Raw genomic sequence first — 64,883 nt, 5'->3', positions numbered from 1 at the left:
AATATGGAATTGTCAGGTGAGTTCGTTAAAGTGAGTTTGTATGCCTGTTTTGTTTGTTTGACTGTGGATTCAGACTATGGATGAGGCAAGACACAAAAAAAGTATACTTTAGCATACTTTACCAAAAAAAGTACTTATTACAGAAATAAAATACTTTAAAAGAATAAGTGCAAAAATTTAATGTTTTCAGACATTTAATCGAATGTTATTTACATATGAAAAATTATTATAGTTTGAATCTATATTAAATGTAGTAGTTGAACAATTCTCTACCCGGCCCTCCTCCGGGGAAAGAACTGTTTACTTCAGCTTCAGGTCGCCATATCCCCAGGACCGCCTCCCGCTAACCAACTGGGTTGGCTGCGGGGGGAGCGGGCTGGGTTTTAGGCCAGCTTGTGAGATGAGCGCATCGAGAAAGTGTACTTTGACGACGACACATCCCAGCAAGACTAGCCAGGGGTGTTTCCGGACCACCACGGTGGACATTGTCTGGCCAGGGGCCTGCGCTATGACCTGGATCATGCGTAGCTCAACCCTGACTCAGAACTACCCACATGCAATGAGTGCTTTGGCCTACCACGGACTTGCCAGGGGCCAAGACCCATGCAGGGCAGAGGTGGTGTGCCCGTAGCACTGCCACCCCACCCTAAAGGGTAGTGAGAGAGAAAAAACTTGTAATGCAGATTATGGCCCCCTTGGCGTTCCATATTTGACACCAAAGAGGCTACAAACTGCCAAGTTTTTCCATGCACATCTGGGCTAAAGACAGGGGGCGGGGCGGGGCAAGGCGAGTACGCATCGCACAACGCCCCCAGGGGCCCGGGAAAGCATGGTTGTCATGTCTGAATCTGATTCAGCATGAGCACATCACGACTGTGGGATGCTCAGCATCATCTTCATGTTCAGAGCCCAACAATACTCTCTCCAATGTAGCAGTCGACATCTGATCCTCTGCTGGAGCCCAGACTAAGACGCTAGGTCCCTCATGAGAAGGACCAGCAATCCAAGCAGAAGCTACCAGCCATGTTGGACAGTGAACGTGGCCGTCCAACTGGACGACACACGGCGCACTGGGCGCCGACGTGGCCATGTTGTACTAAACATGAACCACCCACGGACATAGTCACAACATGTTTGCGATGCACTAGAGGAGTGGGGGGCCCACGGAGAATGGCTCGGCGGGTAATGCCCCACTGTGATCCTCTGGTCACCCAGGCTTATTAACCAAAGTAGTATTTTTCTGATTCAGAAAAATAAACTAGATCGGGGAATAAGTGAGGGGACTCCACCTCATTAAAGGCGCTCGAGTCTCGACCGTGCATCTAGAGCGCCAGACAACGTGCTGGGTTGCCATGGCAACGCGCGCTGTCAGTCGGCAGCTCGACGGCACACGGCGCGCTGAACGCTCAAGCCCTTACGAGAAAGGTGAGACAAACAACACGCCGACGTGGGTATATTCTCATAAGAGAATATGAACCACCCACAAACACAGTCTCAGCACACTAAGCAGACATGAGAGAAAGTGATTGTGGCCGTCAGTGAGGATAGGAAACGACCGCCTCCAGAAACGCACAGACAGAATGACGTCTTGAAAAAGACGCAGTGTCTGTCTGTGAAGCTCTTTTAGAAAGGGAAGAGTCAGCTCTCTTGTGCTGAAGCACACAGGGAGTGATGCGATGTGTCTGTTAAAACAGCAGTTGAGAGCTTAAGCTCAGGCTCCCCGGGAAGCTTGCGACCTCGCTGTTGTGCCTTAACGCCAACACAAACAGACGCTGAATCTCCAAGGCTGTTTAGTTTCACTCTTGTGAAGTCTGAAGCTGGACACCAACTGTTCGCTCCGAAGCGAAAGACAGAGTGCAATTGCATCTGCTTCCTATTTATATACACCTGTCGGAGGCGGTGCGCATTATGCAAATATCGCACGGCAATTCCATTGGCTTGTTTTAGTTCACTCGAAGCTGATAGGGCTCTCTAGTGATATCCCAATTCGTCGGTCACTACTGATGTACGTCGAACGTGACAGACTGAAAGGGAACTACAGATATGTTTCTGCAATGAACATATACATATTATCACACAATGTCAACATCCCTCACTAGAAACAACAGCACAACACTGTCACTAATGTTCAGATGAATGAATGTATTTGAGACCGGCTGTTCTGGATCCGAGTCTGTTGATTATCACTGAGATGAATCAAGAAATCTGACTTTTGCATGATTCCTCCACAAGTGGGCACTAAAAACAAGAGAAAATACATGTACATGTACACTTTGCACATCAAGAAGTTAGTTTCAAATTTATCTGAATAAGGGAATAAGATTACTTAATTCACAGTAAATTAGTGCAGCTCTTGTAAAGCAGACATGAAACAGTTCTTCTCTATTGTGATGTATATACAGTATCTGAGTGAAATGGCTACAAATGTAGGGCGGGTCTTGATTTTGTCAGTGGGGAGTTGATTATTATGATTCAGTGAACAGTTATGACATAAGTGAAGTTCACAACGTAATTTCGGGAGGAGTGAACCCATCTAATCTTTCAATTAGTGAAATTCAAACATAATTTCAAGAGGAGGGAACCCCAATCTTTCAATTAACGACCAGAGCATATAAGCAGCTACTCACCCTGCTCTGGCATCAGTTGTTTTGATATCCCTCCACCTCCCCAACTCCACTACATAATTTAGGCATCTCATCTATCGTACTCCTCTTCCAGGCACAAGTAGTCCCTGGGGGGGTATATCCAATCTCGAGTTGCTCCAATCTCGAGTTGCAGCCCCCTAAAACTCACAACCATCAGGGTCACGGCACCAATTTAACCCCTCAGGTCCTACTCGCCCCGCTTTAAGCGGGATCTTGAACCCGGGTCTCCAGCATGGGAGGCGGGCGCTCTAACAAGGAGACTAAAGACTGCAGTCTCTACCGTCAGTCGCTAGAGCACCTCTTGAAATCAGGGGAATGAGGTTTACACACACAGCTCTTACTGGCCTACATGAGTTACATATGGTACACAATAATCCTATTTAAATCTAAGATCTTAGTGATAAACGACCGAGTTAGGTCAAAAGTAATCAAAACGTTTTTTTTTTTATTTGTTTTTTTTTCCAGTTCAAAAAAAATAAAAATAAATAAAGAATAGTACTTTTGAAGACTCCAGTCATATCACGTATTGATATCACATGACTATTGACAGGCCTACTATAACTGCTACTACTTATATTAATATTGTATTGCGCTTCCAGGCAGTGCTCAAAGTACTTTACAAAAGCACAAACCTGAAAGTACATGTAAATAAGTACAACAACATACTACAGACAAAAAATAACAATGAAGCTCTGTTCAGCATGTTTCAGTAGCAACTATATGTGGAAATTTAAAATGAACAATCAAGCAGTCACTGCTGGAGCAAATAAACAAACCGTGATGACCCACAGCTGCTATGCCACAGACCAAGGTTATAATCGTTTGTGCAATGACAAGTGACAAATATTGAGGTTGTTGAGAAACACACACACTCTTATAAAAATTAGCACTTAGAAAAAAATTAGTGAATTGCTTATTGTCAGGTTTCTGGTGTGTTCTGGACAAAACACACAAGGAAGTACTGATTCAAAGTCAGTAATAAGAAAACCAAAATGCAGGATCTCGGGGGAATACAAATTAGCATGAAAACACTCTACATAAAAGACAACATGGAGCAAAGAACAGACAGAACATCTCGGTTACGTATGTATCCCTCCCTCGTTCCCTGAGGAAGGGAACTGAGATGTTATGTTAAACAACCCAATGGACATTTATATGCAATATTTGCATCACATACTCCACCCGGCAAAGCAGGTATAGAGGAAGAGTGCGTAAAGTTGCACATTAAGTTGTCACTGAGGAGGCAAGATGTTGTGTCCCAGCCATTCAGCGGTCTGTACAGCAATTGTGGCAACGGGAAGTAACATCTCCGTTCACTCCTTCAGAAAACGAGGGTTACATACATAACTGAGATGTTCAGTCACATTCGCCGTTATGTCAGAACTGACGAATTGGGATCCCTACTAAAGCGCTACTAATGCTGCCCCCCTCCAGCACCCTGTACAAACCACCAAATCCCCAAGTACCTGCTGGGGTGGAAGAAAGGATAGGTTTAAAACAGAGAAGTGTCTCACTGCTGTTCCATACAGTGAAACATTGGATAACACTGGGAAAGCGTACCCCCCTAAGGGAGCACTATGGAGACCACATCCTGCACGTGGGAGGTATTATGTTGAAATTATACATATGGACTGGCCAATCAGGGCAGTGCTACATATGGAAGGTCTCTGAGGTACACACAGCCTAGTTGGGGTAAAATCAATACGAGCAGAGATATGGCGAGTGGGACCGGGTGTTTACTGGCTATTTAAGATGAGTATACAGAAGGACACAGGCTCTACATGGAGATTGTAAAATATTGCAAACTTGTTAGGTATCACCAAGCCCGCATCTCAACAGATGTCTGCTATACTCCTCGTAGAGTGAGCCCTGACCCCCAGGGGGCACAGCTGATATTGAGTTTGGTATGCCAAGACAACAGCATCCACTATGTGGGAGCATCCAGTGGGTGAGCCTTTGCTTGGAGACAGCCTTTCCTTTTGCTGTCCCCGTATGGTCCACGTATAAGCACAAGGCACAAATGGGACAGAGCAGAGCAAGGGCTGGGTCTGCCTCCTCCAAGGGTGGCGCTTGCAGGTTCACCACCTGATTCCTGAAAGGTGTGGTGGGAACCTTGGGCACATATCCAGGCCGGGGTCTGAGGACAACATGAAAGTAGGCTGGTCCGAATTCCAGGAACGATTCTTCGACCGTAAATGCCTGCAGGTCCCCCACCCTCTTGATTGAAGCCAGTGCAGTCAAGAGCACCTACTTCAAAGATTTTGAGCTCTACTGACTGCAGAGGTTCAAAAGGCTCTCTTTGAAAGGCCGTAAAGGAGCCAAAAGGAGGTCCCAAGATGGTACAAGCTGAGGCTGGGGAGGATTTAGTCTCCTTGCATCCCTAAGGAACCTGAGGATCAGGTTGTGCCTCCCCACAGATTTACCATCTACTGCATCATGATGTGTGGCGATAGCAGCAGCATATACACTATATTGCCAAAAGTATTGGGAGACCCCTCCAAATAATTGAATTCAGGTGTTCCAATCACTTCCATGGCTACAGGTGTATAAAATCAAACACCTAGGCATGCAGACTGCTTCTACAAACATTTGTGAAAGAATGGGTCGCTCTCAGGAGCTCAGTGAAATTTCCTCACTACTAAATATTCCACGGTCAACTGTTTGTGGCATCATAACAAAGTGGAAGCAATTGGGAACAACAGCAACCCAGCCACGAAGTGGTAGGCCACGTAAAATCACAGAGTGGGGTCAGCACATGCTGAGGCGCAGCATGCAGAAGTCGCCAACTCAATGGCTACAGACCTCCAAACTTTGTGTGGCCTTCAGATTAGCTCAAGAACAGTGCGTAGAGAGCTTCATGTAATGGGTTTCCATGGCCGAACAGCTGCATCCAAGCCATACATCACCAAATGCAATGCAAAGTGTTGGATGCAGTGGTCTAAATCACGCCGCCACTGGACTCTAGAGCAGTAGAGACGTGTTCTCTGGAGTGACCAATCACATTTCTCTGTCTGGCAATCCGATGGACGAGTCTGGGTTTGGCGGTTGCCAGGAGAAAGGTACTTGCCTGACTGCATTGTGCCAAGTGTAAAGTTTGGTGGAGGGGGATTATGGTGTGGGGGTGTTTTTCAGAGGTTGGGCTTGAACCCTTAGTTCCAGTGAAAGGAACGATTAATGCTTTAGCATACAAAGACATTTTGGACAATTTCATGCTCCCAACTTTGTGGGAACAGTTTGGGGATGGCCCCTTCGTGTTCCAACATGACTCTGCATCAGTGCACAGAGCAAGGTCCATAAAGACATGCATGAGTGAAGTTGGTGTGGAGAAACTTGACTGCACAGAGTCCTGACCTCAACCCGACAGAACACCTTTGGGATGAATTAGAGCAGATACTGCAAGCCAGGCCTTCTCGCCAACATCAGTGCCTGACCTCAGAAATGCGCTTCTAGAATGGTAAAAAATTCCAAAAAACAAACTCCTAAACCTTGTGGAAAACCTTCCCAGAAGAGTTGAGGCTGTTATAGCTGCAAAGGGTGGCCAGCTCCATATTAAACCCAACGGATTAAGAATGGGATGTCATTAAAGTTCATGTGCATGTAAAGGCAAGCATCCCAAAACTTTTGGCAATATAGTGTACTTTCAGGGTGGAGGGAGACAGCCTTTGCTCCAACCCTTCCAGGATAGAAAGAGTCATTCCCTGATGGCAAAGGCATCTGTGGAGAACATTGCATGCCTGGACACTTTGTAGCGTTGCCACATAAGGGGAAGCCAATTATAGCATAAATTGCCAATAATAATAATACATTGACTATTATGTAAATAGCTTTCCCCTGTATGTTGTTTTCTCCCTTATATGTTGTCTGTGTTTGACCCAGATTTATATTCCCGCGAGATTCTGCTCCCGCGAGATTCCGCTCGCGCTCCGTCGTCACGTGGCGTTACGTCAACTCGGCGGGATGTTTCCCATGTTTTTCCTATATAAGGAACCGGCACGCCGGCGTTTGACAGCGCGTCTTTTCTAAACACAAATCTTTTTCCCCTTGCCTTGTTTTCTGACTGTTTTTTGCTGTGCTGTTATTTCGCCATCTCTTGTGGAGTATATTGGGTTTTTTTCACGGATTACTCGCCTTGGAGGACTTTAAACAGTTGGATTATACCTGTAGGATCCTGCTCTCGGACTGGCTATTTCCCTGGTGAGACTGCTCCTATATAAACTTTTCAACGCGCTGGACTCTAGAGACTATTTAGACACACATGCACACATACACACACACACATTTTTTATCTTGGATGTTTAATGTGTTTTTTGGTGGTGTACACTGATTGAATTGTAAATACACTTGGGTTTATTGGTGACATCAGTCTCCTGTTGTATTTCTTTTTTTAGTTTCCTGCTGTTTAAGAAGCATAAACGTTCCCTTTATTTAGTGTAACTTCCTGGCATATTAACTGGAGTGTTACAACTTGCTCTAGGGGAACTTCTGCCCATAGAAATGCAAGGTCCAACCACGGACTGAAGGTTTGGTGACAAGCCAGGTTGATTGCCACTGGGTGCATGCCGCATTGCCACGGCCATCTCAGAACTTAGCTGTGAAGCCAGTGCTGAAGTGGCCTCATATGAATCAAACTGAGAGGCATTACTGGGGCTGCAGATACCATATGCCCCAAGAGCCTCTGAAATAGTTTCTGAGTGCCCGGACCCACTATGAGTGGATGTTTGTTTTCTGGGGTTGTGATAAATAAATCGCCTTACCCCACCCCTGTGCCTTTCCTAATGGAGGCGCACAAAGAATTTAGGACTGTGCAGCTGCGGCATGCCCATAAAGTGATGCCACCTAGTGGTGTCATCCGCAACTCTCATCCAGCACCTGTAAAATAACAGCAGCTCCGGATTATCTTGGATTATCGTGCGTTGCACAGCCTTTCTGTTGAACATTGTTCTCAATAAAAAGGCTGTGCAACGCACGATAACAGCAACACAAATAATCCACAATGGACTTCACTCCAGGTTCGGTAGACACAATCCACAAAGGGCTTCACTCCAAGTAACTCGCTGTGTCTCAGTCAGCAGTTCCCCTCTCTCTCACACACTCCTGCTTCTCACGGCGTCTTATCCTGTCTCCGCGCCAATCACTAGAACAAGAAACAGGTGTTCGTGATTTGCATCCAACCCACTCACTTACCAAGCGTCTCCCGCTATTCTCTCCGGTTGCAGACCTCGCTGAACCACTCCCCCCTCGCCACACAGTGTTTGCTCTTTTAGAGAAATATACTATTTTACGAAAAAAAAGCTCTTTTAGTGCTGAAGCGCACAGAATGATCGCTATTGAAAGCCTGCAGCATGCTGGAAGCTCTTTCAGTAGTAGCAAACACCGCCGTCACACCAACACTCTCTAGAGAGCTTCTCCCAGGTTCACAGAACACTCGAACGATGATTGCAGAGCAGAATCGGAAGAAACGCTTAGCTCCAAAGAGAAAGCTTAATTTGCAACAGCATACACTCTCTTGGAGCGTGCGATGCAAATCTCATACGCCAATGTCCATTGGCTCATTTAGTTTACACTTGAAGGTGATTGGGCTTTCAGGTAAGATCCCAATTCATCAGTTCAGTTCTAACGTAACGTTGAACGTGACTGACCAAAAGGGAACTCAGGGTTTAAATACAGAGGGGTAAACAAATTGAAACTGAATGGTGAACTAAATTAGTGACTAACATGGCACAAACTAAGAAACTAGGACAACATGCAAATGGAAGGGAACAGGAAAAACACAGAACCAAAATAAAATTAAGTAATCATAACTATTACACTTATAGCCTGGGTGAGGTCCAAACTGCAAAAAAATGTCTAGAAATTTGATAAAGCAGATATTCAACAGGAATAAATGCCCACAATTATTTATGGCATATACATAAATTTAATTGAATTAACAGAACATTTTCAAGCTGTTAAAACCAAAAATAACTTGAAAGTGGGTCAAACCACTCTTTATCCACAAACATCATGCTGGTAAAGAAAAAAAGAAAAAAACTCATACTTTTTTTGTCATTAGAGAAACAATTCATGTACTCATCAGTGCCACTGCCAAACAGACGATTCGTATCACACTGGTATGTATGGCATATCTCACAATATATGATCATTTAAAATAATTTCAAATTCAATTTTTTTAATCTATTTTAATTTTGTATTTTATATATGAATGTGCAGTTTTATAAAGTCTTATGGTGTTTTTACCATTCATTTATTTACAAATAAATAATGAAAGAGAAGAAAATTTAACACTAAATAATATTGATGTCTCATTTATTCATTTATTTATTCTCTCTGCCCAGATACAATCAAATATGGAATTGTCAGGTGAGATTGTTAAAGGGGGATGTTTTTCTATGCCCGTTTTTTGTTTGTTTGACTACAACAGGCACTGTCAGGATTTAGAATAGTCAAGGCAAAACATATAAAAAGTACACTTTAGCATAAATTTTAAAAATAGTACTTATTAGAGCTATAAAATACTTTAAAAGAATAAATGCAAACTCAATGTAATGTTTTCAGACATTTAATTGAATGTTATTTACAATTAAGTGAAAATGTATTATAGTTTGAATCTATATTAAATGTAGTAGTTGAACTTTTTTTTTTGAACGTCTTTTAAATATGCTTAAGGTGTAATGTCAAATGTACTGACATGGTAAACTAATATATAATGTAATTTCTATTAAACTTGTATGTCATGTATTTAATAAGTATATTTATAATTACACATTGTAATTACAAAGTTGCAATTTAGTACATTTAAAATATATTAAATTTAAATGATTTTAAATAGTTAGTTTTTGAACGGTAAGATTTTTTAATGTTTTTGATGTCTCTGCTCACCAAGGCTTCATTTATTTGATCCATAATACTGCAAAAACAGTAATATTGCAAAATATTTTTACAATTTATAATAACTGTTTTCTATTTGAATATATTTCAAAATACAATTTATTCCTGTGATCGAAACATCATTACTCCAGTCTTCAGTGTCACATGATCCTTCAGAAATCAATCTAATATGCCGATTTGCTGCTCAAGAAACATTTATGATTATCATCACTGTTGAAAACAATTGTGTAATTGTTCAAGAAGGCTGGAAATGAAAAACGCCTTATATTCAGTTGTGCATAATTATTAGGAATAAATAGATTTAACTCAGACTGAAAAGTCAAAAATTATTAAAAGCTCATGAGAAGGATGTAATATTAATGCAATACTAGAAATTGCAAAGTTAAGGCATGACCACTGGACAGCAAAACACTCATTGGGTCAGCAGGGTCAGACAAAAACAGGTGGAGAAGAAAAGACACAAGTTAACTGTAGTAAGGTGTGGGAGTTCATTTTTATTCCATATCTGCAAAACGGACTTCAGGGTAGGTGATAAACAGTGGTACAAGAGGTTGTGGTGCTGGTCCTTCAGTCACTCTCAATCTGTCTATAAAGCCTATAAAAAACAAGTCTTCAAGTATTTCACAACACTTCAGCTTGTGATTCTTATTAAGTGCGGGTCATTTTTTAGCATTTTTTAGCTAACCCAAGTCTCTGGGATCGTGACACCTCTCTCTTCTGGAGACTCCAGGTAGGTTGCAGTTCTGGAAAATGGTGTCGCTGGAGACTAAAGGGTTCCTGATGGTTTCACACTTAATTCTTCACCTTAATTCTTTTGCAGTTAACTTGTGTCTTTTCTGCTCCACCTTTTTTTGTCTGACCCTGCTGACCCAATGAGCATTTTGCTGTCCAATGGTCATGCTTTAACTTTGCCATTTCTAGTATTCCATTAGTATTCTCATGAGCATTTAATAATTTTTGACTTTTAGTCAGACATAAAACTCTTTTTTGGCTCATTTTGCCTGTAAAAGAAATCCAGCCTAATAATTATGCTCACCTGAATATAAAGCATTTTTTCATTTCCAGCCTTCATGAACAATTATATATCACTTATAAATGAATAAATACAAAATTAATAGTAGTTATTTAGATTAATGTGGTTTGGAATCGGTAAAAAAATTGGTGCTTGGAAAAAAAATATGATCAGAAAATCAACTTAATTAACCTAATAATTCTTCTGCAGTGTATTTAAAACTCAAAGGTGTGAACACGAAAGTTGTGATTGGCAGATATGAAGTTCACAGACCTGACTGAATGTTGCGTAGGAAGGATAACATCCATTTTCACTGATAATACACAATATATTTCTGTGTGTAGTCATCTGCTTAACAAAGCTGTTTGACACATGGTTATGTTTATACAGCACTAGAGAACACCGCAATGATATCTTCCCCAGACCTGTACCACTGTCCCTCTCTTCTGGAGACCTTGACCCGGGTCAGATAAGTTTGGAGATGCTTATTAATTATTATTAATCTTTATCATTTATCAGTGGTGTTACTCTGACAAATGCATTAATTTTACAGTGATTTCCTGTAAACATGTTTATTTTAGATTGATCAATTGTTTGTCCACAAAGAAAAAAGTTGTGCTGAAGTTTGTTCAGAAGGTTTGTTCATCAGCATTTCATGAATGAAATACATCAAAATCAAATTAGCAACACTCTTATCTCCTACCTTTTCATTTCTTAAAGTTTGCTGTGGAATAAAGTTTAACAACCGATATACTGTGAAGAATGACAATGGGGAGAGCATTTTTACTATTCTTGAGGACAACGATTGTTGTAACAGGACTTGCTGTGCTGGAGCACGTTCCTTCATAATGAGTGTTTTTAATAACTCAAATCAAGAGATCATCAGACTGGTGCACCCGCTTGTTTGGACTTGCTGCGGCAATGAGGTATGAATGTTATACTTGTCTTGGTTAACTCTTAAAGGATTAGTTCACTTTCAAATTAAAAATTTCCTGATAATTTTCTCAACCCCATGTCATCCAAGATGTTCATGTCTTTCTTTCTTCAGTCGAAAAGAAATGAAGGTTTTTGAGGAAAACATTCCAGGATTTTTCTCCATATAGTGGACTTCACTGGGGTTCAACGGGTTGAAGGTCCAAATGTCAGTTTCAGTGCAGCTTCAAAGAGCTCTACATGATCCCAGACGAGGAATAAGAGTCTGATCTAGAGAAACCATTGGACATTTTCTAAAAAAAAGAAAAATTATATACATTTTAACCATAAATGCTCATCTTGAACTAGCTCTCTTCTTCTTCTCTATTAGAATTCCAGCAGTGTAGACACTGCTAAGTGTATTACTGCCCTCCACAGGTCAAAGTTTGAACTAACTGTTATATACTTGCACTAGCATATTGTAGCTATATTACAATTTAGCTCAAACTTTGACCTGTGGAGGGCAGTAATACACTTAGCAGTGTCTACACTGCTGGAATTCAAATAGAGAAGAAGAAGAACATTCAAGATGAGCATTTATGGTTAAAACGTATATCATTTATTTTTTTTTAGAAAATGGCAGATGGTTTCTCTAGATTAGACTCTTATTCCTCGTCTGGTATCGTTTAAAGCTCTTTGAAGCTGCACTGAAACTGACATTTGGACCTTCAACCTGTTGAACCCCAGTGAAGTCCACTATAAGGAGAAAAATCCTGGAATGTTTTCATCAAAAACCTTCATTTCTTTTCCACTGAAGAAAGAAAGACATGAACATCTTGGATGACATGGAGGTGAATAAATTATCAGGAAATTTTAATTTGAAAGTGAACTAATCCTTTAATTATGTTGTTCTACATATGATATGGTGTATGTTTATTTTAGCTGGAGGTTCAGTCTCCACCGGGCGTTATCATTGGATATGTTCAACAAAACTTTCACACTTTCCTACCTAAACTCACCGTTGAGAATGAACGAGGTGAACCGGCATTTAAGATCACGAAACAGTGTGTATTCTTCTTCACGGATCAAATCTTTGAGGTGACGCACATACACCCAGATACAAGTTTCAATTTTCTATTGACTTTTATTGTTTTTAAATTGACCAAAGATATTTTCTGTCCTGTAACCTCAAAAATAACATTCACAACCACACAAAAATTTTAAAATAAATTATAGATTATATTTATAATGGTATTTAGTATGCTTACTAAGCCATTGTCCTTGTTGCCTGACCCACATTGGCTGTAGGTGATTTCAGGTTGTGCTATTTTTCTGGGGAAATTCGATCCCGACAGTGAAGGAATGGATAATGTGATCGCAAAACAGATATGGCAAATGCTCTAGTGTGTATTTGTGTTTGCACTCTGGAGAGCGTCAAATGTTTCTTTTTACAATGTGCTTTTGTAGTGTTGAACAATGTAGCCACTATGTTATTAATCTCCATTTCTAAGTCCTCATTAACCAACGTGACACAAATAGTTGGGTCGAGGAGGAGACAAAACAGGAAATATTGACTCATGACATGACAACTAAAGCACTTTGTTAATTCTATTTAACAATACATATATTTAACAGTGTCATTTTTATACCTTTTACACACAGCTGGTGTCTCTGAATGAGGCAGCGACAGACAATCCATTTGGCAAGATCGTCAAACCCTTCTCTAGCAGTGGACCCAACGCAGGTGTGGATTTTGTGGTGAAGTTTCCGAGCGACCTGGAAGTTAAAATGAAAGCTACTCTACTGGGGGCCTGTGTTCTCATTGTAAATATTATTAACAAAAAAAAAAAAAAATCAGTATTGTACTTCAAGACAAATTATTATCATTAATTATAACTCTATTCATTTTCAGGACTGTTTGTATTATGAAAAGCCATCAAAACCACTGTGTGCACTACTGTGAAGAGATGTATTCTGGTAGGCTATTTTATTTACCAAAAGAAAAAAAAAAATTAACCAAGGTGGAAATGGTTATCTTTGTGTGCCTGTAACACATATTGTTTCCTGTTTGGATACATAGGCCTGCTTCAGAAAGAAGACAGAAGAAAGACAAATGTCTGATGACTACTTGCCAAATTATCCTCCAATGAAGGCTGAAGAGAAAAGAATCATAGAACAGAATATGGCTTTAAAAAAAAAAAAAAAAAAAAAAAAAGTGAGATTCAAAAGTGACAAATGACACATTTTCAGTTGTTTCAGTTTGTGGCTCTCTCTTATAGAAAGGTGACACTGCGGTTGCATGTGTTATCTGAAAGGAAAGCAAACACAGCAGTAACCACAAACACAGACAGATGAAGTTATTAGTAGGTGCTGGTGATGTGAAAAAACAAAAAACAACCACAACTGACTGGCTCTGGCTCTTGGAAAATACACAGAAAATGTTCGTTTCTTGCTGCCTTGATGCTAAAATTAATTGCACAGACATGCAGCCTATAAAATGCTCTGTCGTTCTTAATGTGTTATAATACATGCATAATGCCTTGTAAATGACTTCGTTCTTGTGCAATTTTTACCTAGGAAACCCGATAGCATGGGAAGCCAGTAAAACTGGATGGTGTACTATTCCCTACGAGTGCGTATACTAATGTTGTAATAAAATTCTGAGGTTGCATTTCACTGTTTTTATTCATTTTGAGAAATACTGAGCGTTTTTGTGCAAGTGAGATGAGTAAATGCATGTTCACATTTGGTCTAGAACTGCAATAACAATATGTTCACACAGAGACACACACCTCCCCAATGAGCAAATTACGTCCAGAAGACGTCTTTTTGAGGTCTTGTTAGGTTGAAAAGACGTCCACTGAGGGGCCAGAATGAAAGTTTTTGGACGTCTTCTGACATCCAATTAGACGAACACACAGAATCACCAAAGGAGAAAAATCACAATTTTTAAGCCACCATCGTGGAGATGAGTGTTTGCTTTAGTTGGGCTCTTGACCCTTTCCTTCTTAATATTAGAGTTTGGTTGGGCAGTTAACTGAGTCATAACAGCCAGACAAGTAAAGAGAAATGATCAGGTGATGATTATGTTTTAACATAATCATTATTTGACCTGAATCATGAACTCATTTAGAGCCCAATCTCTGAATTAGATTTACATTATTGATTACAGCAGAACTGTGATTCTACAGCAGAAGGTCAGCTTTATCAATATAATATAAAGGATTTCACATGATAAAAAAAAATTTCTCTTAGGCACACACAGACATCAAGAATCAGCCTGTGAATCTCAATGACGGTGACAAGCAACATATTCTGATCAACAGATCAACTCTGAACATAGAAAACAAGCTACTAAAAAGTCACATAAACAGAACAAAATAAAATATGAGAATAACCTAGGAAATTACTAAGACAATTAAGCTCATAATTTATTCATGCAGCAATGCATGATGGGACTATTCCCCATGGTGAATTTTGATTGGTGGCTCCCAAATGCATGCAACATCTTTGTGATGGTCACCACTGTTGATTCACATTTCATGTCTGTGTGTGCCTAAAATAAAAGCTTTTTTTTTTCAACACATTCTGAAATTTGAATGAGAAATATCTTGTGCTGAATCACAGTTCTGCTGTAATCAATAATGTTTTCATGCAAGTGAGATGAGTAAATGCATGTTAAAGCAAACACATTTGGTCTAGAACTACAATAACCATCATGTTCACACAGAGACATACACCTCTGTGCTTTATTTCTCCCAACATGAGGACAGCAGAGCTGACAGTCAATACATGTGAATTTGAAAAAGTAATGCATTACTTTACTAGTTACTTGAAAAAGTAATCTGATTACGTAACTTAAGTTATTGTAATGCGTTACCCCCAACACTGTTGTCTATATAGTAGTAGAGAAATCGCGAGAAATCCCTGGATGTCCTATTGTGTAGTCATTAATAAAACACAATCTGATAAATAGCTAATAATTTACTGTTATTTTATTGTGAAATTTTGCCTCACTTCCGGCCGTTACTGTATCCCTTCTAGACACAACTGGAACTTAATTCTCCATGGCTGCGGGTTACTGATGTCATCAGGGATTGTTTTGTATTGTTGTTCATTTTGACTATATTGACAGTATTGTGTCTAAATTAACTTCTTGATTATTGAACTGTTGTATGTAATCAATATTACATTTGCAATTGTGCAGATATTCAGGAAAACATATCTTGCTCATGTGATATTGCTAAACTATATCATATTATATAAATATAAGACTAAAACCCATACAGGGCATTTAAAATCTTGAGTAACACTTTACTTGAAGGGGTGTGCATAAGACTGACATGACACCTTCATAATCATGATATGACACATGTCATGAATATGAAGGAGGTTTTATGCATGTTTATGACAACTGTCATTAAGTGTCTTTCACTCAATTATGTCATTTTTAATGCAAAGATGACATTGTTTGAGATGTCCGAGTTATAACAACTTGACATAAACCAATACATCATAACCTGTCATAAACCTGATATAGCAGATTAATTATCAAACTTAAAACTACTTAGCTATATGGGTTAACATTGCATTACATTATTTTGGTAACACTTCAGTATAGGGAACACATATAAATTATTAACTATGACTTTTCCCTCAATAAACTCCTAATTTACTGCTTCTAAATATAGTTAATTGTTAAGTTTAGGTATTGGGTAGGATTTAGAATCTAGAATATGGTCATGCAGAATAAGGCATTAATATGTGCTTATTAATTACTAATAAATAGTCAATATTCTAGTAATATGCATGCTAATAGTAATAAGCAACTAGTTAAAAGACCCTAAAATAAAGTGTTATTTTATAACAGTGTCATCTTTTTTAAGAAATTTGAAATTGTCTATTATCTGACCTTCTGTTGGAGGGGGAAAAAAAAAACATGAAATGAAAAATATTCATGACGCTGTTATAAAATTATTTGTCAGAGTATTGTCACTTAATAACATTTTAATGACAAGTTCAATTTGTACCACTGTAGTTGAGGTCAAGATAAATATTCATGACACTATTATAATGGCCTCATGACAGCCAGTGTCAAAACCAACCACATGACAGATTCATGTAATGTTAACCCATAAAGCTAAACGATGTCTAGTTGTCATGACAAAGACACTGACAGGTTATGATGTATTGGTTCATGTCAAGTTGTTATAACTCGGACATCTCAAACAATGTCATCTTTGCATTTAAAATGACATAATTGAGCGAATGACACTTAATGACAGTTGTCATAAACATGCATAAAACCTCCTTCATATTCATGACACGTCATGTCATGATTATGAAGGTGTCATGTCAGTCTTATGCACACCCCTTCAAGTAAAGTGTTACCATATCTTGAATTATAGGGACCCTTCGCAAAGACCCGCCCCCCTTAGTTACTGTTGATTTGACCGACAAGCCATGGCGCTGTAACGGGGTTACAGATTTCTACAGGCACATTTTGACCATGAAATAAAACACAGTACAAGAAAAAACACAAAACGGTTGTCTATTCATTTTCAGACCTCACTGTAATATGAATAAAGATATTTTCATATAATATGTATGAAATATATTCCCTCCATTGACAGTCCATGCAACTACCACTTTGACGCTTCAAAAAGTTCCCAAAGAGAATAGTCATTTAGTCCAAATTTTCTTAAGAGACACGATCAGTTTATGTAATGAGCAGATTTAAGTTTTTATTCACATATAAACATTCATTAACGCACACATCAGTTATGGTAAACGAAAGAATGAACCAATGAGGTTCATTCCTGTGTGTAACGCAGCACATTTGAGCTTCTGCTTATGTTCGCTGATGAATGCTTATATGTGAATAAAAGCTTAAATCTGCTCATTATATAAACTGATCGTGTCTCTTAAGAAAATTTGGACTAAACCAGACTGTCAATAGAGGGAAAGAAATCTCTCAGATTTCATCAAAAATATCTTAATTTGTGTTCCGGAGATGAACGAAAGTCTTTTGGGTTTGGAACGATTTGAGGGTGAGTAAATAATGACATTATTTTCATTTTTGGGTGAACTAACCCTTTAAGATGTTTCTGTCATAATCGCTGCAGAAATGCCTGGCAATAATAGAATAGAATAGAATAGAATAGAATAGAATAGAATAGAATATTCAATTTTTACTGAGCAGAAGATTAGACAATAATGTCTTATGTAATGCCACTAGAGGGCGATAATTCACCATGAATGTAACACTGCAGCTCTGGGGCCATATTCACAAAATATTTTATCTTACCACTAAGAGTTCTCCTAAATAGCCCTAAAAGTTCTTAGCTAAGAGTTTTCTCTTAAAAGCTATTCACAAAGCTGCTGAGACAAACTTCTACTAAGGAATAGACTGAAATCTTAAGCTAAGAGTAAGGGCGGGGTTGACCTCGTTGCCATGGAGTCTACACACAGTGATTGGCTGATGGGGGAGGAGTCAGCGACTTAATCATAGAAATATTGTAGAATGAGGTGTCATGTTTCCATAGTAAAATAAAGGTTTTAAAATAAAAATGTTGCCCCATTTAAATAAATATTTTTAATAAAAATGTTGCCATAGTTAAAATAAAATGTTGCCATAAAGGTTTTAAAATGTAGGCTAAGTGTCACTAATTAAACTATACAGTTAATTGTCCACCTCTTGGATGTCTGCATCTCAAGAGAAGAGAATGCATAATTCAAGCAACAAATTATGAGTTATAAACAAAGTTTTGGGAGGAACACATTCAAACAGTCTTTCTAATCAGCTCGAGAGGAGGAATATATACACAGACGAGATCCAACTCACCTATAGTTACTTCAACAGTTTTCTGCATCCGTCCGCCAACCCGCTCCTCACTCTCGGCTGGGGATATGAGAACTTTGGGTTTGGGATAAATTCTAAGCTCGGAGCCCTTGATCCCCTTGGACAGCACACCAAATACACTATATATATATATATATATATATATATATATATATATATATATATATATATATATATATATATATGTATATATATATAACTCTATTCAATAATTTGTAAGTGTGAATTCATGAAAATATTGCCACAGGTAATCAGACAATATTTATTTATTTGTTAAAGATTTATATCAAAATTTCTACTAAAAGGAATATGAACAAGTTAAAGTTCAAAACGATGTGCCTGATATAACAGAAGTATGACTTTACAAAAGCACATTACAAAAACAACACAACATAAATATAAGATGATAAATAAAGTCGCATTTAACAACTTTAACATTATTGAATTTAATTTAACTTTCAAAAGCTGTTTTTATTATACATTACAACTGTTAACTTTTAACTATTTTTGAATACAAAGTAATGTGCACGTGTATTATTATTTTTTATGTATTCATATCTTGTACCACGTGTGTGTGGAAATTGCAGCGTTGTGACTGGAACTTTTGTGGATGTTTAAAATTGTGCAAAACCATCTCGCACCCTGCTGAGGCCCTGTTATAAAACATGCAAACAGTATTACTTTAATTTAACATGTATAGTTAGCATGTTACTACCTTGAAACCAATAACGATGTTTATTTTGATATGTGATGATAATGGCACTCTGATCTGGTCCAGATCCAGGTGTTCTTCATGAAGTAGCGGCGCGCGCGCGCGACCAAGTGTAGCTGCACATCCCCCTCTGTTGGTGAACATGATCACTACACAATTGCTCCAATTAACCAGCAGTCCGCTGTATGCTGGTCAGGCTTTTTTGCAATGCGGGTTGTTTTGAAAGAGCTATAAAACGGGGACATTTTCGGGGGCAGCTCCAGTCGGCGACAGAACACCAAAAACCGGGTCTGGTCACCCTATTATTTTGTCCATATTGCACAGCCCTAGCACGTAACTTGGTGCTTTTATGCTACAATGTTTATGCTGCAAAAAAGAGACGCAAAAATCCATTTCTGTTCCAAGAAATAAAGTTGTGTGAATTTGACATCTAAGCACGACGACAGAATAGATAGTTATTCGCTGTCTCTGCCAACTCTGGTGGACTAATTTAAAATGGCGCTCTCCCACCATCACTCCCTTGGCTGTTTTCAGGGAGTAATAACGTAGAAAATTACGATGAGACAGTTAAAATAGTGAAAAGTCGTATAATTAATTGCAGTCTATGAAAAAATTAACATATTTTACTTTTTATACTTGAGCTGTGAAGTTTAATTGCGGTTGGCTTCGCTAAGTTTGTTTAAAATTAGACTCTTACATTACTAAATTAAAAAAAAAAAACTATAAAAAATTATACAATTATTTAAAAACAAAATTACTGGTTAATATATAATGAAATATGCATATCTTACCTTGAGATATTCGAGAGAGTAGGACGTTTTGAAGTGGATGCTGGCTTGCCAGTGGCGTTTTGGGTTTTTTTTTTTTTTAAATGAGAAGGCGGGAAGGCACGACGTCAATCATCGCATGACGCAATGACGCATGACTGCAAGTGCTTCAGAGTGCCATTATCATCACATATCAAAATAAACATCGTTAACATGCACAATTTTAAACGTCCACAAAAGTTCCACAGTCATAACGCAGCAATTTCCACACACGTGGTACAAGGCATGAATACATAAAAAAATAATAATACATGTGCACATTACTTTGTTCATATTCCTTTTAGTAGTAGAAATCCCTGTAAGTGTTACTTCAATCATTTGGACAGAAATATAAAGTACTGGCATGGCTTGATCATAATCATGCATGCTTTTTAAGAGAGTGCTCATGTTAATGATTTGATAGTATTTTAAAATAATTGCCTTTTCTGTTTTTTCTCTCATTATTGTTCTTTAGATATGAAGCTGATGGATCTGCCCCAACCCAGGAGTGATGGACTGAAGAATTTTCAATGCTCTTATCCTGTTTTATTGTACTTTTATTTTTCTTCTTATGATCAATAAAAAGGTGGTTTACAAATTCTGAGTTGAAAGTCATTTTCTCCACAGTACAAATATTTTCTCATGTAATTTAAATTAGGTACAGGTTTACTAAAACATAAGTTTCTTTTGCAAATGAGCACATTAAAGCACATTAATTTCACCTACATGAATAAAAAAGAAATATAAATGGGGCCCAGTTCTCACCCACTGTGGTCCCACAAAAACCCCATAGAGGGGCCATTTGTGGGTCTAGTGTTATTACCCTTCTGGGTCCCATAAGGGTTCTGTATGTGGCCCATATTGGCCCATTTATTAGAACCCATATGTGACCCATGTGGGCCCCTATAATGAATACACAAATGAGCCCCACTTAGAGCCCACTATGGACCCATCATGGGCCCCTATGGGCTAACACACATGGGGCCTGTGTGGAGCCGATGGACAAAATTCTATGGGCCCCACTTGGGTTGCCCATGCAGGGCCCAAGTGACAGCCCATCAAAATCCCACATGGGGCCCACATGCATGTTGGCTGGGTAGATTTTAGATTATAAGAAAAAAAAATGTTATATATATCTATATATATCTATATATATATATATATATATATATATATATATATATATATATATATTCTAAATAAAGCCCAAATGTGACCCATATGGGACCCTCAAATTACCAATGTGGGCAACCTAACTGGGCCCCAAAATGTATTAAAAATGGGCCCACATTCAGCCCATCAATGTGCCCACTCTGAACCCATGCCCAGATGATGCCCATATAGCCCAGATAAAACCCATGTGGGGCCCACATGGACATGTTGGCTGGGTCCTAACATTTCACAGATTTAGGAGCTAGTTTTAGCACTAAAATGCTTTGTGAAATACTCAGAGCAAAAATTTAGAAGTCCTAAAATTAGGACTGATACGCCCATTATTTTTCAGAGTTTCTCCTAAATCGGCAAGTTAGGACCTACTTTTAGCCTTAAGATGTTTTGTGAATACGGCCCCAGATCTTTGCACATGTGACCAGAAAACTCTCAAGACAAAGAAATCCATTCACTTGAATTGTTTTTAGATTGAAGAGGGAAGACAAATCCAAGATTCAAATCGAAAAACTGCAGGAGATTCGATTCTAACATAAGTTTTTTTTAGATAATTGAAACGTTTTACTATATTTAATAAATCAGTAACGGCTTATAAAATAAAAAAGACTGAATTAAATCTGAAAATAAGAAGCCACACATCTCTTTAAATTTAGAAACACAATTAATAAACAAAACAAAACTGGATGACCATTAATAAATCTGTAAAAATAGTCGAAACATGATTTCCTTTATGTAATACAAAATTACAAAATAAAAAAGCAACTAAAACAGGCTCACAAATCACTAAACTAATAGTAACAGGCCTAAAACAGGTTACAGATGAATGCAGATGATTATGATCGAATGATAAAGCATCTTCGAGGACACATAAATGACTGAGCAGGTTATAAGTGTCACAGACACGTCAGGTTCCACCTCACTCCCTTACCCACGCACTCAATCACCAGCATACTGATCACCGCCACCTGTGACTCATCAGCACCGCAATCAGCACCAGTATAAAGCCACCACACTCACACACACTCACTGTCCGGTCTCGTTTGCACTACGTCTTATGTATGCTTACCTTAAGGACTCCCAACGCCATATCTACCTGCTCCAGCCGTCTCCTCCAGCTCCCTCGTCTCCTGTTCCCCGTGTGTACTTACCTGCTTGTGTGTGTGAGTGTCTCCGCCAGCTCCTTCCATCATCTGCATCTGCAAGACATAATCAGGACAGTATCATATTCTCCTCATCTCTCATCATTCCATTATCTGCTTACCATCACCCTGTGCTCTGCTTATACGTGAATAAACTTACCTGGATTGTTATTATCTCTGCCTCCGTGTCTCTATTGTAACAGAAGACCGGACCTTAACAACTTCACAGCATGAGCACCAACGACCCGTTTCAAGAGCTCGTGGACGCACTGCGCCGAGCACTCACACCACAGCCATCCTCACCATCACCATCCACCGCTGCAGCTTCCGCACCCTCCGTCACCGCTCCTTCGCCAGCATTCACCGCCAGTCCCATGGCCAAACCGGCGCCCTACTCAGGATCGGCGGAGGAATGCAGCGGATTCCTTCTTCAATGCGAACTGGTCCTGGAGATGCAGCCGCAACTCTACACTACCGACACGGCAAAAATAGCGTTCATCATTTCGCAACTGCAAGGTAAGGCCCTGCAATGGGCAGACTCCCTGTGGACTCAGAAAGGCCCTGTTGTCCAATCATATTCGGCGTTCGTCTCTCACTTCCGTGAGGTCTTCGGGAAACCTCTGAAGGATTCTTCCACTGGTGAGAAACTCTATAATCTAAAGCAAAGGAATCTCTCTGTAAATGATTATGCCTTGCAGTTCCGAACGCTAGCCGCCACCAGCGGATGGAATGAACAAGCCCTCATCACCTCTTTCCGTCAAGGGTTGGAACCCAACGTGCGGCTGCATCTCGCTGCATACGAGGACTCAATGGGACTTGAACGCTTCATCCAACTCGCCATCCGCGTGGGTTCTCGTATGCAGTCGTGTCTCCTCGAGCACCAGGGCCAGTCGTCTGCCACCAACCTCCTCCGCCGGTCTGAACCCGTCAGCTCCCCAGAACCAGCCACCGAGCCAATGCAAATCGACCATTCACGTCTCACCTCCAATGAAAGACAAAGAAGGCTGACCCTGAACTTATGCTTATATTGTGGATCTCCGGGGCATGTTATCTCCACATGCCCAACCCGTCCTCCTCGGCCCGTGGTGAGTGCTATTTTCCCCTCCATTCAGAAAATGAAACCACTCACGACAATTGTAATCCTTACTGCTGCAAATACCTCTGTTCCAGTGGTGGCGCTCCTCGACTCAGGGTCAGCAGGAAATTTCATCTCAGGCGCCCTCTGTCGACAACTCAAGCTCAAGATCTCCCCGTCTCCGGTTAACTATCAGATCCACTCCATCACGGGCAAACCTCTGAGCCGTAAGAACATCCCTCATTGTGCGGGACCACTTCAACTCTGCGTGGGCATTCTGCATTCTGAAAAGATACATCTGCTGGTTCTGGAGGAATCCACCGCTGACGTGGTTCTAGGGCGCCCGTGGCTTGAACAACACAACCCTACCATCTCTTGGCGCACGGGCGAAGTCCTGAAGTGGGGCGACCACTGCTTTCCAGATTGCTTCCCAACGCTTCCTGTTCCAAAGTCTCCACTCTCCAAGTCTCTCTCCATGAATGCCACTTCTATCGAAAGCCCTGTCGAGAAACGCTCCGTGGATGTTCCCCCGGACTACGCCCCCTTCAGTGACGTTTTCTGCCCGCAACGCGCCTCCAAGCTTCCTCCACACCGGCCATGGGACTGTGCCATCGATCTGCTACCGGGTGAACCAGTGCCCAGGGGACGCATTTACCCCCTGTCAATACCGGAGGAGAAGGCCATGGAGGAATACATCAAAGAGGCCCTCAACCAAGGTTACATCCGCCCGTCTACTTCCCCTGCTGCTTCAAGCTTCTTTTTTGTGGCGAAGAAGGACGGAGGCTTGAGGCCCTGCATTGATTACCGTGCCCTCAACAAAATCACAGTTAAATTCCGCTACCCGCTTCCCCTCGTCCCAGCGGCCCTGGAACATCTCCGTGGTGCCACTGTGTTCACTAAGCTGGACCTCCGCAGCGCGTACAACCTCATCCGGATACGCGAGGGGGACGAGTGGAAGACCGCCTTTGTCACGCCCACCGGACACTACGAGTATCTCGTCATGCCGTATGGCCTGGTCAACGCCCCCTCCGTATTCCAGGATTTCATACACGAGGTGCTCCGGGAGTTTCTCCACAAGTTCGTTCTGGTGTATATTGACGACATCCTCATCTACTCCCGGAGCTTGGCCGAACATCGCCACCACGTTGCGGAGGTCCTCCAACGCTTACGGCAATTCCACCTCTTCCTCAAAGCTGAAAAGTGCTCCTTTCACCAGCCCTCTGTCCAATTCCTGGGGTACGTAATAGATCACAGTGGCATCCGGATGGACGAGGGGAAGGTCTCCGCCATTCAGTCCTGGCCCACTCCATCTTCAATCAAAGAACTCCAACGCTTCCTAGGTTTCTCCAACTTCTACCGCCGGTTTATCAAGAATTACAGCACCATCGTCAGTCCATTAACCAACCTACTCCGTAACCAGCCCAAGTCTCTGTCCTGGTCCCAACAAGCCACCAACGCCTTCGAGACCCTTAAAAGAGCCTTCACCACCGCTCCCCTCCTCGTCCACCCTAATCCAGAGCTCCCATTCATCGTGGAAGTGGACGCCTCCACCACCGGAGTGGGAGCGGTCCTTTCGCAGCAGCAGGGGACACCAAGTAGACTCCATCCATGCGCCTTCTTCTCCCGCAAGCTCAACCCGGCGGAGGTCAATTACGACATCGGTGACCGCGAACTCCTGGCCGTCAAGCTTGCCCTCGAGGAGTGGAGGCATTGGTTGGAGGGAGCTACTCATCCATTCCAAGTTCTCACTGATCATAAAAACCTTGAATATCTGAAGGCTGCCAAAAGACTCAACCCTCGCCAAGCTCGCTGGGCCATGTTTTTCTCAAGGTTCAATTTCTCTATCTCCTACCGCCCTGGTTCAAAAAATACCAAAGCTGACGCTCTGTCTCGCCTCCATTCCCCTGAGGAAAAGCCTGAGGATCCTGAAACTATCCTGCCGGAGTCCATCTTCGTGAACCCCATCCAGTGGTCCGAAGAAACCATTCCCTCCTCCAATGCCTCCACACGCACTCCGCCGGGTTGCCCTCAAGGCTTGCAATACGTCACACGGGCACGTCGCACTCCACTTCTGCACAATACCCACTCTTCACTTGGCACTGGTCACCCGGGGGTCAATGAGACCCTCTCGTTGCTCAAACAACGCTTCTGGTGGCCCAACATGGCCAACGATGTCAGAAGGTACGTGCAGGGCTGCAGGGAGTGCGCCATCTCCAAGAGCCCACGCCATCTTCCCACCGGCAAGCTCCTACCTCTGCCCGTTCCTGAGAGACCCTGGTCACACCTGGGAGTGGACTTCGTCACAGATCTCCCTGAGTCTGACGGTCACACGTGCATCCTGGTGGTGGTAGACCGCTTCTCAAAGTCCTGCCGCCTGATACCCCTGGAGGGTCTACCTACCGCCATGGCAACTGCTGAATTGATGTTTAATCATGTTTTTCGTCATTATGGAATACCTGAAGATATAGTCTCCGACAGAGGACCCCAGTTCGTCTCCCACGTCTGGAAAGCCTTCTTCTCCCTCCTGGGTGTGACCGTCAGCCTGTCATCTGGATACCATCCTCAGTCGAACGGGCAGACGGAACGCAAGATCCAGGAGATAGGCCGCTTCCTGCGTACCTTCTGTCACGGCCACCAGAACTCCTGGAACCAGTACCTGGGTTGGGCCGAGTACGCACAGAACTCCCTCCGCCAAGCCACAACTGGACTGACACCCTTCCAGTGCGTACTCGGCTACCAACCCCCACTGTTCCCCTGGGATGGGGAACCTTCCAACGTCCCCGCAGTCGACTACTGGTTCCGGGAGAGCGAGAGGGTTTGGGACTCAGCTCATCACCAACTGCAGAGAGCCCTGCGCAGACGCAAGACGACAGCCGACCTTCGGCGCTCCGAAGCTCCAGTATACCAACCGGGGCAGAAGGTCTGGCTGTCCACCAGGGACATCAGGATGCGTCTGCCCTGCAAGAAGCTGAGTCCCCGCTTCATTGGCCCGTTCACCATCATCCGGCAGATCAACCCCGTCACCTACCGTCTTCAACTCCCAGCACAGTACAGTAGGATCCACCCTACATTCCATGTATCACTGCTTAAACCTCACCACCCTTCTGTTGTTCCCTCCACAGAACCTGACGTGGCAGCCGCCGAGCCCCCCCTTCCACTCATCCTGGAGGACGGCACAGCTTACGTGGTTCATGAAATCCTGGATTCCCGGCGCCGTGGTGGTCAGCTAGAGTACCTCGTCGACTGGGAAGGCTATGGTCCCGAAGAACGCTCATGGGTTCCCAAGAATGATATCCTTGATCCTATCCTGTTACAGACCTTCCACGCCAATCACCCAGACAGACCTGCCCCACGCCCTAGAGGAAGACCACCACGACGTCGGGGTCCGCGGCCCTCAGGAGCGGGCCGTGGGAGGGGGGGTACTGTCACAGACACGTCAGGTTCCACCTCACTCCCTTACCCACGCACTCAATCACCAGCATACTGATCACCACCACCTGTGACTCATCAGCACCGCAATCAGCACCAGTATAAAGCCACCACACTCACACACACTCACTGTCCGGTCTCGTTTGCACTACGTATGTATGTATGCTATGTATGCTTACCTTAAGGACTCCCAACGCCATATCTACCTGCTCCAGCCGTCTCCTCCAGCTCCCTCGTCTCCTGTTCCCCGTGTGTACTTACCTGCTTGTGTGTGTGAGTGTCTCCGCCAGCTCCTTCCATCATCTGCATCTGCAAGACATAATCAGGACAGTATCATATTCTCCTCATCTCTCATCATTCCATTATCTGCTTACCATCACCCTGTGCTCTGCTTATACGTGAATAAACTTACCTGGATTGTTATTATCTCTGCCTCCGTGTCTCTATTGTAACAATAAGAAGTCAGCAAATTATAACAAATGTGTTTAAATATAACTTCCATCTCTTTCAACTAAGTTTTACGCACTTTTGATAAGTAAATACAACATCTATGGAGAAAATCCATCTGAGATGCAGGACATTCTTCAGATTGTTGTTCAGGCCTTCCTGAGGATGAAGGAGGTCAGACTGAATCCCAGCTGTGTGTTTGTGCATCAGAATGTTTCAGACATCACAGCTGGAGAGAAAAACATGGAGGGAAGGAGAAAACTGCAGGAGACACTGGATGAAATGACAAAACTCGCTGCTGAAGATGAAGTCTGTGATGCAGAACGTTTCAGTGATGTCATTAGATTTGATGTTCAGAAGGATGTGAAGTATTTTTCTCAGCTCTGGGAGGGCAGCCCACCAATGGCACCTCCAAACCCTTCATACTGCGAAAATGTTCAAGACCTTAAGAAAACTATTCTTTCTCATGTTGAAAAATCAGATGGCATGAAGCTGACAGACATCAAAAATCATACTGAAAACCTCTGGGATGCTTTACTGAAGGAACGCTTTGTGTTTAGCTTCAAAAATGCTCTGGAGATCGCCGCTTATAGAAAACTGGAGACAGAATACAGTAAGTGGACCTGGAGTCTTCGGAAGACCATGCTGTAAACTGAAAACAAATTACAGAACAAAATAGAAAACGAAGCAATCAATGTGGTTGAAGAAACAGATCTTCAAGAGAAACATCTCGGTTACAAAGGTAACCCTCGTTCCCTGAAGGAGGGAACGGAGACGTACGTCGGACAGACCGATGAATAGGAATCTCACTAGAGAGGCCAATCTACTTCGAGTGTAACTACAACGGGCCAATGCACACTGGCATGCAATCATATGCATCAGCTGCTTGCCTTGCAGCGCGGGTATATAATGAGCAGCAGGTGCGTTGCATCTTCAGGTTTTCGCTGAGGAGCCGAACCAAGCAGGCGGCAGCATCAGCAGGACAACGACTGTGGCGACGGGACGTACGTCTCTGTTCCCTCCTTCAGGGAATGAGGGTTACCTTTGTAACCGAGACGTTCCCATTCAGTCGGTCACGTTTGACATACGTTGGACAGACCGACGAATAGGAATCCCTACCAAAGCGCCACAGGAGCTGCCCTCTTCCAGCGCTCTGTTGTAAGCCACCTGAACCCCCTTGCCTGTGGACGGTGGGACAGGGCTAACACACAGAGAGCATTGATCACTGTTGTTCCCAAACCCATTCAGTGAGATTATTGGATAATGCTGGGAAAGCGTAACCTTTCGTTAGAAAAGGAACGCTGCGGAAACCACACCCTTCCCCGAAGGAGTTATGTGGAGAAGTACATATGGACTAACCTTGTAGGTTGTACAACATATGGAAGAACTGGGGTGACTCCAACTCGATGAGAGATGGGTTCTCCCAGAGGGAAAGACACGGGCTTCGTTTAGGAGCAACCGTGGAAAAAACCATATGGGATCCCTGTAGGGTCACACATATGGAACCCAGCCTAAATCCGGTTCTCAAGGATGCAACGGAGTAAGGCCTGGCGCCAGATGCTCCGCCACGTCGGCTGCTGAAGGGTAACCGGAGGACTCAATAGGGTCTGCCCGTAGGGACTCTCTGGAGCAAAGAGAGCGCATGTAGTGCAGCAAGGCGACACTAAGCCGGGGCCTCTTCGTGCCTCTGACCTGAGGCGAGAACACGGGAGGAGACCGGCTCGACACGAAGGCTATAGTATCTAGCGAACGTGTTAGGTGTCGCCCAGCCCGCAGCTCTGCAAATGTCTGTTAGCGAGGCGCCACGAGCCAGCGCCCAGGAGGATGCTACACCTCTCGTGGAGTGAGCATGCAACCTGAGCGGGCAGGGCACGCCCTGAGCTTGGTAAGCCAGGGCGATGGCGTCCACTATCCAGTGGGCCATCCTCTCCTTGGAGAGAGCCTTTCCCTTCTGCTGGCCTCCGTAACAGACAAAGAGCTGGTCTGAGGTCCTGAGGCTTTGAGTTCTGTCTATGTACAGTCGCAAAGTCGCAAAGCGCGGACTGGACAGAGCAAAGCCAGGGCTGGGTCTGCCTCCTCCGAGGGCAGCGCTTGCAGGCTCATTACCTGGTCCCTGAAGGGAGTGGTAGGAACTTTGGGCACATAGCCAGGCCGGGGTCTCAGTACCACGTGGCCGTCACCCGGCCCGAACTCTAGGCATGATTCGTTGACCAAAAATGACCCTACCCTCTTGATGGAGGCCAATGCAACCAGCAGCAAAGTCTTCAGATACAGAATCTTTAAGTCTGCTGATTGCAAGGGCTCAAAGGGAGCAATCTGAAGTGCTCGAAGCACCAGAGCAAGGTCCCAAGAGGGTATGGAGGGAGGTCGAGGAGGATTTAACCGTCTCGCCCCCCTAAGGAACCTGACGACCAGGTCGTGCTGACCAACAGTTTTGTCAACAGTTTCTATGTGGTTGTGGTAAGCGGAGATAGCAGCAGTGTGGACTTTGAGGGTGGAGGGGCACAGCCTACGCTCCAACCCTTGCTGCAAGAAGGACAGCACGACTCATGATCGAGCATCTTCGGGGGTCTTCTCGGTGAGAAGAACACCACTCGACGAACAGGTTTCACTTCGAGGCGTAAACACGTCTTGTAGACGGTGCACGTGCCGAAGTGATGGTGTTAAGTACCTCGGGGGGTAAGTCACCTAGAACCTCCGCGTCCCGTCCAGGGACCAGACATGGAGTTTCTAGAGGTCTGGACGCGGGTGCCAAAGAGTGCCCCCTCTCTGAGAAAGAAGGTCCTTCCTCAGAGGAATGGGCCAGGGAGGGGCTGTCGCAAGGAGTGAGAGTTCCGGGAACCAGGTCTGGTTGGGCCAATAGGGCGCAACTAGCAGGACCTGCTCCTCGTCCTCCCTGACTTTGCACAGTGTCTGTGCAAGTAGGCTCACTGGGGGAAACGCATATTTGCGCAGGCCCTGGGGCCAGCTGTGTGCCAGTGCGTCTGTCCCGAGTGTTCCCTCGGTCAGAGAGTAAAACAACTGGCAGTGAGAGGTTTCTGGTGAGGCAAACAGGTCTACCTGAGCCTCTCCGAACTCTCTCCAGATCAGTCGGACCACCTGGGGGTGGAGTCGCCACTCTCCCGGCAGCGCAGCTCGTGAGAGCTCGTCGACCGCACAGTTGAACCGGAACATGAATGGCGCGAAGCGACCTCAGATGCTTCCTACTCCACAGGAGGAGATGGCGGGCGAGTTGCGACATGCGACGGGAGCGTAGACCACCTTGGCGGTTGATGTACGCAAAGGTCGCAGTGTTGTCCATACGGACCAGTACATGCTTGCCTCGTAGCAGCCCTTTGAGGCGGCTCAGAGCAAGGCGTACTGCAAGCAACTCGAGGCAGTTGATGTGCCACTGCAGATGGGGTCCCGTCCAAACCCCTGAAACTGCAAGCCCGTTGTACGTGGCACCCCAGCCGGTGGTCGAGGCATCCGTGAAAACCACAGCATGCCGGGACACCTGTTCTAGGGGCACTCCTGCCCGAAGAAACAAGGGGTCCGACCACGGGCTGAAGGCTTGGCGACACTCCTGAGTGATTGCCACCCGGAACGCGCCGCATTGCCACGCCCATCTCGGGACTCGGCCGTGAAGCCAGTGTTGAAGCGGTCTCATATGAAGCAGACCGAGTGGTGTTGCAGCCGCTGCGGCCGCCATATGCCCCAGGAGCCTCTGAAAGTATTTCAGTGGGACCGCTGTTCTGCCGTTGAACGTATTCAGGCAGTTCAACACCGACTGAGCACGTTCCTCTGTGAGGCGTGCTATCTGTTCGACCGAATCCAACTCCATACCGAGAAAAGAGATCCTCTGCACTGGGGCGAGTTTGCTCTTTTCCCAGTTGACCTGAAGCCACAACTGACTGAGGTGTGTGAGCACCAAATCCCTGTGTTCGCACAACTGATCCCGAGACTGTGCTAGAATGAGCCAGTCGTTGAGATAGTTGAGGATGCGAACACCCTGTTCTCTCATGGGAACAAGGGCTCCCTCCCCGACTTTCGTGAAGACGCGGGGAGACAGGGGCAGCCCGAAGGGTAGGACTCTGTACTGACATGCTCGTCCTTCAAACGCGAACCGCAGGAATGGCCTGTGTCGCGGAAGAATCGAGACATGAAAGTACGCGTCCTTCAGGTCGATCGCTGCAAACCAATCCTGGGGACGGATGCATTCGAAAATGCATTTCTGCGTGAGCATCTTGAACGGTAGCTTGTGAAGGCTCCGATTCAAGACTCGCAGATCCAGGATAGGTCGTAACACACTGCTCTTCTTGGGTACAATGAAGTAGGGACTGTAGAACCCTGACCTCATATCGGCTGGAGGGACCGGCTCTATCCCGTCCTTCGCCAGTAGGACTGCGATCTCCGCACCGCAAGACAGGGGCAGACATTTTTCACTGTAATGAAGAGGACGCCCCTGAACTTGGGGGGATGCCGGGTGAACTGAATCACATAGCCGAGCCTGATGGTCCGAATGAGCCAGCGAGACGGACTGGGGAGCGCTAACCAGGCTCGCAGAGACCGTGCAAGTGGGACCAAAGGGACCACCGGCGTACCCACAGTGGGGCAGCGAGGTGGAACACAGGGACGCGGCTCGGGGGGCTCTCTTTGCGAGGCGGCCCAAAGCGGCGTCACAGTGTGCTGGGCAACACTTACCTGGTTCCACGGTTGGACAGAGGGAGCAGTCAAGGCTTTGTTTACCCGCTGCTTGCTACTGTCCACTGGCGACAGAAGAGGGGGATGAGAGTGGTGAGGTTTTTCTCCTCCCACTGCCCTCCAAGCCCTCTTCAGACCTGGAGATGGAGGAACTACTCTTTTTTTTTTTTTTTTTTTTAATTTGGGGCGGAACAGAAACAAACCCAATAAAAGGATTTACCACCCGGCCCTCCTCCGGGGGGTGGAAAGAGCAGCCCCACCCATCTCTGGGTCGCCCGTCTCAGGGGTGATTTTCTCACCAACCGCTCAAACAGCAGCAGAGACGGGAGGTGTCATCTCCCCGCAACGGACACAGTAGAGCAGGCTGGGCCGGAGTTTTTTGCAGGGGACGACACCCTTCGCGACGAGCAGACTGAGGGGCGGCCCAAGAGGAACTTAATGGTTTGTCATAGGAAGCTCTCTGGTCTGCTACTAACTGAGAAGAACCGCTGGGCTCAGTCCTCGTCAGTGTCACCGAAAAGGCCACCTCGTGAGATGGGAGCGTTGAGAAAGCATTTAGCTTGACAACCTCTCGCACCTCACAAGGTAAGCCAGGGGGCGCTTCTGGACCACTGAGGTGGACATCGTCTGGCCGAGGGCCTGTGCCGTGACTTGATCACGGTCAGTCAACAAGCGCAGCTCAACCCCGGCTCAGAACTACCCTCATGCATTAGAGTGCCTTGGCCTCACATGCAGGTGGGAGTGGTCTGTGTACAGCCACCCCATCCAAGAGGGCAGTGAGAGAGGAAAAACTTATGCAGATTTTGGCACTTTTGGCGTTCCATATTTATGGCACCAATATACCTCCATACTGCCAAGTTTTCCATGCACATCCGGAATACCCGGGAAAGCATGGCTGTGAACTCTGAATCTGAGTCAGCATAAGCACACACCATTACAGTGCGCAGCATCACCCTCATTTCCAGAGCATAACAGCACTCTCTCCGATGCTGCAATCGACATCTGACCCTCAGCTGGAGCTCTGAATGAAATGCTAGGTTCCCCTATGAGAAGGACCAGCAATCCAATACAGAAACTGCACAGCTTGCAATGCGCTAGAGAGGGAGGGGCCCTAGGGGGTTGGTTCCCCGAAGGAATCCCTCAACCTCATGTCACCCAAGCCATATCAGCAAAGTAGACCTCTTCTGGTGCACCAGAGAGGGCGCTACAATGAGATTAGGCAAGAGAACCACGCATCTAGAGCGCCGAGCGAGCGCTGGGTTGCCGTGACAACCCGCGCTCCAGCCCGACAGCTCGACGGCACACGACACGCAGAGGAGCGAGAGTTTTGCTCACAGAAGCACACAGGTAGAATGTCATCTTTTAAAAGACGCAAATCTACTTGTGTAAGATCTTTTAGGGACTACTCTTTTAGGTGCCGAAGCACGCAGGGGAATGACCGCTGCAGCACAGACAGGGGATAGTGCAGCCTGTCGTGTGCACTCTCTCCTTGTAGCCGCCCTCTTACCAGCTGTGAGAACAGCTCTTAAGCGCTCAAAAGCGCACCGTTCACCAGCCGTGAGAACGGCTTTTTACAACTGAGGCTTTGCTCTCTCAAAAAGGCAAAACAAAAGAAAAGAGAAAATAAAGAAGAGAGATTGGTTCCGCTGCAGTGCTGTCCGCCTGCACCAACACAAGAGCAGATTTTCCAAAAAAGCTGACTCGTTGAAGACAAACACTCGCTCGTAGACACCACTGTTTGTTACAGACGGTTCGGCTCCAAAGCGAAACGCTGAAGATGCAACGCACCTGCTGCTCATTATATACCCGCGCTGCGAGGCGAGCAGCTGATGCATATGATTGCATGCCAATGTGCATTGGCTCGTTGTAGTTACACTCGAAGTAGATTGGCCTCTCTAGCGAGATTCCTATTCGTCGGTCTGTCCGACGTACTTCGAACATGACCGACTGAATGGGAACTGGATTTTTATTAACTAACATTAACAAAGATTAATAAATACTATAAAAAATGCAGTGCTCATTGTCAGTTATTAACTAATGTTAATGAATGTGACATTATTGTAAAGTGTTACCAATAGACTAGCATCTTCAATGCTGTTTTATCATCAATCTACAGAACTTGCCTGACCGGCTGGGGTTGATAAAACAGCAAGTAAAAATAATGATATGTAAATACTTGTCTAAAGAACATTATTAGAACATCTAAATTCCTTTACATTCCTTTCTTATCCTAAGTAATCTGGTCAAGTGGGCATGTGCATTTTTAAGTACCTTAAAATCACTGCTGGATTTAGCTGATGCAATTAACCCTTTATTTGAAGTGTTGAACTATTTTTGTTTTTTTCCAATGCATGTCATCTATGTAATGTTTGTATATACATATTTACATTTTCCTTCTCAAAAACAACACATCAAAAGAAAAAAAAAGACCAATCACACAAATCTGACATTATCAAAATGAAAAAGAAAGTTGAGGACATCTCCAAAAAAGAACATACTTTCACTTTCTTGCTGCCATATCTGATGATTATAGAAACAAGTCCATATGCAAAATATTCACAACACACACTATAAATAGCTGCACCTTGGGCTGAAAAGGTTCATTTGAAGAAGAAGAGAAGAAAGGACACTATCCTACTCAGGTTTGACCTCCATTACTTCATTATTATATATTTCAAATAGAAAGTATAGTGTTATTTTTGTAAAAGCCATAAATGAATGTACAGATTTATAATAATTTTAAAAGACAAAAATGCAATTTTGATGTAAGACTCGTGTAAAATTGATGTAATAATTTCATGTCTGGTTTATAACTTAATTAGTGATAAATAGAATAGAACTGTAATTAGCTGAATCAGCATGTTCTCTTGTTTATATAAAACATCTGCATATTTTGTTCTACATATTAAATGTGTAAGAACAAATAGTAGAAATAGAAATATGACTGAGTAGACAGAGAGGTTTGTATTTTTCAATGGATTTAAGATCTGCAAAGGAGTAATTAAAAACATTTTTTAACCAGGAAAGGAGTGTTTTTGATTTACTGTGATATAGTAATGATTATACTACTGGGCTGTTGAATGCTCAACTCTGTTTGGTTGAGGAATGATCTAAGTTGTGCAATGCACCTCTAAAGTAGTTCCAGGCAGGTTGTGACCACATTACAGTTCCATATCACTCTGCCAAATTATTTCAGTTATTTCAAATGGTCCTTATAGCTAACGTTTTTGGATTAGCAACAGAAGCATGGGATGAGATGCGTAAGAAATTAGTCAAAGGACAAAAACCTGACAACTGTCTTGAAATGCAACATCTGAACAGTGTCTTGAGGTGTGGTAACTTGGGTGTGCATTATTTTCTAATAAGTAAATGGCAGCTGAAATCTTGTTACAAAATAACCAACACTATGCAGAGATTTATTGTAATTATTATGTAGAATTAACATTTTCTTTTTTTTTTTTCTTAAAAGACCAAAACACAATTATTGAAGAGAACATGGACAACACAACCACAAAAGATGAAAGAGAGAGACACAGGGTAAGTGCTCTGTGAAGTGTAAAGCAATCAGAGTCACTCAACAGGTTTGGGATTCCATTTGTTTATTTAGGCAAACAAAGTGCTACCTCCCTCATGTACAGTTGTTTTTATATACACATGAGGCTGATGTAAGATTGAACGTTCACACTGCAATATACAAGTTATTACTGCAATGAAATGAAATGAAAATGAATGAATATGAAAATACAGGAATAACAAACAATAGACTTCGAAACCCATATGAATGAATCCAGTTGACAGAAACAGGTGAGAATAATGGATGAAAAGAAAAAACTTATCTGACCTTTGCCCATTGAGAAGCACAAATGTCCCTTGATTAATGTCCATTGTACTTGTTGTAGATGATCATGATGAAATACAGTTCTGTGAGTAACAAACGAAAGTCTAAACAATAACCTTTCACCATGTGCTTCCAAACAAATGCTTTATTCCTTGTGTGATCAGTCCCAAATACACTTTAAAGGGATAGTTCACCCAAAAATGAAAATTTGATGTTTATCTGCTTACCCCCAGGGCATCCAAGATGTAGGTGACTTTGTTTCTTCAGTAGAACACAAATGATGATTTTTAACTCCAACCGTTGAGGTCTGTCAGTGGTATAATGTGTATCAATGGGAACTTCTATTATAAGAGTAAAAAAAACTTGCTTAGACAAATCCAAATTAAACCCTGCGGCTCGTGACGACACATTGATGTACTAAGACATGAAACGATCTGTTTGATATAAATATATAATCATTTGATATAAAATCAACATTTGTGTTCTACTGAAGAAACAAAGTCACCTACATCTTGGATGCACTGGGGGTAAGCAGATAAACATCACATTTTCATTTTTGCGTCAACTATCCCTTTAAGATGCGATATCCCCATAATGAGTATATTAGTAGTATTAAAAAATACTAATATAAAAGAGCACTTCTAGAATAGGATATCCAAAATGAGCATTAGCTTGCTAACAAACACATACAACATAGGGTAAACATGTGAAACAAATTTAAATTCAGAAACAAAGTCAATAGAGAATATATCTGCGAGCAGCAATTATCAGGGTTCAAACACTTTATGGCATTTAAGCACATGCATAATAAGGTATAATGTTTTAATTAGCAAGCCTGTAACCACCTAGATCATAGATGGAAAATACCATTTACAACAAATACACACAATTTAACATAGGAAATATATAGTTTATAAAGCTTTTTAACAGTTATCGAGGTTGAGCCAAAAACCTAGGACTAGTTGTTTTTGAAATAATCTCCAATATTTAATGCAGTGGTACATTTTGTATGTCTCCCTCATCTATCACACCTGATTCAAATCATGTGCTCATTAGAAAACAGCGACACCTGAAATGGGTGTGTCAGAAATAGGGAGACATACAAAATGTGCAGGGCTGGGGGTCATCCAGGACAGGTTTGATTTTAACGTATGATTCGATGGACAGTGGTGGTCCTAGAGGCAAAGTTGCTCAGAATGAGGAGTTCCACCATGTGGTATGAATGTGGTGGGCATGTGCAGAAAATTACACGATACACAATATACTCCAATATACTACACAATATACCAGGGGTCATCAACTATATTTGTCCAAGGGCCAGAATTTTTCTCTGCAGACACTGTAAGGGCCAGATACTCGTAATATAAAATAAAATTCGAATTGTATCCTAATATGTTATTATTTGATATACTAATTCTAATTCCAAATGTATTTTATTTTTTACATATTACCTGTACTGCAGCAAGCCACCAGGGGCGATAGCGATATTTTAGGCTTCATATTTGTGAGGCTGTCAAGCTGTCCATCACTGTCACGCAATTGTGCGCTAATCCCAGGCAAGGAAAATTTTGACATTTGTGAAAAAATGAGCACGTGAAACAATAAAAGATGTTCAATGAGAGCAACGCGTTTATCGTCATTCTTGACTGAAGGCAGGCTATGGCACAAGCTACTTTTCAGAAGGGTTTTTTTTTTTTCGTTAGATTTAAAAATAAATAAATATGGAACGGACCCGAATATTCAAATATTCGTTCGGTGGGTTGGTATTCGATTTGAAAATTTGACATTCGAATATTTTTTTATTTTTATTTTTTGCACACCTGGGATCCCCCGCGAAACGGTTCTCATTCCCCCTTGAATAAGGCCGGCGACACACTGGCTGCGTGAGCGTCTCAGCTGCGTGGCGTGTCCGTTTTTATTTCGGCTCCCATATTTAACAGGTTGGAGTTTGCACACTGAGACACGCGTCTCAGGCGCGCTCGAGCCACGCGGAAAACGCGTGCATGCTAGAAATAGAACCGACGCGTGTTCCAGCAACGGGAGTGTTCAGAACAGCGGAGTTTGTATGGACCGAAGTGCATGTCTGAGCTTGTGTTTTGTTGCTTTGACACTGTGGAAAATACAATAATAGAAACAAAATGTATTAGCATTTTTACCCGTTATTATCAATCTAAATTAATCTCGTTTTTAATTTAACTTAATTTCGTTTTTCTTTATTTAAATTTCATTTTTCTTTATTTAAATTTCGTTTTTTCTTTATTTAAATTTCGTTTTTGTTTATATAAATTTCGTTTTTTCTTTATTTAAATTTCGTTTTTCTTTATTTAAATCTACCCTTACTGTGCCAATTTGTTAGTCAGAAAAATATTAGACTACCTTAAAAGTATTGCTTAATTTAACAGACCTGTGTGTGTGCGTTTTATATCACTAGTGCAGTGTCCGTTCTCGGAGCATAAGCCCTGCCCGCATGAGGTGCGCCGCTTCCCGCTCGCGCTGTTCTGACTGTAGTTTACTAAAAGTTTATTAATTCTGAATGTGTCGCGTCTCGCGTGTCCATCTATATTGCACCAAATGCGACACTGCACTGCCTTGTGAAGTCGATTGGATGAACGGTTCTCGAAATAATAAAAATGCAAACGGACATACAGACACAGATTCCTGCCTTTATTAGAGAGAAAAATACGTTCATTACTACCGAAGCTTCGAAGCTCAAAAAATGGTATTCGGACCAGCCCTAAACTTTTTTCCTCTTACAAGGCTATTCCTGAATTCAGTATTATTCTGGGGGCCGGATGGAAATCTCTGGCGGGCCGGATTTGGCCCGCGGGCCGCCAGTTGACGTTGCATGCACTATACCATGATCAGGTCTAATTATATCCTCTGGGTCTGGCAGACCATGTTCCATGGCAATGTTGTGTAGAACGGAGCAGGCCAATATTATTTTGCAAACCTTTTCTGGTCTGTATGACAGTGTACCACCTGATGTGTCCAAACACCTCCAGCGCCCCTTTAAGATGCCGTTTGTGCGTTCAATAACTGACCGAGATTTTGCGTGTGCTTCATTGTATGCCATCTCCTGCCGGCTTTGGGGATTTATCAATGGGGTCATAAGCCATGGTGTCAGGGGATAACCATTATCACCTGCGTGTAGGGGAGGGGAGGGAAAGTGTCATATCTGTCAAATGTTGTTAATAAATAAAATTGTACATACCAATTAGCCATCCGTCTGTAACTGCACCACTGTCCAAACATCTAGCAACTGAGCTGCTGCGAAGAATGAAACTATCATGAGTACCACCCGGCCAGCGGGCCACTACATTAAGTAGTGCACAATTAGCGTCACAAATTAGTTGCACATTGATGGAATGATAGTTTTTCCTATTCAGAAATGGAAATGCATCATGTGATGGCGCCTTGATGCGAATCTGTGTGCAATCAATTGCTCCGATTACGTTTGGCAGGTTTGCAATAGCAAAGAATCTTTGCTTCACCTCCAACTGATGGACAAGGCTATAGGGGAACTTTATATATTGGGGCATTAGCCCTATTACGCAATCAAGAACATCTGGGATGATGCGACTCATGGATGACTGAGATATCCCTGACCTGTCTGCAATCTCCCGCTGGAATGTTCCTGTTGCCAAAAAACCAAGCACGGACAACACCTGCAAGTGTGCTGGAATGCTGTGGGATCTCCTAGTTTGCCTTCTAAGATTGGCCTCCAATATATTGCATAAATGCAAAAGAACTGGTCTGGGTAGCCTGAAACGACTAATTAACCTGTCATCATTCTCGGCAAGTAAGTCTGCGCGGTCTCTGAAAATACGTCTTTTGCGCGGCGCTCTTTTTGCCAAATCTAGCAAAAGCGCTATATCAGCCATCGTAAATGTTTCTTGTTATGCCTGATTTTGGCCATTTTATAGGAAACAATTCCTGTAACAATTAAGGGGCTAGTTTGCCAACTACCAACTACCAACTAATTTTTGGAAAATACGAACATTTTAATGAATCAGAAAATTTACGCCAGAACCACTTTACACACGATTTACACAAAAATTTGTTCTGCTCGTGTTTCATGAATGAGACCCATAGCTCGTGATGTTCCACTTTTGTGGGTCGCTTTGGATAAAAGCACCTTCTCAATGAATTAATATAGTTATTTTTAACTAAAGTTTTTTTTTTTTTTTTTTTTTTGCACTTGACACAATTTAGTTTAGAATAAAATAATCCAAACCAGTATGACTTTCTTCAGTGAAACACAAAAGATGATGTTAAGCATAATATTTCATTATACGCCAAAAAAAAAAAAAAAGCTGACGTGAACGGTGACTGAGGCTACATCTTTTGTGAAAGTGGTCTAATGGGTTTGGAATAATTTTTAAAAATTACCATTTTCACTTTTGAATGAATAATTGTGGAGATTTTTAGAGTTAAATATTTTCTTTAAAAGAGTTGTAATGAGAATACAGTCAAACCAAAAATTGTTCAGACATTTTTTATATATTTTTACTAGTGTGTGCAGGACACTATAGTTCATTTATGTAAGTGAGGATAGCAAAATAAACTGTGACATATTATACCCAAAAATTCTTCATACAGTGGACTACCAGTAAAATTGATAAAAATTTGGAACCAAAAATTATTCAGACACTTTGACCTGACCATGTTTTGCTTAAGTGTTATCTGATATAATTAAGATTAAGATTTTTTTTTTTCTGACACAGTTTAACTCTGAGATCTTGTCATATTTTATTACCATTTTTTTAAACTATAGTGAATAAACTGTATTAATGAATGAAATGTTCAAGGTGTCTGAATACATTTTGGTTTGACTCTATGTAAGGAATATTAAAATTCTGTTATTTGATCAATTCCTGTTTTAATATTCTTAAAAGTTATATGCCTATGCTGTAACCTGAAATGCTAAAATGTACTGTGCAGCCATTCAGGAAAATGGTGTATGCTAAAACTAGTTTGTCTTATGATTTAGTTGTCTAGACTTGGAAAGTGACATGCATTTCTTAACACATAAATGTATAATTGTTTGAGTTACTTTGCTGCATCTGAAGTGACTTTCTGTTGGCTTCTAATAAACATCCATGCAAAGGGAAACTTGGAGTCATGTCTAGTAAATATATATATATATATATATATATATATATATATATATATATATATATATGTGTGTGTGTGTGTGTGTGTGTGTGTGTATAGTCACTTAGGATAAACCATCTGACAAATGATTAAATGTAATGCTGTTACCAATGAACATTTTTATTAAGTAATGAGTAATTTTGAGTAATTTTAACTCAAATTTTAATGCATTTCATCATAATACAATTCAAAACTAAGGTAGTTCTTTGTAGAGAAATGAACTATTTCTTTCAAACAAGTACAAAAGATTCAATCAAAAGAAATACATATACATTACAAAAATACATAATTTAATTTAGATTCAAATCAAAGTTCAACAGCCTCAAGAAGATATGAGATTAAACCAATGAACTGAACTAACATTCCTCATGAGTTGAATGTCACATAAAATCTGTCAGAATGACACCGCCAGTCTTTTTGATCATTTTCACAAAACCTTCATGGCTCCTATAACAATTTGTTGAATTTTTTTCTGACAGCTAACTTAAAATGCTTTCATTATTTGGGTAACTTACCAAAATTAATTCTGTTAACAAGCAATTTGTCTTAGACTCTAGAGCAGGGGTCATCAACTATATTTGTCCAAGGGCCAGAATTTTTCTCTGCAGACACTGTAAGGGCCAGATACTCGTAATATAAAATAAAATTCGAATTGTATCCTAATATGTTATTATTTGATATACTAATTCTAATTCCAAATGTATTTTATTTTTTACATATTACCTGTACTGCAGCAAGCCACCAGGGGGCGATAGCGATATTTTAGGCTTCATATTTGTGAGGCTGTCAAGCTGTCCATCACTGTCACGCAATTGTGCGCTAATCCCAGGCAAGGAAAATTTTGACATTTGTGAAAAAATGAGCACGTGAAAACAATAAAAGATGTTCAATGAGAGCAACGCGTTTATCGTCATTCTTGACTGAAGGCAGGCTATGGCACAAGCTACTTTTCAGAAGGGTTTTTTTTTTTTCGTTAGATTTAAAAATAAATAAATATGGAACGGACCCGAATATTCAAATATTCGTTCGGTGGGTTGGTATTCGATTTGAAAATTTGACATTCGAATATTTTTTTATTTTATTTTTTGCACACCTGGGATCCCCCGCGAAACGATTCTCATTCCCCCTTGAATAAGGCCGGCGACACACTGGCTGCGTGAGCGTCTCAGCTGCGTGGCGTGTCCGTTTTTATTTCGGCTCCCATATTTAACAGGTTGGAGTTTGCACACTGAGACACGCGTCTCAGGCGCGCTCGAGCCACGCGGAAAACGCGTGCATGCTAGAAATAGAACCGACGCGTGTTCCAGCAACGGGAGTGTTCAGAACAGCGGAGTTTGTATGGACCGAAGTGCATGTCTGAGCTTGTGTTTTGTTGCTTTGACACTGTGGAAAATACAATAATAGAAACAAAATGTATTAGCATTTTTACCCGTTATTATCAATCTAAATTAATCTCGTTTTTAATTTAACTTAATTTCGTTTTTCTTTATTTAAATTTCATTTTTCTTTATTTAAATTTCGTTTTTTCTTTATTTAAATTTCGTTTTTGTTTATATAAATTTCGTTTTTTCTTTATTTAAATTTCGTTTTTCTTTATTTAAATCTACCCTTACTGTGCCAATTTGTTAGTCAGAAAAATATTAGACTACCTTAAAAGTATTGCTTAATTTAACAGACCTGTGTGTGTGCGTTTTATATCACTAGTGCAGTGTCCGTTCTCGGAGCATAAGCCCTGCCCGCATGAGGTGCGCCGCTTCCCGCTCGCGCTGTTCTGACTGTAGTTTACTAAAAGTTTATTAATTCTGAATGTGTCGCGTCTCGCGTGTCCATCTATATTGCACCAAATGCGACACTGCACTGCCTTGTGAAGTCGATTGGATGAACGGTTCTCGAAATAATAAAAATGCAAACGGACATACAGACACAGATTCCTGCCTTTATTAGAGAGAAAAATACGTTCATTACTACCGAAGCTTCGAAGCTCAAAAAATGGTATTCGGACCAGCCCTAAACTTTTTTCCTCTTACAAGGCTATTCCTGAATTCAGTATTATTCTGGGGGCCGGATGGAAATCTCTGGCGGGCCGGATTTGGCCCGCGGGCCGCCAGTTGACGTTGCATGCAATATACTTTACGCATGTGAAAAACACAAAGGCGCCCCCCGGTGGCCACTTTCTTTCGAATTTCTCATTCATTTATTTCATCTTGAGCCAAGGATTCCAACAATATAAGACACTTTATCCATGCCTAACAGTTTAGGAGTTAAGAGCAATTTTGTAATTGTGACCGCTGTAGTGCCCCCCTAAAGGCTGATAAGGGAAAACCTTGGTGTTGTTGTAGACAGTGTGAGTACTACCAGCCCTCAAGTCTCTGCGACTTACAGTTTGGTCTGCCTGATCAATTTTAGGAGATAATGCTAATCCTTGGAAATTTTAACAATTACAATAGGGTCTCAGCACTTGATGCTTTTAGAGTGTAATAGCTCCACTTAAAGCCCAATCTCTGTAAAAGTTTGCATGCTTCTTTAGAATCATATGGCGCATAAGCTCACCTAATTTCATTCTACATAAAGCAGACCATTTTTCAATAATTTAAATGTAATTTTGCATAGGATAATATAGCTTCTTTCACTTTTATAACAGTTAAAGCACTAGCAGTGGCCCGATGTCCATGAAAGTTTCCAAGCTTCTTTAGAATCGTGATGCATGTGCACACCCAATTCCGTGAAGCTGTAAGCAAGTCAATCAGAAAGAGGGCCACTTTCAGCCATTCCATGGGATTTGTCATAGAAAGAAATCATTTGGACACCTTTTTAACAGTTATAGCCCGACCTGTGGGCCAATCTCCATAAAAGTATGCATGCTTCTTTAGAAATGGTAATGATGCAAAGTTCTGAGTTTTAGTTTAGGAATGATAAGCTTTTGCGTAGACTTGGCCACACCTATTTTCTAAATGACCCTGCTATAGCTATCCAAAGGCCAACGTGCTAGTATTTTGATCATCAAGGCAAAAGCTGAAAAAGAAGCAACTTGTCATGTACGTTGTCAGAGAAGATTCAGCAGTGATGGTGACAAATAGGCAATGACTTTTTTTGCAGTTTGACAGCTGTGTCTCCTAAAACAGAGAGTTTTCCATTCCTATGGAGGTTGAAAATGCTCGCTCTTCTCCGCTTGCTCCATGCCCTTTTTTACCTGAGGAAGGGGTTCTAGCAGACCAATCACTACACTTGCAGTCTGCTTAGAATTGACGCGTTGTTACATTTTTGAAGAGGTGCACGTCAGGTGCACGTAGCTACGCCATACACTCAATGCAGAAATACAAATCATCCTTAACGGTGAAGTAGGTATAACCACTTTCATGTTTTTTTTCCTGTTATAGTGCCAACAAGTGGCCAGTCATTGTATCCGTTTGAGCTCTTATGTGAGCCAAGTTTGGTGAAAATATCTCATTCCGTCTGTGAGTTATAGCCATTTTAGTAAAAGAGGCTCTGCCCACTCTGAGTGTTTTGGCGGACCTTAGGGATCGTGAAGCAAAATTCAAAATTTTTTTATAAGGTTGACAATCAGACTCCAGAGAATCTTGCAGCACTGGTTTGGTTGCGATCTGGCCAAAAAACACTAGTTCGCAAAAGTAGGCCTTTCAAAAAACTTTCAGGCTGATCAAGGCAAGCCTTGGTGACATTGTAGATGTGTGAGTACTACCAGCCCTCAAAGTTTCAAGACTCTACGACTACGGTTTGATCTGCCCGATCACTTTTAGGGGAGAATGCTAATCCTTGGAAATTTTAACAATTAAAATAGAGTTTCATGAACTTACATTGAGCTCAAAACACAAACATTTCTCAATCTGGACTCAATCAGTATTGGTGACAGCAAAGGTAGATGCTTCCTCCTATCCAACAACACTCATCCTTTACTACATTACCTTGTTTTCTGTTAGAGGTAAGCAGCTTAGACGGCAGTAGAATTACAGCCTACTATAAACCACAGTAACAGAACTATGAGTTGTTACAAAGTTCTTGATCATATTTGATTATGGTGCCTACAAGAAAATATCTTGTTGGAAAAATTACTGTTTTCTTTTTGCAGCTCCTTGTACTGGTAAATCTATACAAAAATGAGAGATTAAAGTAAAACTGTAATGTTTTTTACAGGCCAAAACAGCCAAAGGAAACAACCTTGGAAAAAAAGGAAAAGAACTGGAAAAAGAAGTGGAGGAACTTTTTCATAGACTTCAACTTGAAGTCAAGAGCAACAAACTGAGAGCTTCAGATGTTCTTCAGATTACTGCAAATTCATTACAGTCACAAGGGTCTTGTACTGAGAAGGATCTGGTTCAGATGTTTTTACAAAAACTACTGATGATGAACTACAAAGCAAGAAGTATCACTGTTACAGAGACTACCATACATCACAAGGAAAAACAACATAAGGCCCAACAATTATATGCAGACAATGTTGATGTGTTTAGTGACATTTTTGAAAATGCACCTTTGTCTAATGAAAGACAGAGCAACACTGACCCTATTCACCCGATGGATGTTCAGATGGCCGTGTTTCATTGTGCTGATCGTGTCCTGAAGCAGATGATGGTCACTAAACTGTCCCAGTGCCGGTACGCTCTGCCTCTGCTTGTTCTTGATCCATTCACACAGAAGATTGAGTTTCCTCTCTGGACATTTAGAGAAATTAACCAGAGCTGGAAGATAATAAACAACAACAATGAAACCATTAGTCAAATCCAGCCGATCTGGAAGGCAGAAACTCCAATGGTGTTTTTCTTCAGGTTTGGCTCTGTGTCTTCATCCAAGTCTCAGCTGATGAACAGTCTGATCAATGACAAACACAACACGTTCTTCCACAGACACTGCCCCGGCAGCAGCAGAACCAGAGTCCTGATGGATGGAGTGGTGGAGATCGCCTGGTTCTGCCCCTCTGGATCATATGATGATAAATTCACTGAAAGTGTTGCATTCTGTAATCTACACGGTGATGCAGGAAACCATGAGAAACAGCTGCAGATAATGACTGAAATGGCCTCAGTCAATGTTGTTGTTCTTCCACAGCTCAAAAGGAATGACAACAGCATGACAATAATCCAAAACCTGTACAAGGACCCAAAGCCACTGATTTGCCTTCTTCCTGAGAATGATTCATCTCTCACGGAGACCTCTCTGAAAGGAAAATATAAAATTGGTTTGAAAGACAGAGGTCAGGCAGATGTTTCTAAAGATCTCAGAGAAGCTATTACAGATTGTCTCTCATTCTCATCTTCAAAATCAGCCACTTTCAGACTTGAAGATGTGGCCGAACACTCAGACATCAGAGTAGATGAGGAAGATGATGATGACTGCAGGAAAGGAAAGAAGGCAGCACAAGAAATGATGAGACTACTGGAGAAGAAAGATCTGACAGAAATCAAAGAATCATTTTTACCCTGTCAGGGAAAACTGTGGCATCAGTGGTGTCAGAAAAATAAAGAACTAAATCAACCTAAAGGGGATCACCCGGAAATGGAAATTAGTGAAAAAAAAGCTGAGATGATGGAAGTCCGTGAACAACAGCATAAATCTGACACCAGTAGGTTTATACATTTATTCATGGAACAAATGATCTCACAAGCTGCAAATAAGCCAATGTTTTTTCTTAAATGGCTCAGAATCCTCCTGGATGAACATACCTCAGCTGACCTTTCTCATCTACATCACAAGTATGGTGAAAACTGGTCAGTTTTAAACATGTTAAAACTGAAAGAAAATCCTGATGAATCTGAAAAACTCAAGGCTGAACTTCTGGAACTATCTAAGAAACTTCAAGATGCAACCTTTGGTTTGGAGCACATCCTCAGAGAAATTGGCCAGATTTATGAATCATGTTCATCTTTGAAGAAGAACAAGAAAGACCTGCCGTTTCACTTCTCTTCTCTCCCAAGTCTTGCAGCGCAGATGATGATCTCTGGATTTCCTCTGGAGCTGATGGATGGAGATGCTGCTCATGTCCCTCTGATCTGGATCTCTGCTGTTCTTGATGAACTCATCCAGAAACTGGGAGACCAGAGAGTCTTTGTGCTGTCAGTTTTAGGGATTCAGAGCTCTGGGAAATCCACCATGCTGAATGGCATGTTTGGACTGCAGTTTGCCGTCAGTGCTGGCAGGACAACCAGAGGAGCTTTCATGCAGCTGGTCAAACTATCAGACGAGATGAAAACACAGATGAACACTGACTATATTCTGGTTGTTGATACTGAAGGACTTCGTTCTCCAGAAGTGGCTGGAAAATCAATAAGACATCATGACAATGAATTGGCCACGTTTGTTATTGGCCTTGGAAATCTGACATTGATCAACATCTATGGAGAAAACCCTACAGAGATGCAGGACATTCTTCAGATTGTTGTTCAGGCCTTCCTGAGGATGAAGGAGGTCAGACTGAATCCCAGCTGTGTGTTTGTGCATCAGAACGTTTCAGACGTCACAGCTGGAGAGAAAAACATGGAGGGAAGGAGACAACTACAGGAGACACTGGATAAGATGACAAAACTCGCTGCTGAAGATGAAGTCTGTAATGCAGAATGTTTCAGTGATGTCATTACATTTGATGTTCAGAAGGATGTGAAGTATTTTGCTCAGCTCTGGGAGGGAAGCCCACCAATGGCTCCACCAAACCCTTCATACTGTGAAAATGTTCAAGACCTTAAGAAAACTATTCTTTCTCATGTTTCAAACTCAAATGGCATGAAGCTGACAGACTTCAAAAATCATATTAAAAATCTCTGGGATGCTTTACTGAATGAACGCTTTGTGTTCAGCTTCAAAAATGTTCTGGAGATCGCAGCATATAGAAAACTGGAGACAGAATACAGTAAGTGGACCTGGAGACTTCGGAAGACCATGCTGGAAACTGAAAACAAATTACAGAACCAAATAGGTAGTGGAGCAATCAATGTGGTTGAAGAAACAGATCTTCAAGAGGAACTGAATGTAAAGAGTGCAGAAGTGAAGAAATCTATGTCAGAATTCTTTGCGAGAGACACCAATGCCAATATACTGATCCAGTGGAAAACAAATTTTGAATTAAAAATCTCACACATACAGGAAAACATTGTTAGAGAAACGAAGAGGAAATTGAATGATGTGCTTCAGCAGCGACACATAAAGAAAAAGATTGATTCTCAGAGGACTCAAAATGAAAATGATCTACTTGAGAAGGCCAAAAATCTTGCCTTAACTCTCAAAGACAAAGATGATAAGATCCTGCAACAAGAGTTTAATTCATTTTGGGAAAATTGTGTAAATGAGATTAAGAAAGACACACCGCAAGACACAGACATTGACATTTTAAAAGATACAAAGGAGGTCCTCAGTGACGGCAATGAACGTTTCTTAGACCGCTGGAGTGAAATCAAAAATTGCAATATTTTAAATATGTCAAACTATTCAGAGTATATACAGATTCAAAAACCTAAGAAATTTAGAATTAGTGTCTATTCTCTGTCTAATGAGGATCACACCCAAATCAAAAACTTAATTATAGACATTGCAGAGCAAGCCAAAAAAATTATGTCAAAAAACATTGCACAGATGGGCTACAATAAAGGGCACATTCAAGAACTCAGTGATTTCATCAAAGCAAAAGTAACAGAACATGAAGAAAGACATAAAGAGAAATATATGTTCAAGAAACACTTCTTCAGTGATTTGGTTCTTGCCATACTCATCACAGTAGAAAAGACATTCAAGGAACAACACGACATCTTCAAAGAAGCCAATGATCCTGTTCTCTATTTTGCAAGAAAAAGAGAAGAATATTACAGTATTTTCCAGAAATACTGCCAGGGGGCAACATCAGCTGCAATCTTAGGTCAGATCATCTGTAACAAACTTAAAGAGCCCATTCAGCAGAGTGTCTACAAGAAAACTGCCAGAGATTTGGCAGATGAAATTAAGACAAACTGTGAATCACTGAATGGAAACAGATCTAATCTGGAGAAACACATCCTGAAGACACTGGCAGAAAAGGAGGATTTTGAGGCATACAAAACTTACATTCATAATCCCAAAGAACACTTCAAGAGTTTCATCAGAGGTGAAGTCAGTCAGTACATCACTGATAACTTAACCAAAAGTGTTCTGCCCAAGATGAGAGATGATTTAAAACTGAAGGAGAAGCGGATCATAGAAGCAGTGAAGAGAGCAACTGAAGAGGTTGATAAAAACCAAAGAGATGCTGCTGATCTGTGGTTGAAGAGTTTCACACTGAATTTATCAGATCTGCTGATATTCTCTGAGAATGACCTCAGTGGAGTTAGTCGTGATGATGTTGATGTAAAACTCCTAGAAGAAGTAATAATAAAAGAACTTCCTCCCTTAATATCTGACATAAACGAGATATTCAGTACAGAATCTTTTCTGTTGAAGCTGGAATATAAAGACAGACCTGGTGAGATTCTGATTGAACACCTCTGTCACTGCTGTTGGGCTCAGTGTCCGTTCTGTAAAGCCATCTGCACAAACACCGCAGAAGACCACCTTCCACAACTTCACAGTGTTCCTTTCCATCGAATTGATGGACTGAACGGGTGGAGTTATAAAAGAACACAAGATCTTTGTGCAGGTTTTTGCACAACTCTAGTAAAAAGTACTAAGATATTTTGCACATCTCATAAATCTGTAAAATCCATTCCATATAAATATTACACAACGGCAGGAGGAGTTTATGCTGAATGGAGCATCACCCCTGATCTCTCTGAGCTCTCATACTGGAAGTGGTTTGTCTGCACATTTCAGAAAGAGCTGGAAAATTACTACAATAAAAAATTTCAGGGTCATGGTGAGATTCCAGATGAATGGAGAAAACATTCAAAACAGGATGCTATTGAGAGTTTGGACAAATACATCTGAACAAGCAGACCTTTTTATTATTTGATTTGAGTCTTTTTGAATAATATTTTAAAGTCAGAACATCTTTGAAGAAAATGCTAGACTGTTAGAAAAAGTTATAAACCTTAATAATTAAATTCATATAGCTAATCATTAATCGCAAATAAACACTTCTGTATAATATGGAGTTTTGAATTTATGCTTCTGATAAGAAATTGTTTTTTGCATGCCTATTTGAAGAGGATCTTTTCCTAATCTCATTGTTAGCAATAATGATTAGTTCCTAAATGTATACAGAATACCCATCTGTGATGAAATGTGTTAAACTACAGTAAACAGGTCATTTGAAAATCCTGCATTTTAAATTCTGCTATTAATGACATGCAGTACAGGTTTGATTTCTGAGTATGAATTATATTGTCAATTTCACTGTCGCTCCCTCCAGTAAGAGTTCTTTCAAACTGACTGATGGTTTATTCAAACCATAAATTCCTCATTCACCATTAACATGGATGACAAATATGATGATGTCAAACAACACCAGACGTAAGAACTGAAAACAAACAAATAAATAAGTTATAAACAATCATCTTGTTCCTTGTATGACTCAACTTTAACTGTTTTACTAACAATCACAAGTGTACTATAAATAGCATCATCCCAACTGCCATTACTCAAATTAATTAAACCAACACAAAACATACACACACATTACATAAAAATACAATGATATTTAGAATAAAGTAATCTAACAGCAACAAAATTTAAACACATTTGTATAATGCAATTGATCATTTTTGCAATGCACTTCACTCACGATAGAAACAAACATTTCTCATTAACTGCTTAGATGTAACGAGGCAGTAGACTCGATGGGATCCATATGCAGCTTTATTATAAACAATTGTAGTCGTACAGGCAAGGGTCAAATACCAGCAATAACAATGTCCAAGGCAGAGATGAATCATAAACGGGGACAGGCAAAGGGTCAGGGCAGGCAGCAGACAAGGCAGAGTAATCCAGTAAACAGGCAGGTAAATCACAGGGCAGGCAGCATGTAACGGTCACTTAGGAGTATTTATAGTCATTTGAGGTAGAATATGAACTGCGCGTGTGCATCGTGTGTGTGCGCGTCTGTAAGAGAATGCGAACGGTGAGCAGGAGAAGAGATAACCGCTCTATCACCTTTGTACTCTTTTCCCTTTTACTTTCCTTTTTCTATTTGTGACAAGTTAAATGTTTATTTGTATCCTTTTCTCTCACTCATCCCCATGTATGCGGACGAGTGTGACGATGTATAAGTCATTTTATTAAACCCGGGGAAAATACGCCAGCTTGCGCCTCACGTGCACAACATTTCAACTCTGCGTTACAAGCAGACAAACACAATGGTGATAAACAGTCCAAGGTCATGCACAAGAATACAGGAAACAGGAGAAACCGCTCAGTAGTGTCAGCCGGGGCAAAACAAGACTTCACGATGGGTGAGTGTGTGTGTGAGCTTAAATAGTCCAGGTGATGGGTATCAGGTGTGTGTGTAATCAGCGAGAAATGAGAAATGCAGTCCATGAACCGTTAATACTCACGTGAGGGAGCCCTCTGGTGGCGATCATAGGGAGCCACAGAGGCCAAGTTCGTGACATTAGATAAGGGAGAATTCAAAGAAAACATCAACGACATCAATTTGTGTTTCACATTCCTTTAGCTTTGGTTTTATGCTAACTGCAACAGCAAGTGAAACCATAGACATAATAAATACATAGATGCCCTATAGAGCTCCGGATGTCACGTGACCCATTCTTTTTACACCACCATGCTGGCAGGCAGTGACAGTCGGGGGCGAATATGAAATGAATGGCGCCAGCATGAGTTTCAAGGCAACAGAGTTCACTGATCACTTTAATTAAAAAAAAACATAGACCATTACATATCAAAACTTAATAGATTAAACATAACAGATCTCTATAATTCCCCCGGGGTGCTTTTAATGTGTATCGATAAAGGAATGGATAGCTTTTCTGACCAGCAGTATTCTGATATCTACAACTACCTCATCAACTTTCCCTTGTCCTACTCTGGAGACTCTTTTAAAGCCTACAAAAGCCTGGAGGGGTACAAATGAATGCAGTCTAATTTTGTGATGAATATTCAACTCTATACTATCTTAAAGGGACTTTGCTTATACTGACAGAAAAGTCTAAGTATATTTGGCCTATACTTGGACTCTTTTTATCAAGATATATTTAAAAGTATAATTAAGTATACTAAGTATACTTGGCTTGTAGTTGTGTTTAATCTTTTGATTTGGTAGCCTATTAAATACTTTTTTCACATAATTTTAGATACTGTTGTGACTGAGCTTAAGCATCGGGTTCGCCTAAACACTTTACAGATAATAAAATAAAGAAAACAAAACTCCATTGTGAGATAAACGGTATCTCTTTATTCAACTTCATTCCACAACTACCACATGGCATAACACGGTTGCTCTCATCTCTTCTGCGCATGCTCCCCTCCCAAACTTTTCCTATGGCAAGCCCCGAGGGATAGAAGGTAACACACACACAAAAACGCAACCCCATCGCCTTAACATCCACTTCAAAAATGATCTGTTACATACGTCCCATCCCCCCTAACATAAACATTGTCGTTTATCTATCAAACAGTAAAGGGTAGAACGGGTAACAAAACAACAATATGCATAAACAAGCATAATACCTCAACCCGCATTTAACCCTGAACAGTACCATACAAAACGCTTCAATTTGTCTAATACATTATTTTTTTATATACATATATATGTATTTTAATGTGTACATTAGTACAGTACAAAATCTTTCAAGCCACCAGGCGGTTTCAATTTCCTCCCAGCCCTACTCACACCAGGTATGCACTTTTCAGGCCCCTCCAGTGTCTCACTTAAGTCTTTTTGAGGTTCATTGCACTGCAACCCCCCCAACATGTCAGACTCTTTAGAAGGGGAATTGGGCAAGGAATGTGGAACTGCAGATAATCTCTCATCAGATGACAATGTGGGAACAGGCAATGTATAAGGTCTCAACCTATTGTAGTGCACCACCTGTACTTGTCCATCTGGGTCCACAGGGCTAACGATCCGGTATGTCAGTCCTGGCTCACCACCAGAGTCAAAGATTTGTGCAATCTTAAAAGGTCCCTTCCAGTGGGATGGCAGCTTCATGCAGCTCTCCACTTGATTATGGAGCTACACCATGGCACCAACTGCATAGAGCTGGTGTCTGAGGCCTGAATCATGATACAATTTCTGGCGATCATGAGCCACTTCACTATACATTCTAGCACTCCTGAAAGCATCCTGTAGATTTGCAAGCAAAGTGGACTCAAATGCAGCATGAGATGTTGAAATGTTCTGGTCAAGTGCGTGTGTGGCTAGTAACAAGTCAGTGGGCATCTTTGGTTCTCATCCATGAACCAGAAAGTATGGTGAGAATTTGGTGCTAGAATGAGGTGAAGAATTGTATGCAAATGCTACCTGCTTGATATAATCATCCCACTCACCCCACCACAACAAAAGTATCTTAGCCATCTGATCAGTCAACTGTCACAGACACGCCAGGCTCTACTCTCACTCAATCACGACGCACTCACTCACCAGAATACTAACCACGCACACCTGACACTCATCACCTTCCTCATCTGCTGCACTACAAAAGACACTCACAGGCATTCAGTCACTGTCTGGTCTCGTTAACGCATGCATACCTGCTATGCTTACCTCAAGGACTCCTCTAACGACTACTTACCTGTCTCCAGCGTTCTCCAAGATCCCTAGTGTTCTCCTCGTCTGCTGTGAGTGTCTCTGTGTCTCGTCTGCTCCACGTCTGCCTGCCATCCACGATCCCTGGGAAAACAAGACTAGTATCAGTCACAAGAATATCTGCCACGAACTTTACCTGCATTCACTTACCTGCACTCTACTGTCACATCTGGTTGTTCAATAAAACATCATTAATGTTATACCTGTGTCTCAGTCCCCTTCTGTACGTAACATCAACGTTCTGTTAAAACGTTCCACCATGCCGTCGGACGCTGGGTGGTAGGGAGTGGTGTGCATTTTCTTTATATTCAGCAAACGACAGAGAGACAAGACCACCTGTGATTCAAACTTGCGGCCCTGATCAGAATGCAAAGATTCAGGAACACCATACATCAAAATGTAGTCCTCAAACAAGCAGTGAGCTACAGTCTGTGCAGTTTGGTTAGGCAGTGCATACAGGTTAACAAACTTCGTAAAATTAAACCTCAACTACCAGTACATACCGATTTCCTTTGGTAGTTATTGGTAGTTCCAAAATGTCCATTGTGACTCTCTAAAAGGGTTGTGTTGTCAGGGACTCACCCACAGGTGCTTGACGAGTCGGGACCGGCTTACGACGAGTTTAACAAGCTGTACATTCCTCACACCACATCTTAATGTTCTTAAACATAGACAGCCAGTAGAAAAAACATCTCGCCCATTCCCACACTCGTTCTGGAGAAAAATGAGCAGCAGTTGGGGCCCTGTGGAGCTGCAAAAGAATGTCACGTTTAAGAGCAGGAGAAACTACAACCTGAGTAACAGGGTCGCCTGTGAGAGGACAGGAAACTGAACGGCACAACAGTCCATTTATTATGAAGAGATGATTAAACTCAGTCCAGAACAAAACCGCTGCCACCAATGTGACTGAGCTTAAGCATCGGGTTTGCTTAAATACTTTTCAGATAATAAAATAAAGAAAACAAAACTCCGGTGTGAGATAAATGATGTCTCTTTATTCAACTTCACTCCACAACTACCACATGGCATAACAAGGGTGCTCTCGTCTCTTCTGCCCATGCTCCCCTCCCAAATAATTTTTTCCTATGGCAAGCCCTGAGGGATAGAAGGTAATACACACACAAACGCAACCCTATCGCCTTAACATCTACTTCAAAAATGATCTGTTACACTGTCTTATAAACGTACATTGTTTGAAAATATTGATTTATAAAGAAAACAGATATATTCCTAATTTTGAGTATCTGAATTTTTGTGTAGGCTAGTCCACTGGTAGTGTACATAGGAATTTACTTCAAATCTACTTCACTCTTTCCTCGCCATTGACTGAATTTTCAGGCTATACTGTAGGGGCCGCTGTTACGCATCTTCTGTAAGAGTACATAATCTCCGGATCAAAACACAGGAGATGAAGAAACTGAAACAAGCGATTGAAGATTACTCATGCAAATGTAAAATAAAGCGATCATTAAACAATAAACAGCATATAAATCAAAACTGCCTAACGTTAGCCAACTGAATGAAATGTCAACCCAGGACGAGCTACAGGACTGTGAAGCTTTGGGGTGTTGATGGACTCGATCTACTCCATATGTGTTTGATCATGGTTCTGAGTCCCATCCGGACATAGACTTTGACAAAAATGCAATTTTCTCAGCTTTTTGTTTAAAATGCTTCATTTTTTAAATGAACCCAGATTTTAGTGTTGATAAAAAAGGATTCATGAAGCTAGAATAAAATGCTTTTAAAATGAAAAGAGTTAAAGTACTGAGATAAAGGTATATTTTTAAGTACTACTATATACCTAAATAGGAACATAGTAGTATACTTAAAGTGCAAAAATAATATATATACAAAATAAGTAAATTATAAGTGTGATGTTATGTTCACTTAAAGAAAACTTGCAAGGATACTTGCACTAAACTAGTAGTTTACTGAGAGTATATTTCAAAGTGTACTTTCATATACTAAAAATGTACTACTAATATTAAAATAGTAATTTACTAGAATACTTATTAGTTCACTTGTAGTACAGATGCAGTACAAATGAGAAACGTGGCTGTGAAAACAGTAGACATCCCGTTTAATCCCAATTTTTTCCCAGACATGAAAATATCCAAATGAGGTGTCATTAGTTGCCCCTTGAAATGATCAATAATTATTTTTAGAAATTTTTATGGAAAAGTGTGTGGAAAAATTGTTTTATGTTTGTCACAATTGTAACTGGTGCGATAATGTGTATACTGAAAATTCTTATATAGCCTATATCAGCCCAATTATTTAACACATTTTAAACTTTTTCATTTTTAATTTTAGGGCTACTATTAAACATAAAAACCCTTATATAACACTTACAGGAATACTGAGATAAAAGAATACACACACAAAAAAATACAACCATCTGCCAAAGTGGCAGAGTTTAGATTGCTTGACGTCAACCTCCGGAGCTCTATTAGCTGCTGGATCGCACATCAACGGCGCCGCCATATTTGTAGGGGCAACTTGCCAAAACTCTCATAAGTGGACTGAAGAAAAGATGCCTGACTATTTTGAGGTTTTACAAACCGTCGCACTATCCAAACCATATATTGGGGAATTACCTTTCACTATAAGTTGTTTCTGGTTGTATTTGGTCATTGTAACATTATTTTGACAGCTATGTTGACCACCAAAGTCAGACTATTAAAAGCTAACGACAACGCTACTATAAAAACTGAGATGTTATAAGAAATAATATAAAGTTTATATGATTCTTATAAAGTCTGAGATTATATTATAGTTTATATCAATAACTAATCAAAATTGCAAGTGAGTCTTCCGTGCAATGAAGCCAGAGATCTTTTACACAACAGCTCAGGCTGTCAGAATTACAGATAGACAAACAGATAGACAAACCTCAAAGAAGGCTGAAGAAAGCCTGTCAGTGGACTGTTCTCTGCATTTTCAAGAGACCTTGTCTGCCTATTAGCCTATATATCATATTTTGATATGACTTATATTATTATATGATTGTACTATTCACTACTCACTATTTTATTTGCTTTTTTTATTTTATTTTATTTTATTGACTATATTATTTTACAATTTATGATATAGTCTTTTTATTCATAGCTATTATATTACTAATACATTTTACTGTATTTATACTCAATTGTATTTTTAGGCTAATAATAATAATAATATGCTGTAGAATAAGACCACAGTGTGCCACATATTGTATTGAACTATTACATCTGTCCTTATATTACACTTATATTTCATACATTTTTATACATTGTAATCATACTGAAACATGTTCTACTGCTGTATCTCAAACGTTTTACTGGATCTATTAAAGGATTAGTTCACTTTCATATAAACTTTTCCTGATAATTTACTCACCCCCATGTCATCCAAGATGTTTATATCTTTCTTTCTTCAGTCGAAAATAAAGTAAGGTTTTTGATGGAAACATTCCAGGATTTTTCTCCTTATAGTGGACTTCAATGGCCTCCAAACGGTTGAAGGTCAAAATTACAGTTTCAGTGCAGCTTCAAAGGGCTTTAAACGATACCAGACGAGGAATAAGAGTCTTATCTAGAGAAACCATCAGTCATTTTCGAAAAAAAATACAACTGTATATGCTTTATAAACACAAATGATCGCCTTGCACGTGCTTCCGCTTTCTGTATTCTTCAAAAAGCTTACGCTGTATGTCCTACGCCTTCCCTCTTCTACTTATGGAAAAAAAAGGAAACTGACACCGTGTTCGTTCCGTAATATTGTGAAATATTTTTGCAATCTGAAATATCTGTTTTCTATGTAAATATATTGTAAGAAGTATCTTATTCCTGCAGGTTCAAAGCTGAATTTTCAGCATCATTACTCCAGTCTTCAGTGTCACATGATCCTTCAGAAATCATTCTAATATGATGATTTCATTCAACACAGTAACGGGCATGTTGTCACAGTGCTATTAATTTACAGAGATTTTAGATTTGTCTCAAACATTAAATATTATACGAAAAAAAGACATTTTCCAAAACACATCTACATGAAATGTATTAAACGCTATTTAAATATAGGATAGAAGACATAAAACTATCTTAATTTAAAACTGGATGTTTGGATCAAAACCAGATGGCGACTGAGATCTTCAAATATTACAACTAGCTTCATTCTAGCTAAGTGCCCCTTCTTAATTAATTAAAAAGTAAAATAAACACAATAGTCCAATAACAACAAATTGAGCCGTACTTTTGCTGAATGAGGCGGTAAAATGGTCTCTTTAATATAGAAGCGAAAATAATTACACTTACCATGGCTTCCAAAACATATGTGGACAAATCACACAGAATCATAAAATGTTCAGAGTGAAATTCACAAAATAGACTAATTACTGACAAGCCTTTCAAGCTCACAACAGTGACAATCAATCGAAGAATCACATGACCAGGTTTTACCTGAGCGTGTTAGTTCACCAAAAACTGAAAATTCTGTCATTTACTCACCCTCATGTCGTTAGACTGTTAAGTGTAATGGCTAACTTGGATCAAGGCCATAACCATGTCTTGAACGTTGGGGGGGACAATGGAGCTAGAATTATGACAATACTATTTGAATTTGAATTGTGTAAATTTGGATTATAGACAAGTATAATTTAATAAAACTGAATATTATGTGGCATTTTACATAGTTCTGAATTTGATTTTTTAAAACTTGAATATTAAAAATCAAATCAAACAACCCTATCGTCTCTTCCTGTCACATGCTATGACTTGAGGGCGGAGTTATCTGGAACTGCCAGTAGATTCAGTGACATAAGGGGTAAATGCTGTCGCTGGGATAAGCTTCACTTTATAGAGATCAATGCATTAACCACCACTGATGCCAGTCACTGGAATGTACAGTACCCCCAAACATCGAAAGGAACCTAATGAAGGAAACACTCAGTCAGTCAGACTACGTGTCCACTGGAGCAGAGCAAGCAACTAGAGCGTTTTTAGATTCTTAAAATCCCCCACAAACAGGATTCAGATCTGCCTCCATTTTGTTAGCAACACCCAACTTCCAACGATCCAATCAATTCCCGAAGGACGAAATCAAGTCCTCTCATTTCAGATGCCATTTCAATCGGATAGACCTCACAATAGAGAAGAAAAGACAATCGCAAGTTCCGTTTCATGCCGACTTTAATTCAAATTTAGGCATACTCAGTAACGGAATGTGATTTTACAAGTAGCAAAGTAGATTACTTAGCTTAATTTGTACTTCAGTAAAATTACAGATTCAAAAATTACAAAAAAAAAGTACAAGTACCCGAAAAACTACTTACAGTAACGCGAGTAGTTGTAGTTCGTTACTTCCACCTCATAAAAAAAAAAACCCAATTGCCTACACTACTAAAAAAAGGTACAAAATCTGTCACATGGGTGGTACCTTATACATATGAATTAGGAATGCAAGATCGTCAAACCGTTCTCAAGCAGTGCCCCAAATGCAGGTGTGGATTATGTGGTGTACTGGGGGCCTGCATATTCATTGTAAATATTATTAACAATACTTAAAAAAAAAAAAAAAAAAAAAAAAAAAAAAAAAAATCAGCACCTTACTATAAGACTTGTTTACAAATTATTATTATTATTATTATTAATTATAACTCTATTCATTTTCAGGACTGTTTGTATTATGAAAGGCAACAAAGATCATTACTACTGTGAAGAGATGTATTCTGGTAATCTTTTTGGTAAAAAAAAAAAAAAAAAAGTTACAAAGCTAGAAAAATTTTATCTTCATGTGCATGTAACACATCTTGTTTCCTGTTTGGATACATAGGCGTAGTCCATCTCTTGCAAAAAAAAAAAAACCTTTCACATAGCAAATGCTGCAGACAGATAAAGTTCTCAGTAGCTGCTGATGATGTGAAAAAAACAAAAAACAACCACAAATGACTGGCACTTTGAGTTTCTCGTCATGGAAAGTACACAGAAAATGTTCTCTGCTGCCTTGATAGCTACAATTAATTGCACAGACATGCAGCCTATATTTTCTCATTTTGAAATGCTCTATAGATTGTTTTTTACTTTTAATACGTTATAATACATGCATAATGCCTTATAAATGACTTTAGAAGGCATTCATGTGCAATTTTTACCTACTGATCCAAAAAATTAGTAATTCCTTCTGATGGATTTGGTAGTACTTCAGTCATTACTAGTGTGTTACCAAGGCCTTTACTTTAGAATTAATTATACATTATGCATCATTCATATTAATTATGAATCTGTATATAGTAGTTCTTTGTAGTTCTCTGGGAGGAATGAAAAAACAGTAGTTACTGATTAGTAAATAGTGAGTACATACTTTTTAAGTACCTAAAAATCATTGCTGGATTAAGCTGATCCTTCATATAAAGTGTTGAATGCATTTTTTTTACAGATCGAGTCTGTAAAAAAATGTATTAAGACTTCTCCAAAAAAGAACATACTTTAAATTCTTTTTTAGGAATGCAAAACATTCACAGCACACCCTATAAATAGCTGCACACTGGGCTGAAAATTTAGAGATGAAAGGGGACTTTCCTACATAAATGTACCTCTATTACTTCATAACTAAAAATATAGTGTTATTTTTGTGAATGCTGTAAAATGTACATGCATGTGTAGAAGTATAATAGATTTAAAAGACAAAACTACAATTTTGACACGTATATAAAATTGATGTTGATTTCATGTCTGGTTTATAATTTCTGATTATGAATATTAAATGATTGTATCTGCACATCTGCACATTTTTTGTACATATTGTCTCCTACATATTAATGTGTAAAATATGTCAGGGGAGGATTGGATTTTTCAATGGCTCAAAATTTGCAAAGGGGTAGGCTTAATTAAATGTAACAATGTAAAATGTTAAAGGTGCCCTAGAATCAGAATTTGAATTTACCCTCGGCATAGTTGAATAACAAGAGTTCAGTACATGGAAAAGACATACATTGAGTTTCAAACCCCATTGTTTCCTCCTTCTTATGTAAATCTCATTTGTTTAAAAGACTTCCGGAAAACACTCGGATCTCAACATAACACCGACTGTTACGTAACAGTCGGGATCATTAATATGTATGACCCCCAATATTTGCATAATGCCAGCCCATGTTCAAGGCATTAGACAAGGAAAGGCAGTAGTAACGTCTGGATCTGTGCACAGCTGAATCATCAGACTAGGTAAGCAAGCAAGAACAACAGCGAAAAATGGCAGATGGAGCAATAATAACTGACATGATCCATGACATCATGATATTTTTAGTGATATTTGTAAATTGTCTTTCTAAATGTTTCATTAGCATGTTGCTAATATACTGTTAAATTTGGTTAAAGTTATCATCGTTTCTTACTGTATTCACGGAGACAAGAGCCGTCACTATTTTCATTATTAAACACTTGCAGTCTGTATAATTCATAAACACAACTTCATTCTTTATAAATCTCTCCAACAGTGTGTAATGTTAGCTTTAGCCACAGAGCACAGCCTCAAACTCACACAGAATCAAACGTAACCATCTAAATAAATACTTTACTCACATAATTCGAAGCATGCATACAGCATGCATGACGAACATCTTGTAAAGATCCATTTGAGGGTTATATTAGCTGTGTGAACTTTGTTTATGCAATGTATATAGAGTCGAGAGCTCTTGTGGCAGAGGGAGCGCATCTCTTAAAGGGGCCACGCTGAAAAAATCTGTGCATAGTTAATGATGCCCCAAAATAGGCAGTTAAAAAAATTAATAAAAAAAAATCTGTGGGGTATTTTGAGCTGAAACTTCACAGACACATTCAGGGGACACCTAGGACTTATATTACATCTTGTAAAAAAAACAATCTAGGGCACCTTTAAACAACATTTTATCAAACTTTGATAATTGGCTTAATCTTTAAAATAACTGAGAAGATAGTGATCAAAGTACATTTTATCAGAATCATCTGTCATGTTCCTGAATCTTACATCAGCATATGATAGTTAAAGGTGCAGTAAGTAGTATTTGAACTATGCTGTTGGACATTGTTGATATTTGAAATCAACCCATAGAAACCCACCCCAATCTTCATTGCTCCGCCTCCAAACTCACACTCCAATTTTAACCACCCTGCTCCGAGTCAGTCTCGAACCCTGGCCTGATCGCTGCTGGCATGCGAGGAAAATGCACTACCAATGACGCTAAACGCCTCACTCTCTAGCGATAGTCAGTGTGCAGTAGTTTGACTGCAAAACTCTCACTATCTGGCCACTGTCATAAGCCCCCTAATGCTGAAAAATCTTCATAGCCACCCTAGCAAGCAGTAACAGGTCCCAAGCAACCACCCCATAGACTTCCATTGAAAAATAGATGAGAGGGATATAAATGAATCAGACACATGAGTTTGGCTCTTCTGATTTAGGCAGACATGCAGTCAATTAGTTTAATTGTCTAGCCACACCCTAGCTACCATTTAGAGCACCCTAGCAACCCAAACCCAAAGAGAGATATCTTGTAAACAATATCATGGAAAGATTGCAGTTGGTTTATATCATTCATACTGACAAGATGCCTTTGGAGTATCATCATTGACAGCTGCCAAGCTACTCCCTATCAACCAAACAGAGTACCATAGCAACTGCCTAGCAACCACTCAGAACACCCTAGAAATCACCTAGAAACACCCTAGCAACAGAGTGCCGAGTTTTACCACTGCAAGCACCACTCACATTTTCTTCAGGAAATGTACATTCTAGTTAATATTAATATTAACATAGGCTGATTATATTATTCCTATTGATTAAAACAAAATTGTTTCAGCCAGGATGAAGAATATGAAAGTGCTCAGAGTTGCTGCAGTAAACAGAAAAAAAGAGTGAGCAACAACAAAAACGCATGTTGCTGGGTGAGCATCTTTTTTACGCTGAAGCGCTGAGGGCTCTGTGTTTTTTACTGGTCACCGAGAGTCACTTTTTACCTAGCTGTCCAATCACAGTGAAGGAGGGGCAGGGCAAATACAACACTGACCAACCGCCACATTCCTCTTATACAAAAATGTGAGAGGTGTACTCACTTCTGTGAGATACTGTGTGTGTGTATATACAGTGGCGTAACTTTGTTTTAAAAAGTGGGTGGGACATGAGTGTGTGTGTGTGTGTGTGTGTGTGATCGCTGCCTTTTAGTTCAAGCGTACATGAACCGATCATCTCTTCCTACTACAAACATGAATTAACATCAGTACACACCATTTTTTAAGTTCACCGACCCCTCCCTTATAGAGGGTATGCATTGACGTCACTTTCCCGCCGAAAACGTGCTCCCTCAGCTGGACTGAGTGGCAAAAGAACCTGCTGCATGACTGGATTTAATAGGGGAAATTGCGAAAACTGTTACTGTACACCAGAGACAGACACAGATGTTACAGGTAACGGTTGTTTTATTGACCAAAGTAGAGCAGAGGGAAACACACAGGTGAGTAAACTGGTTGGAGAGAATGTGGGACTGGTGGTATGAAGAATAGTTACTGTCCTTTCTGTTGCAGGTAGAGATACAATGGAGCTTGGAGATCGCTGGAGAACTTGGGAGCTGACGGAGACACACCCACACAGCAGACGAGGCACACAGAGGGAGACAGGTGAGTATACAAAGAGGAGTCCTTGAGGTAAGCATAACCAGGAGTATATGCGAACGAGACCGGACATAGAGTGCTGTGTGAGTGTGTGCTTTATAGTGCCGTTGATGAGTGGAGTGATGAGGTGCAGGTGGCGGTGATCAGTACTCTGGGGATGGTGCGCGCTGTGATTGGGTGACGTTGGAACTGACGTGTCTGTGACAGTACCCCCCCCCGGCCCGCTCCAGAGGGCCGAGGACCCCGACGCCGTGGTGGTCGTCCTCTTCCCCGCGGTGCCGGTCTCTCAGGGTGACTGTCGTGGAAGGTCTGGAGTAAGCTGGGGTCTAAGATGTCGTTCTTTAGGGCCCAGGAGCGTTCCTCGGGACCGTATCCTTCCCAATCCACAAGATATTCTAGCTGACCACCACGACGCCGGGAGTCCAAGATCTCACGAACCTCGTACGCAGCTCCGTCCTCCAGGATGAGTGGAAGGGGGGGTTCGGCGGGAGCCACGTCAGGTCCTGTGGGAAGAACAGAAGGGTGGTGAGCTTTCAGCAGTGACACGTGGAAAGTGGGGTGTATACGATACCCTTGTGGAAGACGGAGTTGATAGGTGACTGGGTTGACCTGCTTGACGATGGGGAATGGGCCAATGAACCTGGGACTCAGCTTCCTGCAGGGCAGACGCAGTCTGATGTCCCGGGTGGATAGCCAAACCATCTGACCAGGTTGGAAGACTGGGGTGTTGGAACGTCGGAGGTCGGCTACCATTCTGCGTCTGCGCAGGGCTCGTTGCAGTTGATGGTGTGCTGAGTCCCAGACCCTCTCGCTCTCTCAGAACCAGTAATCCACTGCCGGAACGTTGGAGGGTTCCCCATCCCAGGGGAACAGTGGGGGTTGGTAACCGAGTACGCACTGAAACGGTGTGAGCCCTGTAGTTGACTGCCGGAGAGAGTTTTGGGCGTACTCGGCCCAACCCAGGAACTGGTTCCAAGAGTCCTGGTGGTCATGACAGAAGGTACGGAGGAAGCGGCCAATCTCCTGTACCTTCCTTTCCGTCTGCCCCTTCGACTGTGGGTGGTATCCGGAAGTCAGGCTGATAGCCACACCTAGGAGGGAGTAGAATGACTTCCATACTCTGGATATGAACTGGGGTCCTCGGTCGGAGACTATATCTTCTGGAATTCCGAAGTATCTGAAGACTTGGTTGAAGAATATTTCGGCGGTCTCCATTGCAGTGGGTAGTCCTGGAAGTGGGATCAGACGGCATGACTTTGAGAAGCGATCAACAACAACTAGGATGGTGGTATTTCCTTCAGAGACAGGGAGATCAGTAATGAAATCCACTCCTAGGTGTGACCATGGGCGATCTGGAACGGGCAGCGGAAGGAGTTTCCCAGCTGGCAGATGACGAGGAGACTTGGAGATGGCACACTCCCGACAGCCCTGCACGTACCTTCTGACATCCGAAGCCATCCCTGGCCACCAGAAGCGTTCTTTTAGCAATGAGAGGGTCTCATTGACCCCGGGTGACCAGTGCCAAGTGACGTGTGCGCCGAGTGAATGGTGGGAGTGCGTCGTGTCCGTGGAAGATACAGCAAGCCAGGTGGACAGCCCGGCGGAGGGTTCGTGGAGGCATTGGAGGAGGGGATGGTCTCTTCTGACCAGGTAATTGGACTCACTATGAGGGAACTCGGGATGATGGGCTCAGGTTCCTCGGTCTGTTCATCAGGAGCATGGAGACGGGAGAGAGCGTCAGCCTTCACGTTCTTGGTACCTGGGCGGTAGGAGATGGTGTAGTTGAAGCGTGAGAAAAACATGGCCCAGCGAGCTTGT

At 41.4% G+C, this 64,883-nt stretch overlaps 2 protein-coding genes across 3 annotated transcripts in view; both read left to right on the top strand.

Annotated features, from left to right (window-relative positions):
• LOC125250208 (phospholipid scramblase 2-like) overlaps positions 1 to 13,865 on the top strand; it is a 14,668-nt gene extending 803 nt beyond the window's left edge. The window contains exons 1-10 of one of the 2 annotated variants that reach the window (XM_048162684.1): positions 1 to 16; positions 8,698 to 8,755; positions 8,981 to 9,005; positions 10,936 to 11,009; positions 11,127 to 11,181; positions 11,266 to 11,471; positions 12,400 to 12,555; positions 13,120 to 13,281; positions 13,370 to 13,434; positions 13,538 to 13,865. The exon at positions 1 to 16 is cut by the window's left edge and continues 803 nt beyond it. In XM_048162684.1, the coding sequence (XP_048018641.1) occupies positions 8,993 to 9,005; positions 10,936 to 11,009; positions 11,127 to 11,181; positions 11,266 to 11,471; positions 12,400 to 12,555; positions 13,120 to 13,281; positions 13,370 to 13,420 (717 nt within the window). In that variant the 5' untranslated portion in view covers positions 1 to 16; positions 8,698 to 8,755; positions 8,981 to 8,992 and the 3' untranslated portion in view covers positions 13,421 to 13,434; positions 13,538 to 13,865. Of the gene's footprint in view, positions 17 to 6,232; positions 8,756 to 8,980; positions 9,006 to 10,935; positions 11,010 to 11,126; positions 11,182 to 11,265; positions 11,472 to 12,399; positions 12,556 to 13,119; positions 13,282 to 13,369; positions 13,435 to 13,537 lie in introns of those variants that run through there. The other variant, XM_048162685.1, reaches the window with a different exon arrangement.
• A 20,530-nt stretch (positions 13,866 to 34,395) lies between these two features.
• On the top strand, positions 34,396 to 50,681 carry LOC125250204 (interferon-induced very large GTPase 1-like). Its single transcript, XM_048162680.1, has 3 exons — positions 34,396 to 34,419; positions 35,247 to 35,314; positions 44,922 to 50,681. Exons 2-3 carry the CDS (start codon positions 35,273 to 35,275, stop codon positions 49,665 to 49,667), a joined length of 4,788 nt encoding a protein of 1,595 aa, XP_048018637.1. The 5' UTR covers positions 34,396 to 34,419; positions 35,247 to 35,272; the 3' UTR covers positions 49,668 to 50,681.
• Positions 50,682 to 64,883: the final 14,202 nt, after the last annotated feature.

The sequence above is a fragment of the Megalobrama amblycephala genome, linkage group LG17 (genome assembly GCF_018812025.1).
Source record: "Megalobrama amblycephala isolate DHTTF-2021 linkage group LG17, ASM1881202v1, whole genome shotgun sequence".
NCBI lineage: Eukaryota > Metazoa > Chordata > Actinopteri > Cypriniformes > Xenocyprididae > Megalobrama > Megalobrama amblycephala.
Note: the sequence above shows the minus strand (reverse complement) of the source record. Positions and strands in the feature narration are given on the sequence as shown.

What these genes read in the sequence shown, in the direction of transcription:
- LOC125250204 (XM_048162680.1), top strand. Translation starts at nt 35,273, where the DNA reads ATGGACAACACAACCACAAAAGATGAAAGAGAGAGACACAGG. An exon ending in ATGAAAGAGAGAGACACAGG is followed by an intron (nt 35,315 to 44,921) that starts GTAAGTGCTCTG and finishes TGTTTTTTACAG; the next exon opens with GCCAAAACAGCCAAAGGAAA.